This window comes from Indicator indicator, chromosome 1 (genome assembly GCF_027791375.1).
Source record: "Indicator indicator isolate 239-I01 chromosome 1, UM_Iind_1.1, whole genome shotgun sequence".
In the NCBI taxonomy this organism is placed as follows: domain Eukaryota; kingdom Metazoa; phylum Chordata; class Aves; order Piciformes; family Indicatoridae; genus Indicator; species Indicator indicator.
In genome coordinates, this window is record NC_072010.1 from 22628249 (window position 1) to 22699437 (window position 71189).

General features: G+C 47.4%; 2 protein-coding genes across 2 annotated transcripts; one reads left to right on the forward strand and one right to left on the reverse strand.

Moving 5' to 3' along the window:
* The first annotated feature begins 25893 nt into the window (after positions 1 to 25893).
* On the forward strand, positions 25894 to 29805 carry PDX1 (pancreatic and duodenal homeobox 1). Its single transcript, XM_054387127.1, has 2 exons — positions 25894 to 26290; positions 29417 to 29805. Exons 1-2 carry the CDS (start codon positions 25894 to 25896, stop codon positions 29803 to 29805), a joined length of 786 nt encoding a protein of 261 aa, XP_054243102.1.
* A 19578-nt stretch (positions 29806 to 49383) lies between these two features.
* On the reverse strand, positions 49384 to 52646 carry CDX2 (caudal type homeobox 2). Its single transcript, XM_054388303.1, has 3 exons — positions 52157 to 52646; positions 49779 to 49924; positions 49384 to 49551 (listed from the first exon to the last, which is right to left on the reverse strand). The coding sequence occupies exons 1-3, from the start codon at positions 52644 to 52646 to the stop codon at positions 49384 to 49386; spliced, it is 804 nt and encodes a 267-aa protein (XP_054244278.1).
* Between the last annotated feature and the right edge of the window lie 18543 nt (positions 52647 to 71189).

A 71189-nucleotide genomic window follows, 5' to 3' on the forward strand; every position in this document is an offset into this window, starting at 1 on the left:
ACACCACAACCCCAAAAACAAACAAACAAGCAAACAACAACAACAAAAAAACCCAAAACCCAACCCCCTGAAATTCTAGTGGGATGACCTGAATCAGAATTACAGTTCACATCATGGACTGGCTGTGATCCTGTAAGCCCTTGTTGAGACCCCAAGGTTAACAAGTGTCCTCTGCAGCACCATCTTTTAGCCTAATGGTCTCCAAACTTTTGATGGCACTCCACATCAGCAAAAAATTTTTTTGAGCATGCACTCCCAATGTAGGGATATTTATTCATGAATTATGTACATGTGCTACTGTAGTCATATATTACATACATTAGAAACCATATACAAACCTCAGCATTAAAAAGGATAATATTTGTGGGTTAGTTTTTGTTGTTTTGGGGGTTGTTTTTTTAAATTTTTACAATTTTTTTTAAACTTCTTAGTGCTCAAAAAACATCTTTTCTTCCTTCGCCTCAAAGGATTGTCTTGTACACTCCCCACTCTGGGGACCACTGCTTAAAAAACTGCTTTATGTCACAGCACAGTAACGACAGCAACCCTAGCAGAGATAGCAGAATTTGGGTTCAGTGATCACATGAAATGAAGAGACATTGGTCCCAAGTCCCTTTAGACATGTTTTTAGATATGAGAGTGTTTGCAGCTGCTGCTACAGTTCTGATTCAATGGATCATAGCACAAAACATGATCCTTGTTTATGTTGGTGGGAATTTATGTGTGTGTCAGTGACAAGACACAATCCTAGGCTCTCTTCCTCCAGTATCAGATGTTCTAACAACCCTCTGCAAAACCACAGATTCATGATGATCACAGAGGTAACCTGAAGTGACTAGCTCTGCTTGTGCCCAGTCCATCAGTAGGACCTCAGCTGCCAAGGATGACCACCTAAGCTCAGGGAGAGGCAGTGTTCTTAATCTGAACAGGGTAACTCTCTCTCTGACTCCATTATAGTCTCTATTATTTCCCATCCTGTGAGTTACAGAAAATGACATCAAAGTCACGAAGTATTGGTTGGCTCCAGAGGTGGGAAATGCTACATATTTAGCCTGTTTAGATTAGCAAATGGCAACAGTGTGTTACTGAAAAGGATACAAAATGAAGAATGCTTCATTGTTGTGAATACAGTGGAGATGAACAGAAATATCAAGACAGTGCAATGACCAAGCAAAAATAAACTAGTGCAGCTTGGTATTGGGATTGGGATGGAAGAGGCTGCCCTGGCACTGCGGGTGTAACAAAGAGCACGTCTCTGGTACACAAAGAGTGAAGCAGCCTACCAGACCTCAGTAAGGTCCAGGAGCACCTGCCACCTGCCAGTGGGCATAGGATGCATGTTTTCAGGTTAAGATATATAAACTTCTGGGATGGAGGAAAAGTCTGCAAGCCCAGATAACAGCACACTGCCTCTAGAGACTTCAGAGAATTTGGAATTATATGTTACAAAAATGCCATGGTTTTGCAGTTTTCATAGAATCATAGAATCAGTCAGGGTTGGAAGGGACCACAAGGATCATCTAGTTCCAACCCCCCTGCCATGGCCAGGGATACCTCACACTAGATCTGACTGACCAGAGCCTCATCCAGCCTGGCCTTAAACACCTCCAGGGATGGAGCCTCAACCACCTCCCTGGACAACCCATTCCAGGCTCTCACCACTCTCATGGGGAAGAACTTCTTCCTCACGTCCAGTCTGAATCTCCCCACTTCCAGTTTTATTCCATTCCCCCTAGTCCTGTCACTACCTGATAGCCTAAAAAGTCCCTCCCCAGCTTTCTTGTAGGCCCCCTTCAGATACTGGAAGGCCACAAGAAGGTCACCTCAGAGCCTTCTCTTCTCCAGACTGAACAGCCCCAACTCTTTCAGTCTGTCCTCATAGGAGAGGTGCTCCAGCCCTCTGATCATCCTGGCAGCCCTTCTCTGGACACATTCCAGCATGTCCATATCCCTCTTGTAATAGGTGCTCCAGAACTGGATGCAGTACTCCAGGTGGCATCTCACTAGAGCTGAGTAGAGGCGGAGAATCACCTCCCTTGACCTGCTGGCCACACTTCTCTTGATGCAGCCCAGGATCTGGTTGGCTTTGTGGGCTGCAAGTGCACATTGAGAGCTCATGTTGAGCTTCTCGTCCACCAGCACCCCCAAGTCCCTCTCTTCAGGGCTGCTTTCCAGCCAGACACTGCCCAGCCTGTATTCATTGTTATAGTTCACTAGCTAAGAAAGTTGCAGGGAAAGGTTTCTCATTTGTAGCTTACGAGGCCTTTAGAACTTAGCTGCTCGTCAGGAGCATGTTGTGGCACAGTCATTGACCAGTCTCCAGTGGGTACAGCTGGAGAGGAGCAGAAGTTCATGCCTCTGCAGTCCTGATTGTGCTGCATCCTATTCCTCTGGTAGCAGGGAGCCTGGGAGGGGGAAAGCCGGGCTGTAACGCTGTTTCCAGCTGAAAAGCAGGGACGGTGGAAAAGAGAATAAATTAATTCTCTGTTTTCACTCTTAGCCATGAGCCCCTCTGGTCAGCGAAGGTAGGAGGTTCCAGCCTCTTCCATTCTGTTTGTCTGGGGCAAACATCTCTGCTACTGGCTCTGTGAGTAGCACTGCTGGCTCTGTGTTCAACCAGCAGTGCTACTCACAACCCCTTCTTACTTACCCCCTAACTTCTACTTGGCTTGATTAGCATTTTCCTCACTTGAGAGTGTCGTTATTTAAAGTGTGTCTATGACATCTGGTCTCTTCTACACTGAGACAGCTGTTGCAAGCTAATTTTCAGACTGTGCCATGAAGCAAAAGCTTCTCCCCTTTCTCTGGGGTTTTTGATTTTTCACAAAATCATTCTTGTGCTGTAGCTCTGATTTCATGGCTGCACTGCACAGCCCTTGAGTTCTTACCCACCTGTAAACTCTGTGTACAGCAATCGGCTCATCCCATGGTGTACATCAGCACATTGCTTCAGGCTGAGTTCTGCATCATGTGAAACTTCATCCCTATGTCTTATTCTTCACCACATTTGTGACTCCTGTTCTTTGTTCATTCTTCAGCTCCACTATTTTCATGCTGCAGTCTCAGAGACTGGTGGGGATGGCACTGACATTGGAGAGCATGCTCTGCAATCTAATGTGCAAGGAAGTTTCTGGAAACATTGGTCTCCTTGTGATGCCATCTCCCACTGAATTTGCATGTTGTTGAAATGAGAATGAACAAGAAGCTGCTGCTTGTAGTTAAAAATGTCCTGAGTCTATTCAAGGAGGGAAGATTTGGAATCAGACAAACTTTGAAATTTTAACTTCTGCTTTGAACCAGAAAACGAGGAGACAGTTGTCAAAAGACACAAAACTGGTGTGACTCTAAGACTTTTAATTAAATAAGCAGTGAATAGCTCATCTTATGCATACAGGCCTTGGAAAAGCTTAATATAAAAGATCTACTACACAGCTCTGTTGAGGGAAGGGAAAGATGAGGAAGTGGTAAGAGATTTGCATCTTAACCAAAAAGCAGTTTAATACTTTACTCTGTACCCTGACCACAGCTATTTTTATGTTGTATTTTACCTACATATCTGACCTACAGGCTTAGATGCTCATATTTACCCCACCTGATGCAAGAATACCCACTATATTATTGTGTCCTGTTCCATCTGGAGGCCCTACAAGGGCAAAGCTCATAATTCTTTACATTGGGGCCCTGAGACTGACACAATTAACTAAAAAACATTTCTCACAATTAACTGTAAAAAGTTTCTCTCCTTCTGGGATGAAGACCATGGAAGGTCTCCCAATCCTTGAGTGAACCAGTCTGTGCTCATGCTCTGAATCAGATGGCTCCAGGCATGTCAACACAAGGATTTTCATCACTACAGCCAAGTAACAAGACTGACACTGTCATACCATATAACTCTACGGGGATGGGTCAATGTCTTTTGAAATCTTACCATCATGGACTGTGGATGCAACGATGAATTGAAAATGATACTCCAGAGGATTTCTTATGCTGCCGTACACTGTACTGGCCTCATCTTCCAGGCTGCATTAAATCACAGTCACAGGATAATCTGAGATAGAAAGGACTTTAAAGATCATCTAGTCCCAACCCACTTGCCATTGGCAGACACCTTCTACTAGACCAGGTTGCTCAAGCCCAATCCAACCTGGCCTTCAACACTTTCAGGGTGGGAACTTCCACAACTTCTCTAGCATCCTGTTACAGTATCTCACCAACCTTACAATAAATAATATCTCCCTTATCCAAATCTAAATATGTCCTCTTTTAGTTTGAAAGTGTTACATCTTGTCTGACCACTACACTCCCTGACAAATAGTCCCTCCCCTCTTTCCTGTAGGTTCCCTTTAAGTACTGGAAGGTCACTATAAGGTCTCCTGGAGCCTTCTCCAAGCTGAACAACCCCAACTCTCCCAACCTGTCTTTATAGGAGAGATACTTAGCTACCTGGGCTGCAACTGCACTCTGCTGGGTCATGTTGAGCTTCTCATCAACCAGCAACTCCAAGTTTTTCTCTTCAGTACTGTGTTTAATTCATTCTCTGTCCAGTCTGAATTTGGGATTGTCTGGATCCATATGCAGGACCTTGCATCTGGCTTTGCTGAACTTCATGAAGTTTGCATGGGCCCACCTCTCAAACCTGTCAAGGTCCCTCCAGATAGCATCTCTTCCCTCCAGCATGTAGACCACACCACACAGCTTAGTGTCATCTGCAAACCTGCTGAGGGCATGCTCAGTCCTGCTGTCCACCAACAAAGATATTAGGCAGTACCTGTCCCAATACAGACCCCATGAGGAACATCACATGCTATCTAGATAAATCTTTTGACATTCATCTGGCCATAAGCTGTTCACAACCCTTGCTGTGCTCTCTTCAAAGCGACCAGAAAGAAACAATCACAAGGGTTGCAGTTCTCAATGTTCTGAGATTAATTCCATTGTCCCAAGAGGCTGTAAACACCTGGAGGTACAGCATATGGAACTCCTACTCATATGAAACTCTTCAAATTGCAGTGCAATTTGTTTTATTTATCTTTGTTGTTTTTCTAATATAGCCGAGAACTATTTCTGACTATTTCTTCTGTATGAAGAGAAGCAGACCAGGAGCTCAGAATGCTTTCCCAAGATGGAGGTCCTAAATCTACATTTCCAGACAAAACTCTATGGCATGGTGGTTTTTCATCAGCTTCTTACCTGCCTGTATCCAAGGCATGATCACTTGCTTTTCTCAACCTGCAGCAAAAAGGCACTAGGATGTTGGGTGGCTTTTGGCACCAGTCATGATGTCTGTGGATGCATCAGTGCTCCTGCCAGCTCAGATTTCTTCTCTGCATGACATCACAGCACATTATGTTCTTCAGTATTGTTGACAAGGCAGTGGCTCCTACTGAAACAGTAGAGGACTTCCAGGCAAAAGCAACAACACTTGAGGATGTAAGAAAAATTATCTGAGATTCAGTTGCTCAAGGATAGGTGCTATGTGAGCTTGTGGCTACTCTGGTCTGGTTTCCAGTTGCTGTTTTCCAAAGGGTCAGTCTCACAGAGACCTACATTATCTTTGCTAGCCATGTGTGGATGTCTTGTATGTCTTAAACATCGAAGTTGGCCCTGAAAATTAAGATTTAGGCAACTAAATGCCTTCCCTACTACATTTTAAATACTTTGATTATTACCATGTCCTGTTCTTATAAAGAAGATGCTTATGTATTATTCCAGCCCACAGTTCATTGTCCTTCCTGCAGCCCAGTAAAAAGCATACAAATGAAACAGAAGTCCCTCAAAACCATCCAGGTTATTCACAGCAAACAGAATGCTGTGGGGTGGTAATGCAAAGACTTGTTTTAAATCTATGACAGCCCTCATATTACAGGTCTGACAGGACTACTGATTCATCAAATAGCTGCTATTTTCATAGAATCATAGAATCAACAAGGTTGGAAGAGACCTCCAAGATCATCCAGTCCAAGCTGTCACCCAGCCCTATCCAATCGATTAGACCATGGCACTAAGCGCCTCATCCAGTCTTCTCTTGAACATCTCCAGGGGCAGTGACTCCCTGGGCAGCCCATTCCAATGGCAAATCACTCTCTCTGTGAAGAACTTCTTCCTAATATCCAGCCTATACCTCCCCTGGAGCAACTTGAGACTGTGTCCTCTCATTCTGCTGCTGGTTGCCTGGAAGAAAAGACCAACCACTACCTGGCTACAACCTCCCTTCAGGTAGTTGTAGACTATGTTTCTGCAAGGAAAGGCCATAACTCATGATGTGAATCTTCTCCAGAGCCTGAAATGCCAATACTAGGGTTTTATATTTTAGTATTTTATGATTGCTATTACAATGAAGACTTTCAGTGTCTTGTCACAGTTAGAGCTGTACAAGCCCAAAGGTTCAGTACTGTAAATGTGGCAAATTTGCTGGGAGTACTTTAATTAGCCCAGTGGACATTTTTGGAAGAAATGTTCAGGCTTTCCAGAGCACAAACCTTTCTTTACGCTTCTGTACCAAGTTTTAAATAGCTTTTGGTCTTCCCAAAAGCATTTTCCTAGTCACATTTCTTGCTTCTTTGGTACTTAAGTATGTACCTAAATTCACTCACAAGCTCCAGCTTGTCCCAAGACCAACATGTTTGGAGTAAAGCCTGTGCAAAACACAAATCTGGGGTGAGATGTAGAGTAAGACAAGGAGAGAACTCAAACTCGTGCCATCTTTCAGCATAATTCTACGAGTGCTTGTGCCTACAACATGAACTGATCTCAAGAGCACCAAGGGCTGATGAAGTCATCCAGTGCCTTAATTTGGTGAGCATCCTTGGCACCAGGGGTGGGGATGCCCTGTCTGTGAGCCACGGTTCAAACTAGGCTCCAGGCTTTGCTTCAGCCAGCGCTGTGCCTGCCAAGGGTAGACATAACCAGAGGAACTTAATGGCACAATGCAATACTGACCTCACCAGCACATCAGATATTTTTCTTTCCATAGCCATCTGGATGACACTTCAGCAATGTTGTACTGTAAATCTGGAAGCATTGTGATCATAATTATCTCACATCTATTCATAATTGTTATCAGTGCCCTGGCAGGCATGGCTGAAGCTGGTCTTAGCTGTTTTCCTACCTTGGTGGCAAATGTTAAGTGATAGGCATTATATCTGGAAGCATTATGTATCTGTTGAGTTTAACCTCCTTGCCTCTTTCCTTTGGACCTTAAACGTGCTTTATTATATCAAATAGCAATTAACATTCCTCAGGGGTGAAGGTAGCTGCGTGGTGTGTTTACGGAGGCGGCCAGCTGTCGCCACTTGGCAAGCAACTTTTATCATAAGCTGGTTGAATTTAACATATATCAGCATTTGTCAGCCCAGACTTTGTCAGTTTTATAAACGAAAACAGAGGGACAATAAATCATTTGGTGCCCAGGTGATAGGGCATACATAAGAGAGCATATTTACCAGGCTAGGTGGATTCAACCAACAAAATGCATCTCAGATTTTCTTATTTGATCTTTATTGAATCTAGCCTCAGATGCGGGTTTTTTTGGTGCACAATCCACTTGTGAAAGCTTTGGTGGGATGTATGCTGGCTGGCCCCATTTTGGTTTTGTCTAGGCTGGTTGCACCAGCTTTCATTTCTTCTCAGTAGGATGTGAATATTTCCACTGGCTTCTGTCAGAGTGCATTTTATAACATTGTTCCAACCTTATTGATTCTGTGATTCTGTGATTATTAAGTCATCTCCTCACTGTGGGGGATGGATCATAGAGCTGGGAGTTAAAAAACACTGAGGTGGGGCAAGACTCCATCCTTAGGTGCCTTAAAGAATTGTTCCAATAATTTGCAGTCATGCTTTGCCCCAGTCTCAACATAATGTCCTCTGAATCTTTTAACCATCCTAGATGGCATCTCTACCAGTAAATGGGTCAGTATCTATTGTCTGACCTTGGGGACTAAAAGGCCATCCCAGAGTGGGTGGATCAGCCATAAGCACCTACTGGACACAGTGCTGTGCTACCCCTTAACCATGTCCAGGCCAGCTGGCATGGGATGAGACTCTGCCAGAATGTGTGCTGCAGTCTTAAACAGTGCAGTGGATTGCAGGACAGGAGGCAAACCCTGCATCTGGGGATAACTTAGGTCATGCATCACTGTCCCTGCCTTGGGCAAGATGGAAGAGGGGGCATGCTGGGATGTATCAGCTGGTCCTGAGGGAACTGTCTGAAGAAGTTGCTAAGCAACTCTTCATCGTATTTAAGAAGTCATAGTTCGATGAAGCTCCTGCTGACTGGAAAAAGAGAAGCATAACCTCTGATTTTAAAAGGGAAAAAGGAAGATCCAGGAAACTACAGGCCAGTCAGTCTCACCTTTGTGTGCAGTAAGACCATGGAGAGGATCCTCCTGGAAGCTGTTAGGGCACATGATGAATAAAGAGGTTACTGCTGACAGCCAGCATGGCTTCACTGAGGGCAAATCTTTGTTGGTGACATGGACAGTAGAGATTGAGTGTACCCTTAGCAAGTCTGAAGATGACACCAGGCTGCATGGTGCAGTCAACACACCGGAGAGAAGTGATGTCAGTCAGAGGGACCTTGACAGGTTTCAGAGGTGGGCCCATGCTAGCATCATGAAGTTCAACATGGCCAAGTGCAAGGAGGTCATGGCAATCCCAAGCACAAATTGAGGCAGGACTGATGCAGGATTGAAAGCAGCCTTGCAAAGAATGATTTGGGGGTGTTGGTTGATAAGAAGTTTCAACATGATCCTGCAATGTGCACTCACAGCCCAAAATGCCAACTGTATACTGGTCTGCATCAAAAGGAGTGTGACCAGCTGGTCAAGGGAGGTGATTCAGCTCCTCTACTCTGCTCTTGTAAGGCCCCACTTACAGTACTCATTCAGCTCTGGGCCTCCCAACATAAGAAGGATATAAATTTGTTGGGCCATGTTTGGAGGAGCACCATGAAGTGTAGTGAGATGTAACTGCTACAAACTGAAAAAGGGTAGATTTAAGTTATATATAAAGAATAAACTCTTTACTGTGAGGGTGGTGAGACAGTGGAACAGGTTGCCCAGAGAAACTGTGGATACATTCTCCCTAGAAATTTGCAAGGTCAAGTTGGATGAGACCTTGAGCAATTTGGTCCAGTAGAAGGTGTCTCTGCCTGTGGCATTTAGGCTGGGACAAGATGATCTTTAAGGTCCTTTCCAACCCAAACCATTCGATGATTCTATGACTCTAAAATTCTATCTTTAACTGAAAAATTGCTGAGACTGCATCATTGCCAGCATCTGACAATATAAGCACTGTTAATAAGGCAACAAACATTTTTATTCTTCACTGCTCTGGATCAGGATTCTATAGAGAAGCCCTCTAGGCTTTAAAATGAAAAGGTGATCACAGAATTTGCAAGATTGGCAGATGAAAGCAGAGAGATACAGGAGAAGAAAGAACAGAGTAATACTTGTTTTCTAGTTGGAACCTTTATAATTGTCATCACCTTTTTCCAAAGAGCTGCCCTAATTCACATCTCCCCCAGGTCTATCCCTTTATTATCCTTCTCACCTCACATCACCTGACTGTAAACCTCTGCTTCTGTACATGGAGAAGTGCTGCCCATATCTGAAGAAGGGTTGGCAAGTGCCGTTCTCAGGTCTCTGAAGGTGCCTAGATGACCTACTGCCTGCACATCTTCCCACAGAGCAGCTGTATCTTGCACAAGGATGTGTAACTGTCTGCACCTCCCAGTGTGAACCAGCCCTGGGCACTGATTAAACTGATGGTGGGTGAAACCCAGCTTATTTTCTTCTCACTGGTATTAAGACAGATACCTCTGGCTGCTCATCCTCAGTTCTTGTCACTGTCAATGGGTAACAGCACCTTCTAGCACATCTTTGTCTGTCCTGTTTGGGACACTGGCTGCACCAGGGAATTACTGAAACTTGATGTCTGCTGCTGTAAGGACAACTGCTTTAGGTGTAAAGTGCATGCTGCAAATGTTGAGGAACACGAAGACCTAGAAACGACTGCACAGATCAGGCTGAAGATCCCTCCTGTTGGCTATCCATTCCAAAGCAGTGAGCAGGGGATGACTAGAGAAGAGGAGATGAGCAGGATAACTACCTAGAGATTCCCTAGGACGTTTTCCCTGGTGTGAAAAATTCCTTGGCTGCACAGAGATACTTCTTCACTAGACTGTCCTGAGGGTGCTTATAGTTAGGGGAGCTAAATGACACCTTAAATTACTTCTGCTGCTGAATATATCTGTGCAGCAGGCAGTGCACTGGCTTCAGACCTGAACCAGACCCTTCTCAAAAAGTGTTTTAGTTGCTATCCTGCTCCAGGGCAGGTGTTTTGTGTACCCTAGAACAGGCTCTGGGGTGGCCATTATCTTTTACAAACAATACCTTCCTCCCAGTTTTTTAGCCTTGTTCTTCATTTAGAGTTAAAACAAAAATAATATTTCTCCCTACTGACACTGACTGCTTTACAGACTTTCTACCTACACCAACCCTAAGGTGACCTTTCTGTCACCTTCAAACAGGTTTCCACTTAGTGACATCTTCTGTCCCCACCAGTGACATCTTCAGCTCAGGCCACCCTGGAGTGCTGTCCTAATGGCCTGAACTGGGATTTCTGACCCTCTCATCAGATGCAGCCCTGACCCCCCCTTGTCCAACACCAGAAACTTATTTTTAAAGTGTCATTTAATTCACAGATCTAGCTACAGCCTTTGCTCTTCTGTACTCAATGAACACTTTTCAGAGCACATCTGTAACAAGCAGTTACAGCTGTACTCAACCTGAAGAGTTTGTGTTTATGTGTGGGGATAGAAACCAATATTCTGCAAAATCTAATTTGCCAAGCTTTATAGCCAGCATCTTTTCTTTGCCCATAAGTGTGAGGTTCATCTTGCTGTCCCAAACACCAAAAGCTCTAGGACAGCTTTGAGCATAGAGATGTACCACCAAGTAGTTCCCAGCATTGCTGCTGATTCAAGCAAGAAGGGACTATCTTCCCAGTGCTCGCTAATCCCAGCCATGGTAGAAGCTTTAGGACCTGTCGTCTCTACTAAGCAGGAGCTGCTCACTGATGATTTTGAAAGCTACTTTCCTATCTGTGATGGTGGAGAGTTGCTCACTGATGCAACTAGGTCAGCAGAGGGACTCTGCTAAAAATCAGCACTTGAGATGGACACCTACTTTCACATGATACCTACCCCTCTGAGGGGTCTGCCATAACAGGTCTTCCTAGCATGCTATGCCAAGCCTCCTCTAGGAAAGCAAGTGGAAAAGGGAAGTTTCAGCTGGCTCTAGGAACATCTTGAGCACACCACTCTCTGCTGGGAGCAACCCAAAGATTTCATCCAGCTCTGATGTCCCAGGCTGAGGCAGCCCCCTTGGCTGCACTGGAGCTGGAGTATGCACAGCAGTACGAGAGGCAGAGGCTACCAGCAGTACCTGCCAGGCACCAAGAAATCAAACCATGCTGTGCCTGAGTAAGAGCATGAGAGCCTTCTGCTATACAGCTATAGGAGAGAAGCAAAGGCTCAGACCACTCTTCAGCCCAAGGCCTTGGACTTGATAGTATCTTCCAAAAGCAACAGGTACAGGACCTGCCCTGGCTGATCACAGTAGGCACCTGGCCCAGGCTCTTTTGCTGCTAGGGTGAAAACCCAACCAGCTGACAACAAACAAACCTCTTTTCAAAGAAGTCCAGGAGCAAAGGTTTATTCATCAGCTTACTCCAAGAACATCTTTCCACTACAGAATAGACTTGTGCCTGGTGTTTTTGCATGTCAGTCAGTCTTTCTCATGTCCATGCAGGGAGCTGCAGAGAAGTTTATAGAAGGAGATAGGATCACAGAACTGTCAGGGTTAGAAGAGACTTCAAAGATCATCCAGTTCCAACCCCCCTGCCATGGGCAGGTACGCCTAACACTAGCTCAGGTTACTCAGAGCCCCATGCTCTGAGCTCTGCCTGGCCTTAAAAACTTCCAGGGATGGGGCTTCTACCACCTTCCTGGACAGCCTGTTCCAATGTCTCACCACCCTCATGGCGAAGAACTTCTTCCTAACATCCAATCTGAATCTGAGACCTTTTTGTCTGTCTGGCCACACAGACGTTGCAGGTACAAGAGTCAAGGGAAGGGTCTTTGGGAGGAGCTCAGGTTCCTTGCTGACCTCACTAACTTTAGACAACCTGTGAACTTTTGTGTTGTTTCCCAAGGGAAGATAAAGCTCTGTCTTCCCCAGCCCAGCAGGCAAAAATGCTCTTTGTCTTCCTCTTCAGCTAATACATCCTTAAGGCTACATGTTGCTCACATCCACCCTCTCCTGCCAGGGACACGTAACTGAACCTGTGCTTTGAGGTGTGCAGTGGCTGGTGGCTGCCTGCAGTCACAGAAGGACATGGGCAATGTCTAGCAGGAGGCACAAGGCATATCATTCCTGACTTCTGTCATCTTGTAAGGCACCAGCACTCCCAGGGGAAGTTCATCCTGACACAGTGGAAACACCCTTTGCACATGGTGATTTCCATGGATTGCTCAGCTGTGGACATGTTTGGGTGCCAGATAGCTAGTGCAAAACGGGAACTCAATTCAGGAGCATCCTGGAGCATAGGAATAACTTCCCACACACTGGTGACAGAAAACAAAGTAGCTGAGTAGTTGCTATCAGCTGAGAGATGGCTGTTCTAGGCTATCCCAGATCAATAGCTACCGAGTGCAGTGTTAGCAGTGAGCTCTGGGGATAGGGATGTTTGCTGTGCAATGGATGGAGTAGTTTACTCAGGGGCAGTGACACAAACAAGGGACTGAAAGAGCAGCTGGATTCATAGAACAGGCTGCAGTGAGGCTGCAGTTATCTCCGGTAGCATGCAAACACATCCCCTGTCAAGGGGAGCCTCAGTGGGTCACAATGGAAAGCTAGTGGCAAATTTGTGGGACAACGATGTGTTCCAGTGAGTTCATCTGGCCTTACACCAAGGACACACATGTTCTCTAGGAGAGCTGAGCTCATTGTGAGAGCCCTCTTTGCCTCCAGAGGTTGAATGCATGACAGTGATACCCTGACCACAGAGCAAATGACAAAGGGACCTTTTGTGGGGTTTGAATATGCCAGCAGCAAGGTAGTAGGACTTTTGGCCAGTGAGTGCCAAGAGGATGCTATCTTCTGCTGGAAGAGAAGCTAATGCTGCCTGGTTAGGCATAGCATGATTTCTGCCAGGAACAGGCAGGAGCTTTACTCAGTGCCCCCAAGATCATTTTTTTTAAGGCCAGGCTGGATGTGGCTCTGAGCAACCTGATCTAGTGTGAGGTTTCCCTGCCCCTGGCAGGGGCATTGGAACAAGATGATCCTTGAGGTCCCTTCCAACCCTAACAATTCTATGATTCTATGATTCCAGGCAGCTGGTGTGGCTCAGGCTCCCGACATGGCCCCAAATGTCTGTGGGTTGGCAAGCAGGCGAGTGAGGGATGTGAGAGTGGCCTAATACACCAACATATGAACCTCACCCAGGTGTGCAGAGCAGGAAATGGGACAACTGCACCTTGCACTCATATCAGGCTATTGCTGCTATAATTTCAGTGTTTGGAAACGGATTAAGGGCTTTGAGACAACCTTCTACCTCTTCATTCTCTCTGAGCACCAAAGCACAAGCAAGCTGTCCACATCTCTTCATTAGCAGAAAATACCAAGTTAGAACAAGACACAGAGGTGGGATTTTGCTCACATAACTGCAGATGTCCAAGTCTGACTTAAGTGGTCGTTTTGTGGTGAGTGAAGGCTCTTGTGTCCAAACACTTTGCAGGCATCTGCCCAGTGCCCATGTTGAGGCAGTGATTATCAGAGAAACTTTGGCTCTCCTGAGCACAGCTTGGACATTGGCTGGCTGCTTGGTCCTGCCCAACAGGGAAAAACCTCATGGGAAAAATATGCAGCCAGCACCCTTCAGATCACAACCCTGTTGCCCCCACCGAGGTCAGGTTAAAACCTTCTTAGTTGTATACTGGGCAAAAGACGAGCCACTGCCAAGGAGGGGCATGCAGGCAGAGGGACCTGTGTCAGAGTCTGGTTTGAGAGGGATGGCTGATGTGGGAAGCAACACATGGTGCAGGTAAAAGCCATTGGATGTCAGGAAGGAAAGTGGGCACTTTTGCTTTGCTGAATACTTGTTTGGATCCTTCTTTCCCTTGGGCTCGCAGAGCATCTAAGTCTGCTTCAATAAAAAAGGCATGAGAAGCTCAGGTAAAACCACAGGCAAGGGCACAGAGGGTGTTTGCAGTGTGGCCTCACCACCAGAAGAGCTTGCTTCCTTCCATTGCTCCCACTTGGCTCCCACAAGGGCACCAGAGCTCTAGAGTATGCTGGTTCTGCATATCGTGATTCTAAAGGGACAGAAAATCCTTGAAGCTGTTTCCACATCCACCTAGAGCTAATGCTTCATCTTGGGAAAAGTGCTAAATGCATCTAGGCTTTGAAAACACAGTGAAATCAAATCTGAATTTAAAAGAGTTTATGCATAGACCATCATAACATTTTAATGGGGATAAAATACACAGTCGTTTCAAGCTTGAAGAGTCTAAGTAGTATGATTTTGCATGAATTGTTGATCTGTTATTTGTTTATTGGGCAATCTACTTTTTTATATTGTTTGTCAGGCTGTATAATTTTAGGTGAAAGCTTTTTAGCATGCTGCACCTAACAAAAGAACTTCCTTTATAGGCAGGTTTCTGCTCCAATGTGCATAGAAAATAGCCCATTAATTGCCTTCTTACCCTTTCTTGTGTGCTTAACCAGAACCTGGCTACTCCATAATTAGACAACTGCATTAATGGTGCCGCTTCACAAATGAGCACTCATTTCAACTGAAGTTCTCAAGAGATCATCTAGTTTAAGAGGCCAATTTTGGCAGCCTAGCACTCATTTATTTGATTAGAAGTTTCCTAACCACAGCCTTCCCTGGGGGGGCAGACAGTGATCTCTTCTTAGAACACCAGCCAAGGCTGAGAGTCCTGAACTATTTCACTGGGGTTATTTTTTGGGGTGGGTGCCTTCCCTGCACTGAGCTTCTGTCTGCCTTGGTCTGCTCTGGGTCTTTGGGCTGTGCATTACTCTGAGAGGAGGTCTTCTCATAGACTGAACTGATGTTGGGACACATGGCCCTGATGGTTCACAGTATCACAGTTTATCAGAGGTTGGAAGGGACCTCAAGAGATCATCAGGTCCAACCCCCCTGCCAGAGCAGGATCACTTAGGGTAGTCTGCACAGGAACACATCCAGGTGGGTTTTGAAAGTCTCCAGAGAAGGAGACTCCACAACCCCCCTGGGCAGCCTGTTCCAGGGCTCTGTCACCTTCATTGTAAAGAAGTTTCTCCTCATGTTGAGGTGAAATCTTCTATGTTCAAGTTGCAACCCATTGTTCCTTGTCTTACTGCTGTGAACCACCAAAAAGAGCCTGGCCCCCTCCACTTGACACCCACCCCTCAGATATTTATAGACTTTGATCAGATCCCCTCTCAGTCTTCTCAAGACTAAACAGCCCCAGGGATCTCAGTCTCTCTTCATAGGGGAGATGCTCAAGTCCCCTAATCATCCTCATAGCTCTCTGTTGGATTCTTTCCAGCAGGTCTCTGTCTCTCTTGAACTGGGAAGCCCAAAACTGGACACAATACTCCAGGTGTGGTCTCACCAGGGCAGAGTAGAGAGGTAGAAGAACTTCTCTAGACCTGCTGGATACAACTTTCTTGATTCATCCCAGGATCCCATTGGCTCTCTTGGCCACAAGAGCACATTGTTGTTCCATGGAGAACTTGCTGTCCACCAGCACTCCAAGGTCTTTCTCTGTGGAGCTGCTTTCCAGCAGGGCAGCCCCTATCCTGTACTGGTGCCTGTTGTTATTTCTCCCCAGATGTAGGACCCTGCACTTGTCCTTATTAAACTTCATGAGGTTTGCCTGCACCCAGCTCTCCAGCCTGTCCAGGTGACACTGAATGGCAGCACAGCCTGATGGGGTGTCAGCCAACCCCCCCAGTTTTGTATCATCAGTGAACTTGTTGAGGGTACTCTCAATCCTCTCATCCAGGTCATTGAGAAAGATATTGAACAAAACTGGACCCAGTACCAGTCCCTGAGGGTCACCATTTGCCACAAGCCTCCAAGTTGACTCTGTGCCACTGATGATGACCCTCTGAACTCTGTTGTGGAGCCAGTTTGCAATCCACCTCACTGAGCAGCCATCTATGCCACATCTCCTGAGCTTTTCTATGAGGATGTTATGGGAGACAGTATCAAAAGTTTTACTGAAGTCAAGATACATGACATCCACTGCTCTTCCCTCATCTACCCACTTGGTCATAACTTCATAGAAGACTATCAGATTAGTTAGACAGGATCTCACCTTGGGAAATCCATGTTGGCTACTCCTGATAATCTTGTCTTCCATGTGTTTAGAGATGACCTCCAGGATGAGCTGCTCCATCATCTTTCCAGGGATGAAGGTTGTAGGGCTTCTGAAAGCTTCTTTACTAAAACATGATATCCCACTCAGAATTGTACAATAATAGAATCACTTTGGTTGGAAGAGACCTTTAAGATCAGCAAGTTCAAACATTAACCTAGCACTGCCAGTTCACCACTAAATCAATGTCCCTAGGTACCACATCTCACATCTAAATACCTGCAGGGATGATGACACCACCACTTCTCTGGGCAGCCTGTTCCAGTGCCTCACAACCCTTTCAGTGAAGAAATTTTTCCTAATACCCAATTTAAACATCCCCTGGATGTTTTATTTTATTCTGCTGTTTGTTACTTGGGGAGAGAGACTTCTGTTGTGGAGAAGAGATAAAGTCTCCCCTAAGCCTCGCTCCCTCCAGTTGCTGTGATGTAATTGCTCTCATCAAAGTTTCTGCAATGCCATGTGTGTTTTATTGACTGTGAAAAACTGTTGTAGATGCAATATAAGAGAGCAGCCTTAGCTCAAAAGATCTAGTAGTTATGTCTGGCTAGAAACCTGGTTGCTAAGTGTTGCTCTGTTGAAGCCCATCAAGTGGCATTTTAAAGTGTAAAACCCAGCAGAGCCTCTCACCACTGGCTCAAGCATTAATCCTCTCCTTGGCAGTGCAGACAGCAGCAGTGTCAAGAGTCAGCACAGTGGAGGGCTCTTACAAATTCAAGCGAACTGAATAACCAGATTGGAATTTTTTCTTCCCTCTATCTTTCCCTAGCACTTCTGCATTCACCATGCGCTTCAGGGCTCTCTACCCACTCACTACACAACCAGTCTGCAAGTGCTCTTCCAAGGACCAAATGCTCAATGAGTCCCTTACTGGCTGGGAGAGACTTTTCCCATTTGACTCTCCTTCAGCGGACAAGACCAATTACTCTCCCAAATCACATTAAGTGTTTTCTGACTGTCTTCTTTTTAAAGCCTCCACTTATTCCTAGGACTTGGACCAAACACTGAGTTAATGATTGCTGGGTGTAGTTTCACTGGTTGTTTTGAGAAGACAGCCTTTTTCAGCCTTCTGGACACCTGAGGCAGGACATTTAATCAATGTCTTTGTCCTTGTCAGCTGATGCATTAAATCAGGTGATGTTTAGGTACACAAAAATCATTTCAGGCTCTGACAATGTTCTTTCTAGAGTGCAGGTAAGGAGCAATAAAACCTACATGCATCGTTAAGAGAATGAAAATGTATCTGAGCTTTCAGTTAAATGTGCAAATTTATACCCATTATGTATGTACAGTTCATCATCACTTCATAAGGATATGGGTTTTTTTTTCTGGTCTGCTATATAATTGTGGGTTTCAATCACAGCTTTTCAACCTTGAGCTGGGCTTACCTTCCAAATGTTATATAGATATAAATATTTAAACAGGGAATAGAAATGCTACACAGAGAGAAGGAAATAAATATATAAAAAAGGGACTGGGAAATACAAGATGGAAATACAGTTAAGATTATGATGGAGAAAGAGAAAGTGAAAGAGAAATCAAGTGAAAGAAAAAGTGTGGCAAGGGTAGGCAAGGCAAAGGGAAAGAAATACAAGCAGATTGGTAGAAATATTCAAGGCTACATGGATCCCTAGCATGACTAAATTGCACTTGAAACATTTTATTATAAATAAAATATGCAAGCTAATAGATGCTACACTGCACAATAAATATTTAGATTATTTTATACACAGGAAAACAGTGGTCATTGCAGCTGAGCAAATGAACTGTTTATGCTTACTTTTGTATTTGCAATTCTCTCTGAGAAAATTCCATCCTCTTTTCCTCCCTCACAAGAAGCCCTAAAAAGTTTTCAGAGAGCAGACATCTCTTAGTTTAAAAAATATGTATGCATTTAAATATTTCAACTTCAGTCTGTGTTAGTAACTGTTTTGGCATGTAAGTCATAGATAAATCTCTCTTCGCTGGTTGGATGAACCCAAGAATTATGCCCACTGCACTGTGTTACACAGACAAGGAAATACAAGCAAGGAAGTTGACTGAACAGCTTCAGTTGATGCCACTGACTACACACAGCTCTCCTGCTCTCCTTCTGTTCCTCCACAGGACTCTTCTCTTATTTGCAACGTGTTGCAGACAAAGCCCAGTTAAACCAATTCTGCATTTGTTTTACTTTCTCTGCTGATGTCTTTGAGCCAAAGACATACTCATAGCAGATTTTATTAGACCAATGCTCAGAGGAGAGGGAAGTGGGTTTCCTTATAGGCTCCTTGTCAGCACTTTTCTCTGTGGGCTCTGAGAGGTTCATAGCACATCCAGGGCTGATGTGGCATCAGTTTATGGAGTGGAGGAAGCAAGATGGTGCCCTGATTTTTGGATGGATTTCAATCATTGCACAATCATGTCAATACTTTCTGAAATTCACATTAGATCAAGTGGGATTAAGTTAAACATTCTTCACTGTTTCTTAGTGCCCAGTTGCAGTGCTCAAAAGTGCTACTGGACCCACCCACAAGCTCAGAAGAAGCCTATGTGGACAGCACTGGAGAGGGTTGAGATGCTTCCAAAGTCCAGTTCTGGTTGCATTGGGAGTTCACAACCAGACTTCCCAAAAACTTCTGCTTCTCCTGGAAGTACCTCAAGCTGTTGCAGACCAGACAAACAGAAAAGCAATGTGTCTGCAGCTGAAAATCCTTTCTAGAAAGTTCCCAAGACATCTGGGGTCAGAGTGGCTGGAGAGCAGCCTGGTGGAGAGGGACCTGGGGGTACTGGTCGACAGCCGCCTGAATATGAGCCAGCAGTGTGCCCAGGTGGCCAAGAGAGCCAATGGCATCCTGGCCTGCATCAGGAATAGTGTGGCCAGCAGGAGCAGGGAGGTCATTGTACCCCTGTACACAGCACTGGTTAGGCCACACCTTGAGTACTGTGTCCAGTTCTGGGCCCCTCAGTTTAGGAAAGATGTTGAATTGCTGGAGCATGTCCAGAGAAGGGCAACGAGGCTGGTGAGAGGCCTTGAGTACAAGCCCTATGAGGAGAGGCTGAGGGAGCTGGGACTGTTTAGCCTGGAGAAGAGGAGGCTCAGGGGTGACCTCATTGCTGTCTCCAACTACCTGAAGGGAGGTTGTAGCCAGGAGGGGTTTGGTCTCTTCTCCCAGGCAACCAGCACCAGAACAAGAGGACACAGTCTCAAGCTGCACCAGGGGAGGTTTAGGCTGGAGGTGAGGAGAAAGTTCTTCTCAGAGAGAGTGATTGGCCATTGGAATGTGCTGCCCAGGGAGGTGGTGGAGTTACCATCCCTGGAGGTGTTCAAGAGGTGATTGGACGTGGCACTTGGTGCCATGGTTTAGATAGTCATGAGGTTTAGGGTGACAGGTTGGACTCGATGATCTTTGAGGTCTCTTCCAGCCTTCTTGATTCTTGATTCTTGATTCTTTAATCAGACCTGCTGGAGCACTCAGCAGTGCAGCCCAGGTCCTGCTTCCCACATCTCCCAGCTTTTCAGCTCCTGGGCTTGATATCAAAAGTGCAACACAGCGAGATTTCATTCAGTCCCAAGGTCCAGGGCAGGGACCTGCTCACTGTAGAAAGAACTTGTGAAGTGCTTAGCTGCTAAGTTGTAAGACATATCTGTGGATCCTGTGTGATGTGCAGTAGTTCAGAGTTTGTCTAAAGAGATTGCTGTCTGGCAACATCCCAGCAAGACTTCTAACATATTTAAATCCAGTGAAGAAACCTGGCAGTGAAGAAAACTTGGCAGGAAAATTGCATGTAGGGTTGCTGTCTCCAGATGTCATCTGTTCCAGTCATCTACTGGTTTGGGATTAGCCACATATCCGTTGTCCTTTTCAGAGGCTTGCAGGGGCAGCTACTCCAGACCCTCCCCATACAACCAGCTCCAGTGGGCCACCATTTCTCAGCTTTACTTTTATACTGGTTCAAACCATTTTAAGAAATTTTCCCACGATTGGTGAGAAGTGGAGATACAGAATGGAAAATTTCAGCCCAAATGATTGAAGTCCAGCAAAGCTACAATGGACAAACAAGAGACCAGGACTATGGTGGGAACTGCCAGGTGCCACCTGCACAGCCAGGCTCCAGATGAGCCCAAAACCTGCCCTGCCCCAATGAGCCCAGAGTCTGGAGGAAAATTCAAGCAGGGAAAGGATGGGTTCAAGCAGGGAAAGGATGTGAGGAGGAGTTCTCTCTGAGTTATGTTCCTGCCCTGAATTCTTCTATCTCTAACTACGTGAATATATATATAAATCTTTTTTTTCTGCTATCTGGTATAACAAACATGCAGGGGAAAATAGAAACTCATACAGGGCAGATAACATTAAGTTCTTGTGTTTTTAGTGGAAAGACCCACAATATTTTAAAGTAATTCCTGAACTCTTACAAGGCAATGAATTTGTGCCTTCCTAGTGATAGGCAATATTCCTACCAGAATTTTATGAAGACTGGGGATAATGGGAGGAAAACTAAAAGGTATAAAAGAGAAAGTGTGGTAAAAGACTATGCATATAAGATCCTCTCCAGCTCTCGGCATTTCCCAAGGCAACGTTCCTACATATTTCCTGAACAAGGTCTTATTCAAAACGGCTTATGTAAACATGTGCTTCTGCAGTTTAAGATGTGGCTCACACCTATGGTGTGAAGAAGCTGATGTGTGGTGGGAAGAGCAAACTGAAGTTGCTGTGTGTGAATGCAGAATCACTCAGAGACCAAAAAAAGCTTCTTGCCCCCCCCTCCCAAAAAAGCAAGTTGATGAACTAGTGTTGCTTTAAGGCAGGTGGAATAGTTCATGCTCTTGTTTTTATCGTTAGTGCTAAGAGGGAAAGACAGCTTTGTTTTCACATGGTTATTGATTATTAACCAGCTTTGTGAAAGGTTACCTTTCTGCTAGATACAGCCATGGTGGGGGTGGGGAGAGGGTGTTAAAAATCAATCCCTGGGAAAGCTCTGTTGCCCTGTCAACTTCTCCTGCTCCCACTGCCTTCCCGTGTCATAGATACTATTTCCCTGTGTTCATTTGAGCGCAGCTGGGAAAGAAAAAGAGATTATTTTGAGTGTGTTCTACTAATTTTCAATACTTCTGCCTAAATGTGGATTGCAGAAAAGCAGTCAAGCACTGAGAAGTTACTAAATGTTGTGCAGATGTAGAAAATCAAACCAGATTACTATAGGGAAGTATGACGGAACTAGACCCGCTACTCTTGTATGCTCTAGCAAGACAGGGAGATGGGAGGAATGATAAAACCATCATCGGCCATAAAAGGGAAGGGGACTAATTGAGCAGAGGTTCACCAATTATTTGCATTGAAAGGCAAACAAAATGCTGCTGCCTTTCCTAGGGAAAAAAAACAGCCACAATACTCTGTCCAGATGGTTTTACATTTCACTGATCTCAGCAGCTCACAATGATGTCTGTCAGACACTACTGAGGAAGAAGTGAACAACACTTTCAAAATGCAGTAACTCACATTAAGCCCCTAAATTAACCATTTAAAGGTAAGATCACCAAACATTACATTGAATTTCAAGAGGCACATTGCACATGTTGGCACACATTTTAAAATAACACAGATAACACATTAGGTCTGTGTCTTGGATCTCCAAACCCCTGGGCACTCAGGTGCATCCATACCATTTTGTAAAGTTTTAGGCTTCATATCATACAGGGTAAGAGTCAACTGTGCAGATGATCTCTCCTCTCCCAGGCAAACACCCAGCTAAATGAATATGATCAGGATTCTCTTGACAAACCCTTAAGACATACTTTAATATGGTAATTCAATTATTGCAGTGTAGCTATTGTGTCATCTTACTGTAGGACAGCAACAGTTGAGCACCTGAAGTCCTTGTTACTGGTGGTCTACCATCTGAATTCCTGTGCTTGTTTTGAGGGTTGTAATTGCAACCTTTCTGTTCTACTTAACATTGCTGCTATCACCATCATCCTTTAGTTACTGATACAAATGCATGGATTCATTTTTGTTTAATTTCTTGCAACAATAAACTTGGTCTAAGGATTTACCTTCTAGGTAGATCCTCAAAACAACTATATTTGAGAGCATCAAGATCCAGAAATGTCACCTAAAAGGAGTAAAGTTCTACTAGACAAAGAAACCTGATCTACTTGGGGTTGTTCTCAGCGTGAACTGTGACTGTGTTAATGGTTGTGAGACCATGCTCAGGAATCTAACACAACACAGAGTTGAAAGTGTGAGTTTTCTTGCTCTATGGATGAAGATGGGTGATCTAAATATGGCAGTCATAAATATTCCCAAGATCTTTGGAGAAATCTACGGTCCATGAAAACTTCCTACTGAAGGTAAAGTACAGTTCTGGATGAACTGTAGCATACATATAGCCAGGCTTTAAGATGAGTGAAAATCTACCTAACCCATTGTTAATTTGTTCTGGTGTAACACATTCCTTACTTTTCTCTGTTTTCAATTATTAAAACTCTAGTTTACATTTATCAGTGAGAATAAACACATTTGTATCAGCCATCTTTTCTTTTCATGATTACTCACAGAGTGAGAATGGCCAAATTTCTTGTCACTTCAAGACTGTCAAAATCAGACTTGTGGAATCAGGACAAGGGAAATTCTCAGCTGGGAGATAACAATGTGTGTGCAGGAGTCCCTAGGTTCACTGTTTAAAGTATTCAAGTACCACTGGCCTCATAGGGTTCAAATACAAACTAAAGAGGCAATGGTACACCTTTTTATTCCTTATGTCATGCCTCTCAAGGCTCTCCTAGATGGAAAATTAGGACTAATTAAATGCAGCAAGTTGCAAAGTCATCAAAGGGTGGCAGTGCCTCTGTTAATTTGGGGAACACTTTACCACAAGATGGTGGGAGGCAAAAGGTTTGCATAAGGTTTCAGAGATGTGAAGTACAGAAGAATCAGCTGAGGGCTATAACATCTACATGGCTCTGGAAGCCCCTGGAGTAGAAAATTCTGTAAGAAGATTTGGGTGTTGTATGTCCTGTGCATACCCTGCCATGACTGCCCAAGGTGATTCATATGAACATCTTCTAGGAAGAGGGTCACCACTGGACCTTTGTCCTTGAGTCAGCACAGTGGTATCTGCAGAACCCACTTCTGGGGCTAGTGGAGCCACTCCCATCACTCCCATCTGCCCTCTCTGTCACCCATTTTCCACAACAAGTGGGCACTGTGGTGGGACCCACTCATACCTCAGAGGCTTCACCTGAGAACCCACATCTGTGGGGGAGCTCTTCAGCTAGATCTCAGTGGTTGCACAACAGGAGGGAGAGGCAAGTCCTTGCGTTCGGGCTACAGTCTGGCTCAGCTCCCCACCCCGTGGCCCCGGGGCTGCTGGACATCTCCCACCCCTGTGCCCGGCCAGTATCCCCAGGGCCGGGATGTCCAACGGGGTCTTTTTCCCACATTGCAGCTCGTCACCTTGTTTTCAGCAGGGCAACGCGCGCCCTTATCGCCTGCTCACGCAGGAAGAATGAAAGAGAACTAGGCCTAAATTATACGAAATTCATTTGCTTTAAATGGGGAAATGTTTGCTTTATTTAGAAATGTTCGTTATAGAGAGCAGATCGCATTAAGACACCGGGTAACGGTACTCTCTGGAGATGAATCAATTTGCTCTGGGTTTTATGGCCTCGCGTTTGTTTGACCGTGCCTGTTCCCCGTGGAAAACCGGGGGGTGTAAATGCTCCGGGGAGCAGATCTCTGGGAAAGAGCTGGAGGTGCTGGGCTGAGTTTGGGGCACAAGAAGATCAGGGGACACCCATGCCTGCAAGGGACTTCAGAGGAGTCATCACTGGCGATACTGAGCCGTGGGGGCACCACCGCTGAGGGAGCTGACCCAGCTCAGCGCATCCCATTCTGGGTGCACGCAGAAGGCGAGCCCCAGGCAGGGCACGTACCCCACCTGGCGTGCCAGGGGGTGGAGAGGGAGGACGCTGGGCAGCGGGGAAGAGGGGAGGGGGGGGGCACCCGAGCTGCAGTGATGTCTATCGGTAATTCCCGCTAATAAAATACTTTTTCACTATCCGCACTATAATTGGTTTACAACCTTTTTTGTTTATTTATCCATAAGAGCTGCTGTTAAATGGCTTGGGAAAGCAATCGCTTAATGGCTCAATATTGAATCAAAGGCTCAGTGTGCTTTCTAAGAGACGGGAGACCCGCGTGGGTTCAGAGCGGAAACGCATTGTAAGTGTAATGGACTGGGCGGATTTATGATCTCACGGAACCGGGTGCAGGGGCGAGGTACCGGGAGCCTCTTGCCCCGCCTGCTCCGGGGATGCATTATCACGGGCTAGCCGAGCCGGGCTGGGCTTAGCCACTGCAAGCCGAGGCGAGCCAGGCCGCCTGTACCCAAGCCCGCCACGCTGCTTCCCTGCCGCCCAGGACGGAGCTGCCAGTGCGCGCCCCGACGGCGGCGCACGGAGCCCCGGTGCCGGCGGAAGGCACCGGGGAAAGAGACGGTGACAGCGGGCGGGCCGGGCAAGTACGAAGTGTGCCTGCCTCCGAGCTGGCGAGAGCGGCGGCCGGGACGAGCGCAGGGAGGCAGGGAAACGATCTTTGTTCCTTTCGGTAGCTCTCCGCCTCCTCATAGCCTCGTCACCAAGTCAACCGGCACCAGCTCGGAACAGATTATCTCCGAGTGTCAACACATTGCAGCTCAAGCCGCAGAGAAGGCTCCCAAATTTACCCCTTCGGCAAACAATCCGCTGCCTATCGGTCGCTCGCCCCGGTGATAGCATTGTGATCCCCACCGGCCGCATCCCTCCAGGCGGAGGAGAGTGGGCAGAAACCCGGTTCTTGTCTCCTGCCAGCACCCCGGCACACAGGTCTCCCCGAGGGAGCGATCCCTCGGGGCACCGTACCCGTCCCCGGACACTCGCATCTCTTGTCGAGATGCTCTCTCACCTAAAAGTCCCCGGGTGCTAAACCCCTTCAAGGAGTCGTGCCTCCTCGAGAGGATTTTCCTCTCCAGGCCGTACCGGGAGAAGGGGAGGGGGGGACTGGGAGAATGAGCAGTCCCTGTACAGTCAGCGCAAGGAGGAAAAAGGTGGATTTAGGGTCCTTCCCTCCTAGAGCACGTCAGGGCAACCCCTAGACCACCTCCACGGCCCCGCAAACGATGCGTCGCGGGGCTCCTCACCCCAAAGCAGGGAGCAGCAGGGTCGAGAGAGTCCCAGGGCTTGCCGGACTGAGGGGAAGGGGGTTGCGGGGCCAGCGCCACGCCGGGTGGCCTCTCATGGGTCGTGCCCCGCCCCGGAGGGCTGCGGGAGGGCTCACGTGGGGGGAGCGGCGCCTATGGGGAGGCAGCGGGAGCCGGGCAGGGCGGCGGGACCCAGCGGGGCGGCGAGCTGTCAAAGAGGCATCCCGGGCGCTGGAGCAGCCCTATGTGCCCCTAAGCTGAGAGACCCCCGCCCCGGCCAGATCGCCATGAACACCGAGGATCAGTATTACGCCTCGGCGCAGCTCTACAAGGAGTCGTGTGCGTTTCAGAGAACCCAGGCGCAGGATTACAACCCCAGCCCCCCCGCCTGCCTGTACATGGGCAGGCAGCAGCAGACACCTTACCCTAGCGCCTTAGGGGCTCTCGAGCAAGGCAGTCCGCCAGACATTTCTCCTTACGAGGTACCCCCCATCACAGAGGATGCCGGGGTCTCCCACCTTCATCACCATCACCACCACCACCCTCATCTTCCTCCACCCCACCAGGACGCGCTGCCTTTCGCAGACGGGGCGGACACGGGGGCGATAGAGGAGCCCCGAGTGCAGGTGCCTTTCGCCTGGATGAAGTCCACCAAATCACAAGCCTGGAAGGGACAGTGGACCGGTAAGCTCTGCCGCCTCCCCCTGCCACGCTGCTTCTCTAGAGACCCTCTGGGCTTGTAGGAACCTTCCCTTCCACCTGTTCTGCATCCGCCTCTCGGATGTAGCATGGAGAGGTCCTGACCCTTCCTTTACGCCAGCCCGTCAAGATCCACTGGTGTGGGGCTGCTGCCTTTGTGATGAACTTCGGGAAGGAAGCCGTCCCTCCGGTACCGGCTGGCGGGCTGGCCGCTCCCCGCGCTGCCCAAGCCCTAAGCAATTATTAACGAATTATTTTTCACCAATTAACTAATTGTCGCCAAGTAGGGACGAGGTGCGAACGGCTACTGGGCGCTGCTGTCTCGCTAAGCGGGGGGCTCAGCGGTGCGGCAGCTCCAAGGGCGCCGTGGGCTCCGCTCCGGGGCCGAGGCTTCTCAGAGCGAGGCTGGAGGGCGCAGATACCCGCGAGCTGGAACGGGTCGGGAAGCGGCAGGAAGGGGTGTGAAGGCAGGGCACGGCTCGGCTGCCCCGCGTCCCTGCAGACCGAGAGGGGAGATGAGCTCTACCAACCAAAACCCTGAGGAAGCCGCCTTGACCCTCTACACTGCCTCTCGACTCTCCCCAGCGTCCCAGTGGCAAAGCTCATCTCTTCTCCCGGCCCCTCTATCCCACCCTTTCCTGCTTCCCTGTGTGTTTTAGCCTTAATTGCACCTTTCCAAGTAAAAACCAGGGCAGGGGAAACAATGCACAAACGAAATAGAGCTGCCAGCGAGGGGAAGAAACTATCTAGGCAGAAAGTTCCGCTGCTCAACAATATTTCTGTCTCTGCTTGTACAATGTTATCGTGTTCTGCGCCTTTGTCACGCCTATACAGCAAATATTATATTAATGGCTTTGTTCAAATAGACAGTTGAAAAAAGGACTGGAGTATTAAAATCACTGTGGAATAGTCTGGGAATGGGGCAGACAGAAGGGGAAGGAAAGAGAGGTGGCGGTCCCCAATACCCACGGAGGTACATCCGCCAGACCGAGGAGAGGATCGCAGCCCCACGCCTCAAAATCGGGGGCGACGATAGTGCCGGGGGAGTGAGGTGGTGGGAAAAATCGGATTGTTTTTCTTGCGTTGAATGAACTTCGGGAATATTAAAAAAAAAAAAAAAAAAAGAAGAAGAAGAAGAAAAAAAGAAAAAGGAGGGGAAAAAAGATAAAAGGAAGGGGGGGGGGGGGGAGAAGATAAAGCCGAATTCTCAAACTAAGCTTGTTTTCCCTCGTTTCCTGTACCCAAGGAATGCAAAATGAAACTTTTCCCTTAAGAGCCGAAAACTCTCCCCTGTTGCTTCCATCTCTCCCGGGAGGTCCAGGCTAAGACTGTGCACGGTGCATACAGTGTGTGCGAGCGCATACCCGCGGCTCCTGCCGCGGGTGCGCCCTGCACTCCCTGGCAGCTAAGGGGGCACAGCGCTCGTAGCCAAACCCTGGGACATTTTGTAAGGTATATATTGCAAACCATACAGCCTAAAGACGTACTTCTATTTTATTTATTTTAATGCAACCCCTTAAGATTTCGGCGTACATGGATTCTGAGGTCTTTTTTTTTTTTTTTTTTTAACCCCCAAGGGAAGGCGCCCAGAAAGGCCGCGGCAGAGCCCGGTGCCAGCCACCGTGCCCGGCGGTGAGCGCGTCCCGGAGAGCCTCAGGACCCGGTCGGTAGACCTGGGTGTACCACCTTCCCGGTAGCACGAACTTACTTCACTATAACAGATCCATATTTTTCCAGATCTGTACACACTCATAAGTGAATATATAGATACACATGGGGTTACATTTCCAAATATTTTAATGAATATACCTTTATTTTAACGTATATTTTGATATGGATATGCACACATAGGTTTGTGTTTATAAAAACTTTCGTGTATGTGCAATGTATTTTCAACATAGATATACAGATAAATTTAGCTAGATAGGTTTATATTTATCAACATTAAATATAAAAATCATGTCAATAGGAAGATGAGAGGCATGGAACCCTCGCAACTCTTCTGAAATGGGTGCTTCAACCCGGCTGTTTAAACCACTGTTCCTTACAAATGATGTTGACACCAGAAGCGCACCTAGCTGGCCTCCGGGAGCTGGCAATGGCGGCTGAGTCGGTGCCTAGTCCCGGCCGCACTCGCTGCTGCCGCCGGTACCACCCGCGCCCGATCCCCGCGCAGGACGGTTGCGGCTGAGCTGGTAATGGAGAGTCAGCTGCTGGCGTTGTTTCCAGGAACAAGAAAACCAAAGTTTCACCTACCTGGCGAAACGGAGGGGCTGCAGTCCCATTCCCGGCCTGGCAGCCGCCCCAACACCCTCCCCGCTGTCACCCGTGGAGGTCCCGGTGGCCCGGAAGGGGCCGAAATCTTCACGGCCCAGAGCTCCTGGGTGACGATATCCCGGGAGAAACCCCCAGATTCCTGTTTCGTGAGATCTCATTCCACATTTTTGCTGCCCGCGCCTTCAGGGCGAGCCACCTGCCCCCCAGCCTTGCCTAGCCGCAGCCCCACTCCCACCACCCCGAGAACTAGCTGCCATAGCTGGCCGTGCGTGGGCCCTCCGCTAGAGAGTGGTTGTCTTTTCCCTCCCGGTGGCTTACCGGAGAGGTAACTTATTCTAATAATATTTTTAAATGATATTTACTTTAGTTGCTTATGCGTGTGGCATACCCGAAAGCCATTTTTGTTGTTGTTGTATCAGTGTTTTGTTTGGGGTATTTTGCTGCTTAAAAAAAAAAAAAAAAAGAAAGTTTTGTTTTGTCTTCTATTTTTTGGTGGGGTGGGTAGGTGATTTTTTTTTTCCCCCCAAACTGAGAAATTTACAGGCGTTGGTGGCACCTGAGGGGACAGCACTTCCCTGAGAACATCAACTAAGTTATTATATATATATATATATATATATTTTAAAAATTATTATAATATGAAATAGCAGCAGTCCTGACAGCTGCCATCCACACTGTCTAGTTGTACCCGTCCCGGTGTGCTCCCCGAGGTCTCCCCTTCATCCTCCTTTCCTTCCCTGGTGTGTCCTCCGCGCCACGCAGGAGTGCGGGGCCATGGTCCCCCTACCCGAGCGGGAGGACGAAGGGCTGGAGCTGACTATTCTTTCTCTCCAGGGGGTTCCTACGTGGTGGAGCCAGAGGAGAACAAGCGGACGAGGACGGCGTACACCAGGGCGCAGCTGTTGGAGCTAGAGAAGGAGTTTCTCTTCAACAAATACATCTCCAGGCCGCGGCGGGTGGAGTTGGCTGTCATGTTGAACTTGACCGAAAGACACATCAAGATCTGGTTCCAGAACCGGCGAATGAAATGGAAGAAGGAAGAAGACAAAAAACGAGGGGCAGGGAACAGCAATGATTCCGAGCAAGACTGTGTGGTGTCCTCCGGAGAGCTCCCGGGTAAGGAGGATCTTCAGTCGTGCTCCCCCGAGAACTTGCCCTCTGGGGCCTCCAGGGACCTGCTCCCTCCCAGTCTTGCCCCGAGAAGGCAACAGGACTCTCGGTGAGTCGCGGGGAACCCCGAACTCCGGGCCAAGGAAGAAGATGGGACCAGGAAGAGAGCTGAGAGACAGGCACCGGCTTCCCACCGCCTTACCGTATCGTGGCTGACCCTTGTCCGCCTTCCCCCGAGGAATTCAGTGCCTCCACTCGGAAACTCCCATGATGCAAAAATTAAATGAAAAATGATCAACTGTAGCAAAGTGAGGCTCGCTAGGGCCAAAGACCTGGATGAGGCCTCAGCGAGCCGCCGGGAGGGCAGTGAGCTGGGCCCTGATCTCCCTGGGCATTCTGTGCCGCAGCAAGCCTTACGGGGCAGTTTCCCCCGGGGAAGGCGGGTCTTGGGTGGTCACCGACCGTGTGTACAACCCTGGATGCACGGAGCGGTCTGGAAACTGGAGGAAAAGCAAGGGCACGCATTCTCGCCGCGAACGGCTGCCCGGTCGGGGCGCGGGTCTCGCCGTGCCTGGCGCTGCACAAGCGCGGATGCGGAGCCAGGCATTCCAGCCCTTCCCGGGGCTGGTACCCCGCCGTCCCCGTCCCTTCTAGAGGCTCCGGGGTGTCAGCTTTACCGAGGGCTCCCCCAGGACTATTACTCACTTCTTTGGAAACTGTAACCTGTTTTGTTTCGTTTTGTTTTGCCCCTGGGGTGAAAAAAAAAAGAGGGGGAGGGGGAAGGGTAGCAAAGGAAAAAAAAAAAAAAAAAAAAAAAAAGCCCGAATGTTCTGGGGGCAGGATTTGTCTCCCCCGATGACCAGCCGACAGCAACTGCGGAAGACGTTGTGGTGCGGCCCGCGGCTCCGTGCTCGTCTGAGCTTCTCGGTGGCGCACAGGGCTGAGCTCCCCTCCCCAGGGGGTGAGCGCAAGCCCAGAGATGCCGTAGAAAATTCGGGGCCGATCTCCGGGCAGCAAGCAGAGACAGACTGGGTTGCGAGCCAAGAGCGGGACGTCTGTGGGGTAGGGCTGGTCCCAGAGACATTTTCCTTTGGGTAAAAGATCCTGCCACCCTTCCACCTCTCCCGAAAGTTCAGACTTTGCCTGGGAGAGAATAAGCGTCCCTGCAGCACCAGCTCCCGGCCTGTCGTGCCTCTCTGTGTGTTTTTTCTCTGCAGACCTGGCTTTACACCTCAGCGGAGCTTGGGGACCGGCTGCTTCCCAAGGCGCTGCAGGGCTCCGGTGCCTTTTTCCTGGCGTTATTTTTTGGTCTTTCACGACCTGGTGACAGCCTCCTTCAGACCTGGAGCGAGAGGCCGATCAGGTGCAGAGTCGGCCATCCAGGGCTCCGCTGTCCCTGACCCAGTCTGACTTATCTTCATCCACTGCTAGTCTGTTGCCAGAAACATCTTCCTTGTCTCGACAACGGCGGGAACATGCGTTCTGTTCCAGCGACCGTCAGAAGTTCAGCTAAGTGGGGAAATTTAAAGAATAAACCCCAAACTAGAAACGGAGAAGAGCGGCTGGGGAGAAGCAGGAGCTGCTCGGGTTTGCCGTGGGTCACACAAATCTGCCTCCTCTTGTCGATTCCAGACCTGATCCTGGAAGCAACAACCCCTCGAGCACCCCTTCCCGCACTGTGGGTCCGGGAGTGTCGTGGGAGGGAGAAGAGGACGAGGGCCTGTCTCACTCTGACCAGAGGATATTCCCGGTCTCTGGGCTGAAAGCAAGGAGAAGAAGTAGTAGTTTGCCTCAGCTCTTTGTTTTTTCCCCATCTTACAGGAAACTTTAACAATAAGATGAAGACTTGAGCTGAAGGTGTGATTAGCCTATTGCTTTTCTTTCCTTTGAGGGCATTAAGAGACATTTCTGCTCATTTTTCGTGCAAGTTGCCTGAGAAACTTATCACCCGAGCCTGTATATCCTTATTCATTAAAACGCAGCCAATGACTGAGAACTTTACTAGTGATTATATAAGCAAAATTCAGATATAGCTGTTATGCTTGAGAAGCAAAGCACCATATTAATTAAAGTAACATTTCTCAAACTTCGTGGGCTAACATCCCCATTTTTAAATCTCAGCATTTCTCATCACTATTTGCTAGCATCAACATGTTACTGGTAACATACAGCAGAACAGCTTCCAGGTGCCTTTTAGATCATCTGGCATTGAAATGTCAACTCGAGAGCCACTATAAAAATGGATGTAGCTGTGGAAATGGTGTGTATCACACAAAATATCACAATTTTCTGCTGAGTTTTGTACATCAACCCAGATAAACATCATACGTGGTGGATGGAATTTTGCCTGTCCTTTGCCAAGTCTAATACATTCCATTTTTATTTTCTCTGTTCATTGGTGTAAAAACAGAGAAAATGCAGAATTTATATATGAATTGTTTGACCAAGGTGCCAAAGTATTTTTTATGAATGGAAGGAGAATCAGACCTGCATGGCTTAATTTTAATGAATAAAATATTTTTCTTCAAATAATTGACATGGTTTATGGGTTTAGCACTCAAACAAACGAACAAAAAAAAAACAACCAAAAAAACCCCAAAGCCAGAAACAACAAAACTCCACCAAACAACAACAACAAAATAAAACCCCAACTAAAACCCCCCCAAATCATCCTTTTTGCAACTGCATCCATGGAAAAATAGTGTTAACTGAGTCAAAGCAGTTCTGGGGACATTGTGGAGGTAATTGCATACGGTAACCTTCACCTGTCAGAGCAGTCAGACCGGAACCATGCTGGGGAAAAAACAAGGCTGACACGGAGGGTTATAAGGCAGATAGAATTCTCATGCCATGTTATCTCACCAAAAATAGTTGTCCAGACATACCCATTTCTCTTAGGAGACAACTTCCCTTATGAAATAGCTAATAATTTACATAATTAAATAGTCCATAATTTATGCTCATGGCAGGAGGGGTGGAACTAGATGATCTTTAAGGTCCTTTCCAACCCAAACCATTCTGTGAATCTGTGCATTTCTACAAGATGTTCTAAAAACCCTGGCTTTAAAAATTAGGCAAGAGATTAAAAGTGTGACATGTCTTTTTATTTCCTTCTCAGGCAATACTCAAATCCTTTAGGTCTGTGTGGAAGAGATATGTCCCCAAGAATCACATGCTTTCAGTGTTAACTATTTAAAGAAAAGTTGAGCAAGATTCAGGGCAATTTTGCTCTACCTGGGTGCACCTGACATGGACATCCACAGCACCAGGCACTACGGAGATATCAGTTCTACCTATGAGTCCAGAGGAAGACAGTGAGGCTGCAGGTCTTTACTGCTTCTGCTTTGCTCAGATACATGCCCAAACAACACAACAAAAGCTTTCTTCTCTGCTTCTGTGCCACTGAGATATTGACTGCTGTTACATGAAGGACCACAAGGAGGAAATATTTAACGTCCTCTTCTTTCTGCAAGCAGGGTTGTGTATCTAGTGAGAATGGTACACAGTTAGCAAACTCTGACCAGGAGTTGGGGGTTGTTGTCACACAGCTGCCACAAAATGGTTGTTTGCTGCCGTCTGAGAAGCTGCATCCAAGTAGTCCCTGGTGGGGCCATTCTACCACCATGGAAGGGAAACAGGAACCCTTGTGCTAATTCCTTTTTCTTCCCACATACAGGACCGTATTCCAGGATCCTGCATTGATGGTCATATGAAAGGTAGGATTGGGAGACTGTGCTTGTCTCCTCCATTACAGACTCATACATATGTCTGAAAATCCTTTTGTGTATGAATAATTATGCCCACAAATCAATTATAAAAGCAGTGATTTAACCTAAGGTGCAAAAGTCTTTCCAGACTGATAATGAAGCCTGCCACTTCCCATGCTGTTGTTGCTGCTACTGCTGCCATACCCACGGCTGAGGACAGGTGTTTGCATGCTGAGAGAAGAAACATTGCTCAGGAAGGCTTTGGTGCTTTGGAGTGCAACTAGGGATGGAATGCCAGCCTTCCACCACCACCAAGGCATGGTCTGGGATTAGGCAATGCACCTTACAGCCTGGGTTACACGTGGGGCAGAGCTGGCTGGGATATAAGGGTTGTGGTTCAGAGCTTACTTTGGAAATAGAAAGAAATTACATCGGGCTCCCTTCACTCCTGATAGCTTATAGGGTTGCTCATATGAGAGGGTTTCACAGGTTAGGCAGCCCATATACACATCCATGCACAGAGATGGCTTACAATAAAACGTGACAGAGAATGGCTACTTCTTGCCTACTTGCTTCTGCCCCGGATAGGGAGAGGAATGACCAGGTCTTGAAGGATACTTTTATAGCAGTCAGGAACATGTCTGATTTAGCATTTAGGAAGGACAAAGAAATTTGGAAATGGTACTGTGGCCATGTTAGTAGGGAACACTGTCGACTTTTGTTTATTCACTATGTACTTTCATTTATCATTTATCCTCATTGCTTCTGTTCCACTGGCTTCCAGCACTCTTTACAACATGTTTTTTTATACCTTGTCAGCACTGATGCCTCCAGCAGTGTTCTAGCTGTAAGCATGAAGAATGGTGGAGCAAAGGGAAAAGTGTGTGGAGTGAAGGCTTCTCCCAGTCTCTGCCTTCTCTCCTCTTATCACTTGTTGTTCTGGCATACAGTTCCTCTGTTCCCTAGTACTTCTGGGATAAAAACATATACAGGGGCAAATAAAACACAGAGAAAATGAGCTGAGTCTCTCCCCTGCATGCCTCAATGATGAGCCAGACTGGCCAGTCTCCTTTGTGGAGAAAAAAAACTGAAACAAGAGGTTCCTCTGCTATTAGGCATCATGCACTTGCTGCCTTAAGTTAGGGATTGTTCCAAAAAACATTTTCTTCCATCAGCAGCACCACTGGAAGGAGAGGCTGCAGTTGCATTGCCTTTTACTGAGGTGCATTTAGGAGGGGATTTGATGAGCACAAGAGGCAGGTACCTTGGCAAACAGGCATGATTTTCGTGGATGATTCAAAAATACATTAGGAGGGAAGAAACTTGAGTGATGAGGGAGAGCTGGACCAACATGCCAAGAACAGAAGCATCCTAAACGGGTGTGGAGCATCCCACTTTGAGGGCATTGGCAAAAAGGAGGCTGTTGGGCTTTTTGTTTAATGACAGAGCTGGTATAAGTACAATGAGCACTACCTGCTAGTGGCAGATTCACATCCTCCCTGCCCCTTGACCCAGACTCAGGGTGAGAAAAGCATCTGCTCAAAGAAGCCTAGGCACAGTGTGCTTAAGATTCAAGACTAAAACTTATTTAGCAGACGTGGAAAGCAGAAGCTATGATGGCTTATGTCAACACTTGCAGGGTTAGACTTGATAGCAGGTAGTGAAAAAACTCTTGTCTCCATGAGTGACTGGTAACATGCTAGTATTTCATTTGAGCAGATATTGTGTGTACCATTATATATTTAGTTAGGCCTGTTTTGGATATTACCTGTGGATCTCAAAGCACTGAGCAGAGGCAAGGAGAGATTAGTGACTTCAGTGGCATGAGAAGCCAGAACCAGGAAAGTTTGCTTCCTTTGGAGTGAACAGAAGGTGATCGTGGCCTATGCCAGGTGACCAAGCTGTCTCAAGATCAAGATGAAACAAAGAGAGGGATACCAGGTCTTGGGCTGTGTGGAGACCTGTGTTTGAACACCACTTCCCTGAGCCCAAACCTTTCTCCAGAGAAAAGCAAACAGTTAGCTGCCGGGAGCCTTAGCTGGGTGTGGCAGAGAGGGCATAGGGCTCCAGAGTCATGTTTTGAGTGCAACCCCTATTAGAGAGCAGACTGTGCGTCTCTGGAGCAAGTGGTAGAGAAGTGGCCCCCTTGCATCCTGGCTTTTAGCTACAGTTCAGCACAATAGCTCAGTTCCTTCTGATTCAAAATATGTGTCTCTCACACCCTGCCAATCTCCTAGCAGTAGGAGCTGATCTGTCATCTGGTTCACTCTCTCTCCTTCTCTGCTGCTAACCCCTTGTTGGTGAGTCAGTATTTGGTTAAGGGTGAGACTGCATGAGGTGACATTTCTCAAGATAAGCTAGCAGAATAGCAAGCCTTGTTTTTTCAGTCCACTCTGTAAGCTGGATTTTTATGCCAAGAACAAAAATGGCCAAAAAGGGGAATGAGAGGGAAACGCCTCTACTTTGAAGCCATCAAATCCTTTACCTTGGAATTAGTGTGGTAAAACTAGTTGTTAAAGTCACGGCTGGTTCTTGGAGTTGTGACTGGAAACTTGCTCAAAGCTTCACCCTCTGCTGCCACATCATCAAAATTTGGTTATACTCATCCCACAGTGCTTAGTGGCTTTCACTTCAAATAGGAAGATGTCTGATGCCAGGTGTGCCAGACTGCATTTTGAGATTAGATGGAGATAAAGGGAGAGAAAAGGATCATAATACACAATGCCAGAAGACCCTCACGTGGCAATGAAGGAGATTCCTTAGGAACATCCCCAAAGGACAAAGGGGAAAAATAAAACAAAACAAAACAACAAAAAAGTGAAGCTGGAGCCATTGAGGTGCCCAAAGCAGGATCCACTCAGACGTGTTGCACTTCCTTCTTCATTAAGACCTAAAAAGCTGCAGATTTTCTTCCTCTGCTCCAATGTAGTGTTATTCCTACAACTGGGCCTACAGCAGAAGCAGAGGAATGGTACTCCAAGCAGTGGTTGAAGGTGACACTGTGAATGAGTGTACAAGTAGAAAGATGAGCTGGCATTGAAAGCAGGAAGGGTCAGAAGAGAGGCAAGTGGAGTCTGAAATGGTTTGGTTTGTTATGGGGAGAAGCCAGAGAGAGGCACTAATGGAGAAAGGTGAAGAAAAAGGTAACTGATGTGGTGCCAAGACCTCAGCAGCTACAGGATTATGATGCCAATGAGCTCATTAACTGGGAATGTGGTTCTGCTTCACAGGGAACAAGTCATGATACAGAAACCAGGTGCTTTGCGTGTATTCCTTAACTGTTAATTGCCTCTTGCACCTTTCTTTCAGAAGCTTAATTCCCCACTTGTGATGTGATGGAGTTTGCTCACCCATCTCTGCTTTTCTTTTGGTCCATACACCAAGAAAGAGTTGAGATTTCAGCAGAGGTTTTAATTTCTTGCAATTTCTCTGCACTAATGTTTATTAATTGTTAGACATAAGGTTTGTTTCAACTGTCCCTGGTCATTACAGATCAGGTCCACAGAGTTCAACTTACTCCAGGCTCTATATAAAGTTATTTTTGGCAAAACATCTCATAGAGCTGCCTTGGAATTCCTCGTAAAAATCATCCCAATTGGTTTAGATGCAGGCACTGGAAATTGTCAGGGAAACTGCAGAGATGTAGGAGATACAAATCCATTTGGAATGACAGATTTACGTCCTGTTCCAGAAAAGCTTCATTTGCTTCTATGCCTGCTTTTGTGTTGTCCTCTCAACTTGGTCTTCTGCAGGCTTATGCAGTGCCAGCCTGTCTCTGTGCCTGGGTATGGAGCCTGGAGTGGGAGACAGAGAAGCATGAAGCAACAGCTAAAAGCCAGCCAGGGAGAGAGCACTTTCCTCCATGGCACAGGGAAGGAGCAAGGGCTGGGAGTGGGGACAGTAGTAGAGAGGAATAGCAGAGGCACAATTTGTTTTCAAGTGTTCTTTCTCCTGAAGGTCTACATGGAATGAAGCATGGGGCAGAAAGCAATGATGCAGATGGAGTAACTGTCAGGCAAGGGTAGTGTTGAGGAGCACGAAGGGATGGGAAGGAGTCAGAAAGTCTTCACATCCTAGTCTGAAGGTGCAGCCACAAGTCACATTAATCCAAAGTACTAGTGCTCCCTCTTTGTCTGCTACTTGCAGCAAACATGAAGCTGCTGGATGAGACAACTCAACTCATTGATCCAACAAAATACCCACTGCCCTGCAAAAAGTGCCATCTCTTTCACTTTTGGAAACAATTCACCCCACACTTGTATCTACACTAGCTTTGACACAAAGCAGGAACTGAGTGCTCCTGCAGGATGGGGGGCCAGGAAGAGGCAGGCAGAGAGGTAGAGAAGAACCATCCACAGGGCCATGGATGCAGCACAGACACTGAAAGGTGGGAAGAGGGAGGAAAACCTATGAAGGTGATTTTATCCAACAGCTCTCTGTTTCTCTAATTCCTCTTAACTTCTCTGCTGGATGTCAGCCACACTTCTGGCCCAGAGAGACTTCTGCTTAAGGATGAACTCGTAAGAGAGAATTTGAGATCATTGAAAGAGACAAGGACATGGCTGCAAAGACGAAAGCAGAGAGCTGTCCTTTGCCCATTGTGGGAGGACTGCAATAACAAGAAGAAATGTGAATGAAGCAAATGCCTTGGGATCCATCCTTACGGTCAGAAAAGTAAAGAATAGTGAGAAAAGCTGGAATAAATTGCCTGGAGAGGCTGTAAGAGTCTCCCCACTAGGTAGCTTGAGAAGCAGGTTAGGCATATCCCTACCAGCAATGCCATGACTACAATCAGTGTGATCAAGGAAAAGGAGATTGGATGAGGTGAGCCTTTGAAAATGCTCCAGCTCTGTTTTTGAGAAATCCCCTTGCCATTGCTCTTCCCCAGCAGTGCTGCCCTATTTGAAACATGAGTAATATGCTCATTTGCTTAGGGTATGTACCACTGATGCTCTCCTCACCATCAGCCTTCTCCTGCCTTATCCTGCTGAAGAACTTTGTCACATTGCTTAAGTTTCCTTTTGAGGCCAAACCTGTTGGCCACTTTTATTTCCTTGCTGACACTCCAGGAGACAACCTACTTTGCCATTAATCTCACAGCCTTATGCCATCTCTTAGACAGTTCCTGCTCCATGCCAGTAAGCTCTCTGAAGCCATAGTTTATCCAGTGTAGAGAGGTTTTTTTCCCTGAAAGAAATGGGACTAAGGGAAATTTGTGGAAAGAGAGCCTTTAGGCAGGCAGAGACTGTTCCAAGTGAGGGCATGGAAGAGGCATAAAGCCAAGAGCCGGCAAGTAGGTCTAGGCCATAGTCCAAAGCTAACTGCAGCCAACGGAACTGGTTTGAATGGTCTTTGGACCAGACTGCTGGAGAGCAGGAGCAAAGGAGGATACCAGGAGTATAATGTGTATAGAGATCTAAGGACAGAAATGTGAGGAGGAAGGATTTGTTCAGCCATTCAAGCATGGTTTATATAGGACATATAATGGCTTTCTTGAGTGCCACCAGGGCTCTCCAGATGGTGCCATAGACATTTGCAGGTTCTGCTCCATGGAGTTGTGTTTTACATAGTAGGAATTACTGATGTCTTGCATTTCAGAAGCCACAAATATTTGAAGAAAGAAAAGAAAATTGCAGAGGAAGGAGGGCAAGTGGAATTGTACTCAGTGCTGTTGTACTGCTTGGTGACAAATGAATACTAAATGGTTTCAAAACTCCCCATATTAATCCCTGATGGCACAAGGCAAGGAGGACGTGCTATCTGAGACAGGCCCACTCAGGAGGTCAGAGCACGGCAGTGATGCAGTCTTGAGGAGCTAACGTGTTTTATAGGCAGCTCAATTTTTTTGCTGTAGGAGATGGTTTGATGGCAGTGGTTCAACGGAGAACGTTGGGCCCGGCAAAATGGAGCCGGAGACGGGTGAAATCTCCTGATGGAGAGCAACTCCAGCTTCGTTTTCACCTGGAGATGTCAGGTTCGGAGCGGAGGGAAGGCCGCGGAGCCGGGGCCGGTGCGGGGCTGTTGGCTCCACCGCTCGCCTGGACGCCCGCCTCCCGCGGCGACGCTGCCACCTGGCGGCTACATTGCCACCGCGCAGCCCCGGGCGAGGTGGGGCCGGGCTGTACTGCCCGGCAAACAGACATCCTCGGTTAACTTGATTTTTTTTCTTTTCTTTTCTTCTTTCTTTTCTTTTCTTTTCTTTTCTTTTCTTTTCTTTTCTTTTCTTTTCTTTTCTTTTCTTTTCTTTTCTTTTCTTTTCTTTTCTTTTCTTTTCTTTTCTTTTCTTTTCTTTTCTTTTCTTTTCTTTTCTTTTCTTTTCTTTTCTTTTCTTTTCTCGTCTTTTCTTTCCCTTTCTTCTTTTCCTTCCTTTTCTTCTTTTCCTTCCTTTTCTTCTTTTCTTTTTCTGCAGTGAGCAGCCAGGAGTCTGACTGACTTGAATTTGAGGAGCACAGCTGTAGGATCTGAGCACATGCTGACTTGGGAGAAAGCAGTCTCACGTCTTTTGTAAAATGACGTTTTTAGTAAAATGACATCTTTAGTAAAATGACCTACATAGACTGTGATGTTTGCAAAGGAAAAATATACTGAGCAAGACTGATTATCAGGACTCTTTCTTGAAACACTTTAAGTCAGGAAAAACTCCACTGCTGATTCCTCCAGCATGAATCATCAGTTTGTGCTGATGTGCTCCTAACAGTTCACACCAGCCCTTGCTTTTCCCTGGGCTGTTGGAAGGACCCATGGGCTGAGAAGACTGAATGACTGGGGAATGGAAAAATGTGGTGGCACACTGTGAGAGACACGGCTGGAAAGGAGCAGAGGCTACTGGCCTGTCACTTTCTCCTGTCTTTTTTTTTTTTTTTTTGTGGGTTCTGCACACTGCCTCAGTGCATTTACTTATGTCCTTCTCAGCAAGTCCTCTGTTTGCTCTGGGCTTCAGAGGAACCTCACAGGCACAGGCAGCTGCCAGGCTGTAGTGAGTGGCACTGCTGGCTGCGTTACCTGGGCCCGGGTTCACTCTCTGCAGGGAGGCAAGAGGTACTGCTGAGGAACGGGAGATAGGCATCCCCCTGCCTGCAGGGGCACTTAGCACTGCAGCCCCATCTTTTCCCTTTCTTGTGGCAGAAGAGGCCTCACTCCTCTTTGAGACAGGAAAACTACTTAGTGCCTTTTTTCTCATTCTACATTTAAATTTTCATGTCTTATGCATAGGAAGCTAGCACCAAGATGTGATGGTAGCTCCCAGCCCACTGGGGATATAGGATCACTTTTCAAGGCCAACAGAGGCAGGAGGTGGGTTTTAGGTTCCCATGGTAGGATGCCTGGGGAGGGATGTACATGAAAGGAGGCTGAATCCCCCTATCCCCCAGACCGCCATGGACTTTGCTGGGGCTGCTGAGCCCTCACCATGTCAGTCCTGGTTGCTCCTGCTTGGACAACTGCTTTTGATGGACTGGTGTCAAGGCTGTATTTTTCTACCCTGGTATCAGGAGCATGTGCCCACAGGCAAAAAGATAACACAGGGCATGTTTTACCAGCAAGAGCCATCAGCAGAGGCCAAGCCTCCTAGAATGGAAAACACCTTTGGAGCCATGATGGAAGCTTGATGAGGCATGACTAAGTATGTAAGAGAGGTCCAAAGTATTGTTTAGACTTTAAAAGAGCAGGGTGTTGTTACTGGGAACAGAAAGAAGCTGGTGTTTCTAGTCTGAAATCCCGGAGGAAGAAGTACACTCCTGATAAGAGAAAGTCTCTTTTTCTTCTGAGTCACTACATTCCTGGGAGTCATTGTGCAAGATGTTTTTAAAGACCTCTTTTCAGTCCCTGTGATTACCTCTACGTCTAAAGATGCATATAAACATCTTGATGAGGATTAAGGAAGCCTATGACAAGACCCAACTATAGGATGAGGGAAAGGTTGTGGCTATTGTCTACCTAGACTTTTGAAAAGCCTTTGACACTGTTTCCCACAGAATTCTCATGGACAAACTGGCTGCTCATGGCTTGGATGAGCATACACTCTTCTGGATAAAGCACTGGCTGGGAGAATGGGCCCAAAGACCACCAGGTCAATGGAGTTAAATCCAGCTGGTGGCCAGTCACAGGTGCTGTTCCTCAGAGCTCAGTGTTGGGACCACTTCTGTTTAACATCTTTATTGATGATCTTGATGAAAACATAGAGTGTGTCATCAGTAAGTTTGCAGATGACACCAAATTAGGTGGGAGTGTTGATCTGCGTGATGGTAGGGAGGCTCTGCAGAGGGACTTGGATAGATTGGATCAATGGGCCAAGGTTAATGGGATGAGCTTCAACAAGGCCAAATGCCAGGTCCTGCCCTTGGGTCACAACAACCCCAAGTAACACTACAGGCTTGGGGAAGTGTGGCTGGAAAGCTGTCTGGCAGAAAGGGACCTGGGGGTTCTTATTGACAAGCAACAGACTATGAGCAAGCGGTGTGCCCAGGTGGCCAAGAAAGCCAATGGCATCCTGGCTTATATTAAAAACACTGTGTCCAGCAGGAGTAGGGAAGTGATTGTCCTCTTGTACTCAGCACTGGTGAGGCCACACCTTGAGTACTGTGTCCAGTTTTGGGCACCTCAATACAAGAGAGATGTGGAGGTGCTGGAGCGACTGAAGCTGGGGAAGGGCCTGGAGAATAAATCTTATGAAGAGCGACTGAAGGAACTGGGGCTGTTTAGTTTGAAAAAAGAGGAGGCTGAGGGGAGACCTCATTGCTGTCTACAACTACCTGAAAGGATGTTGTGGAGAGGCTGGTGCTGGTCTCTTCTCACAGGTACTTAGTGATAGAACAAGAGGGAACTGCCTCGAGCTATGACTGGATAGGTTTAGACTGGACATTAGGAAACATTTTTTCACAGAAAGAATGGTCAGGCATTGGAATCTGCTGCCCAGGGAGGTGGCTGAGTCACCAACCCTGGATGTGTTTAAAGGTCGCTTGGATGTGGTGCTTGGGAATATGGTTTAGGGGTGAACCTTGTAGAGTAGGGTTATCAGTTGGATTTGGTGATCCCAAGGGTCTTTTCCAACCTGAATGTTTCTGTGATTCTGTGAAAATCTAAAAGATGAACATTATTGCTAGAGAAAAAATATATTACACTTATTACATATGAAAAACTAGTGGCTAGATTTTTTTTCCTGTTATTGCAATTCATGATTTACAAAGCATCATATTTTTATTTTAAGCGAGAATAAAAATTCTTTGGTATTTGTGATAGGAGATGATTCTCACTGGGAGATAAACTCCTTCTTATGTTCTTAAGTTTTGCAAATAACAAATAAAATAAATTCTGCAGTTTAGGTGAGGACTGGAATTTCCCTAAAATGTAGTTGAAAGCTTGAATTATCTTTAAGGAACTCTCAGTGATTAACTGTTACACAGCTCTTTTTATCACTTCTGACAGTTGTTATGAAAGGGATCAGCTCATTTTCAAACTGTGGAAAAAGAAAGAAAAATGTTGGATGCTCGCTCAACTCCTGCTCGATTTAGCAACTTAGTGTCTGGAGGCTCGAAAGGCCTCTGGTGTCCATGTCTTGCCCCTTTTCCTTCCACTCAAAATGCCTTAATGAAGATTTGTGATCTTAGAAGAAGTCCTGAGACCCACCTGATTGTGAAAACCTCTGAATCATGCCCCTAGTTTCCAGTGTTTGAGCCTTGCAGCAGGACATTCTCCAAAGTTTTGCTTACAAGCAAGCCTTTGTTGGAAGCCTAAACTGGCCTTTCTGCTTTCACTCAAGGAAGCAAAGGACCAAGGAAATTTAGTAGCCCTGATAGATTTTTCTCTTTGCACAGCATGGAAAAATTACACCACAAGCAATCTAGGTTTCCAGGGCTAAAAGCTTGTCTTATTCACCTTGAGAGGAAGGGATTTTCTGCAGCAAGGAGCATCCATTTTCAAAGAATGTTGGAGATAAGGAAGTTTTTCTCTCACATGCAAGTTATTTGAAGGAAGGTCTATGACTGTGAAGGGAACAAGGCTTGTCAGGGGAACAGGATCTGACTCAAAAGCAAAACTACATGAGCTAGCAAAAACTACCAAAAATACCTGGCTGAATAAGGAAAGAAGAATGCTGAGAGCAGGACATGTCCACGTGCTCTGTTTGGCTTGCTCTCTTCTTTTGTCAAAGCACTGTAAGAAGTTCTTTCTTTACAAACCTGCCTGTGACAGCTGGGTGCAGGAGCCCCTAAGGGCAGATAATGCGTCCAGACATTATATTTAGCATCTGTCTAGTTGTCTTTACTCCAGCTCAAGTGCTAGGGATCAGTACATTGTAAATAAGCATTTAGAATTTTAAATTGAAAGAAAGTAAATCTAGACTAGATGTAAGGAAGACATTTTTTACAATGAAGGTGTGTTAGCACTGGAACAGGTTGCCCAGAAAGGTGACAGATCCCTGGAAACGTTCAAGTTCAGGCTAAATGGGGCTCTGAGCAACCTGATCCAGCTAAAAATGTCCATGCTTACTGCAGGGGGGTTGGGCTGTATGACCTTTAAATATCCCTTCCAACACAAACCATCTTGTGATTCTGTGAAGCACGCAACCACTTTGTGATTCTGTGCTGAGGGAGCTGGCAGAGGTCATTGCCAAATCACTCTCCACCATCTTTTGTATGTCATGGTGGACTGGAGGAAGGCAAACATCACTCCAATCTTCAAAAAGGGTAAGAAAAAGGACCTAGGTAACTATAGACAGGTCAGCCTCACCTCCATCCCTGGAAAGGTAATGGAACAGTTTATCCTCAGTGCTGTCCTTAGGCCTATCAAAGACAAGAGGGTCATTAGGAGCAGTTAACATGGCTTTACCTGGGGGAAGCCATGTCTGATCAACCTGATAGCCTTTTATGAGGACATAGCCAGGTGGACAGATGATCGGCAGAGCAGTGGATGTGGTTTATTTTGATTTCAGTAAAGCATTTGACACTGTCTCTCACAGCATCCTTGCAGCTAAACTGAGGCAGTGTTTGGATGATCAGGTAGTGAGGTGAATTGAGAACTGGTTGAAGGGAAGAAATCAGAGAGTTGTGGTCAACAGGATGGAGTCTAGTTGGAGGCCTGTATCTAGTGGAGTCCTTCAGTGGTTGGTACTGAGACAAGTACTATTCGATATATTCATCAACATCCTGGATGAGGGCACAGAGTACACTGTCAGCAAGTTTTCTGATGACACAAAACTGGGTGGAGTGGCTGACACACCAGAGGGTTGTGCTGCCATTCACTCAGACTTAGATAGGCTGGAGAGCTGGGCAGGGAGAAATTTAATGAAATTCAACAAGGGCAAGTGTAGAGTCCTGCACCCGGGAAGGAACAACCCCATGGATCAGTATGGGTTAGGGACTGACCTGTTGGAGAGCAGTGAAGGGGAAAGGCATCTGGGGGTCCTAGTGGATGGAAGGATGACCGTGAGCCAGCAATGTGCTCTTGTAGCCAAGAAGGCCAATGCCATTCTGGGGAGTGTTAGAAGGGGTGTGGTTAGTAGGTCAAGAAAGGCTCTCCTCCCCCTCTACTCTGCCCTAGTGAGGCTGTATCTGGGCCCCTCAGTTCAAAGACAGGAAACTGCTTGAAAGAGTCCAGTGCAGAGCCATGAAAATTATTAAGGGAGTGGAACATCTTCCCTACAAGGAGAGACTGAGGGAGCTGGGGCTTGGAGAAGAGGAGCCTGAGGGGTGACCTCATTAACGTTTATAAATATGTAAAGGGTGAGTGCCAAGAGGGTAGAGTCAGGCTCTTCTTGATGATGACAGGACAAGGGGCAACGGATTGAAGTTGAGGCATAGGAAGTTCCATGTAAACATGAGAAAAAATTTCTTCACTGTGAGGGTGATAGATCACTGGGACAGGCTACCCAGGGGGGTTGTGGTGTCTCCTTCTCTGGAGAGATTCAAAACCTGCTTGGATGTGTTCCTGTGTGATCTGGAATAGGCGATCCTGCTCTGGAAGGGGGCTTTGGGGGGGATCTTTCAAGGTCCCTTCCAACCCCTATCATTCTGTGATTCTGTGAAGAAATTTAAGGGGAATGATGCACTTCTATTAGTTTGGGGAATTGAATCAAGGCCTCTACCTTGACCATTAGGTTAGATAGGGTATTATATTAGATAGATTATCTATTACAGCTAGCTAGATTATGTTAGATATTACGTTAGGACAGACATTAGTATAATTAGAGGAAATTAGGAACAACAGGAAAATTACTCATCTTACCATTTTGCCCATGGTTAATTGCACTGGGGCCTGCTGAATGCCACATATCTGTATCTAGACACCCATGTGAACATAAAATGAGAATCATCTGTGAGCTCCATTACCTAAGTGGGTTCCAAGGCAAGTATTGGTCATGCGTTTTGACCACAAAGCATTGCATCCCACAGAGCTCTATCAACACAATTGTAAACTCCAGGATTTCCTCTTCTACTACAGCCATTGATGGAGGGGCAAAGAGAAAGCTATGGCCTTGCACAGCCACATAGCTCTCTGGAGGCAGGATTCAAGACACTCATAGCAAAACCTCCTCAGTTTCAGAAGGAAGAGCTTTGCTCTCTGTTAAATGGCTGGCATCCAAGTCCTCTCAGAACCTTACTACTTTCTCCATGGTGGGCTGTGACACATGTGGCCATTTCCTTGCCCCAAACTCAAACAGATTTCCTGAGAAACTCATATTTGCTTAAGAGCTAAGCCAAGAGAAGAGATCCTAAGTGCTTTGTTACTTTATGGTGACAGGGAAAGGAAAATTTGTCAAGAGAGGGAGAACAGGGGATGGTTTTGGGGACAAATCTTCTAGTTTTATGGATTTTACCCATTCAGGGCAGAGGCTTTCTGAGGATACCTGCTCCAGCCTCTGCCAAGAAGGAAAGGCACAGCAGCTCTGACCCATTGTGTCCCTCTGGTCTGGTTCAGCTGTCTGATGATTACAGTTGGGAGTTCTGTGAGAGGAGAAAACACCTGTGGGCTGGGCAGAGGTTCACCACAACCAGCTCACCTCTCCCAGATGGTGCTTCTGATTTAGTGTTGCGGTCCATTGGACTGACTGAGATGCCTGTAAATATCACCCCAAATAAACAAGTTATCCAGTTTGTGCCTTTTTTACACTCCTTTACGGCTCACGAGGAATGTAAAGAAAGACAGAAGGTTGGTGGTTTATTTGTTTGAGGATGGGAGAGAGAAAATGTTTGAAACTGGGTGTGGATCTAATTTGCTCAGTTAGTTCCTTTTTACACCAAGAAATCTGAGTTCTGCATCATCATAGTCAAGAATATGAGGAGAGCTCAGAAAATTAACATTCACTAACAAAGCAGGGAAGAGATCTGAAATGAAAATGTTTGCAGTATGTCAAGTTTGATTATATGTCTCAAACTTTTTGGAGACAGGAAACTTTTGTGGACATCAAGCAGTTCACCTCAATGTGAAGAACCCCTTCTCAAAAGTCCTAGAGGAAAGAAATTTTGTCACTTTCAGCATTAAAACCAAACAGGAACACACTGCTGAAGGGTTACAGGAACTACCCCAAATGTTGTCATGCCAAAGCTGGTGCTGGGGGCACCTGCATGCCACCAGTGAAGTGAGGAGTCCTGGTCTCTGCCAGTTCCATGCCACTCAAACCTCATGAGGGGCCAGTGAATGCCAACAAAACTCTGCCAAGCAGCACCTCTTATGCCCCCTGATCCTTTGTGATTAATTTACCTATTGATGGTCTTTCATAATTCTGTGGTCATCTTTTTTCACGCTGCCATTAATTATTCCTGGAAGCAAATAAAGGGGCCCACCTATATCTCCCCCTCCCTCTTACCACAGTCAGCTTTTCCTTAGGGAGAAAAAACTTTTGCTCGTTTGCAGTGGGACAATGCCGACTTTTGAACCTCTAACCACTAAACAAACAAACCTTGCGCTCTGCTCCACAATCCAAACAGGGTTTATTGACAGGCGTATCACAGCAACGCGTAGCAACTTGGGCAGCAGCCGGGCTGGGGATCAATGCTGCAGGGGTGGCCCCAGGCATCAGAAGGCATCCTCGAAGGGATGACACCACCCAGGGCTGCCCTCACCTCAGTTGCAGCATGGCTGCTGCCCTGTGAGAGCCCTTGTGCCCTCATGAGGAGAGCAGTGGAAGGAGTGTATTACGGTGCCTGCAAAATCTCTTTAATCCAGTCATGTCTGTCTTTTCTGGTTTAAGGCTGATGCTGCATAGCCAAGCCCCTCAGTTTGGATGCTGCTCAGCTTTAGGTGTCCCAAGGGAAGCATCTCCTGTAGAATGACCCAAGGACCCTTTCGAAGCAAAGAAGGATGGATCTGGCTCCTGCCTCCCTCTGACCCAGAGTGAACCATGGACATTGGACCTAGTAGGACATGTTGTGTGTCAAGCCCACATTAATGAGCCTCAGTGCTGCACCCATGTCTCCTGACAAGACCTGCTTCAGAGACTATGCATAACACAGAAAATCAAGTAGATTTCCTGCATTGGATGTACTGCCTCCCACCATGGTCTTCCTCCAGGCACAGGAGCCCTGGATCAAGTGTAGACATGCATTTGCTGTCAGTCTGCCAGTCAGCACCTAGGCCCTGGCCCAGCAAGCCATGGAACTACATGGCCAAAACCCAGTACGAAGGTTTTGGGGCTGGGCTCTCCATTTTCTCAAGCTCTTCAAGGTGGAGAAAGCCGCATTGTCTATGGGGCCAGGCCTTGCCAAACCAATCTTTCTTGTGAAGTTCCATAAATCCTGCTGTCATTCAGCTTTGGCTTGCAGCAAAAAGATGAGAAAAAGATCAGCGAGGAGAAAAACAAAGTGCCCCCAAAGAAGACAAACAGAATATTTTAAATAAATGTGATAGGTAAAACAGAACAACATAGGACCAAACACTGGGGAGGTCAGAAAACAATGTGATGTGTTCAGGGTTGGACAGTGCTCCTATTCTTGCTGAGGCCCAGACCCGCATGAACTGATCCCACATGCAGCCCTGAGCACTGGCTGCAGCATGGCTGTCCTCACTTCAGTAGGATTTCTCCTGGTCATAAATAAGCAGTACACACAGCAAACAGGTAGAGTGATTTGACCAAATAAGCTGGACATCCTTGTTTTCATTTTAGCCAATTGAGTAATTTAGCATCTCTATCTTGGTCCCCACCATCTAGCCAGCATGTGGAAATGGGCCATAGCCTGTGCAAGGTGGGTTCTGGAATAGCAGAGGGCTCTCCTGAGGGTTTCTGCTCCTGGTGAGGCTGCAATGAAGCCCAAGTAAAGCTGATAAAACCAAAAAGACTAACTGGGGAAAAAAAATCCAAACAAGCCAAAAATTGTAAGGTGAGAAAACACAATTTAACCAATGGGACATTGTACACACAAGCAAGGCTCCTCATTCCAGTGTGACAGGACACCTTTCTTAGAGGAGATTTCGTTCTTTCAATTTCTTTGCACTGCAGCTGATAAATCTGGCTGGATGGCTATCACCCTAGGATTTATGGGCTCTTTTACAAGTGTCTAGCATTAAGCAATTCACTTCTGAACATTCAAACAGTGCCTTATCTAGTTTGCTCTGGCCCTTAGGGCAGGATGAACATTTTGCATACTGATAGTTAGAAAAAAAAAAGAAAATATAAAATAATAAAAAAAAGAGCTTTAATTTTCTTTCCTGTTAAAATTCATTGGTAGCCCAACATTTGTAAGGTCTTTTGGACCTATCCCTGAGATTCACCAGGGGCTGACTGGCAGGCAGTGCCCCCCTTTTATCTAATAAACTCCAGGGTAAAAAAAACACCCAAACATAATAATAATATTAACGAAGCGATGACCACGCTTCCCCCGGACGACAAGACACATACACTGTACATCTGTACACATGGCCGGCCCTGTGGGTGCTGTAGTGCATAGGCAGGTGGGGGGCTGCTCCCACCATTCTCCTCCGGGCCTGGCCTGGCCCGGCCCCACCGCGGCCGTGACCTCCAGCAGTCCCCGTGCCGATGTCCCCAAGCTGCTGTCACTGCGGGGCGGCGGGGCCCAGCCCAGCAGTAGCTGCCCCTGCTGTGGGACCCTGCAGCTGGGCGCTGGGGCTGAGAGGCTCCGTGCCGCCAGGCTGTGCCTGTTGCAGCTTCTTCTTGTTGATCTTCCTCTCCTTTGCCCGTCTGTTCTGGAACCAGATTTTCACCTGCCAGGAATGGGGGAAAGAGGGGATTGAGTGGACTGAGTCCCCAGGAACTTCTTCCTCCAAGGGAGACCATTCCTGTCCTGTATCCCAGCTTTCACACATTCTAGTCCCCGTGTATCCTAGCCCCTGTGCATCCAGCCCCCATACATCTCAGTCCCTGCACATCCCAGCCTCAAACAACCCAGCTACACTTGGCAGGCATGGACAGCATCACCCGAGGTACAGACCTGCCTCTCCGACAGCCCCAGGTTGGAGGCCAGCTCAGCTTTCCTCCTGATGGTGATGTAGCGGCTGTAGTGAAACTCCTTCTCCAGCTCCAAACGCTGGTGGTCAGTGTACACGACACGGTACTTGTCTTTTGTCCTGGTTTTAACTGTGGAGAACAAGGCCGGGGTTGGGAAAGTCAAAGTCAACGGGCCTGGGTGGAGTGTGGATGTCTGTGGGTTCAGGGTGAGCAAGATTAGGCCTCCCCCATTTGCTGCTTGCTTCCCCCTGCCTAGGGCTTTATTGAGCTCAGCAGACAGAGCGGGGAGGAGGAGTTCCACAGTTTCCCGGGGACGTGGTGCAGAAACCCTTGCTACAAGGGCAAGCCAGGAGTGGGCTTTTGGCCCCGGTTGCCAGCCGCAGCCCTGTAGGACGCCTGTGCGTTGCCCTTGGGACACTTTCATTGTGCACTTGCTGTTGGCTTTCAGTTTTGTTTTGCCTTCCCTATCGAAAACAATTTTTTTACGAAGAGAAGGGAAAGGGAAAAGAAAGGAAAGCCCCTTCAGGGCATGGCGGCTTCGTTTCTAAGCAAGAAACACCGACAGGACCCTGGGGACCCAGCGGGGCTCTGGTCCGGCTCCCCCCAGCTTCTCTCCCTGCTGCCAGCGTCGGGGCAGCGGCTAAACCAAATTCTCCTTGACCCTGGAAGCGTGACACGCAACTTTAGCGCTAAAAAGAAAGAACGACCCAAAAATCCGAAACCCCAAACTCAACGAAATTCGAAGGCAAATGCCAGCAAGCGGCCGGCGAATGTGCATCGTCGCAGCCGCTGACCTCCTTTCTCCTGAGGGTTTCTTGTTTAACTGGTTGTGTTCCCGGCCCTGCCGTTCCCCGGGGAGCCGAGGCGGGGAGTCTCTGCCCTCAAGGTGCTTAATGGCTAGCAGGCTGACTTTGTTCAGGTAAACTCTCTGCAAACCACAACAAAAGCACCCTGTAAAGATACAAGCCTGATCAGAGAAAACTCCCCAGAGCCAGTGAATAGGGAACACAATCCCAAACAATGCAGGACAAGGAGATCTTATCAAAGAAAAACCCTTCTCAAAGCCTTAATGACAGCCACATTCTGTTTGAATTACCACTACTGAACAAATGGCGGCAGGCGCTTTCATCCCCCCAGCCCTGCACATTAACATAAACACTGGCTCCAAAGACAGAATTTCAATGGAGACAAGGGATCGGCCACCACCGCACAAGCCCAAACTGTGGGAACACCACGGCTGCTGTGGGAAGTGCGACGGGCCTGGGAGAGCTCGAGGAGTAGCCGGTGCCAGTGGCCGGCATCGGGACGCCGGGGCTTCCCCTGAGGCGCGGCGGTCGCGGGCGTGGCCGGACCCCCACTCCGCACCTCCAGAAGAGCCTCAGCCCAACATGTCGTCCATCGGGCAAGGCAGGAGAAGAGAGAAGAATTCCAGAAAAAGTCCTTATTTACCGCCAAAGTAGCCACCATTTTTTTCTTACCAGCCAATAGATTAAAAAAAAAAAAAAAAAAAAAAAAAAAAAAAAAAAAAAGGCAAAAACCCCAAATCAAAACAAAAAAGAATAAAGAAAAAAATAAAGGAAGAAAGAGGAGACAACGGCCATGGAAGACCTATATCAAAGTTTGGGACATGAATCTACCCTAGCAGATGCAGGGGGGGAAATAAAAGAGAGGGTCTGTGGAGTACTAACATCACAAGGGAGCCCGGCGCCGGCCACGGCCCGTCCCACCCTGCACGCCGCGGCCGGCTTCCTGCACCGGGGACGCGGGGTACGCCCTCTCACCTCCCGTCCCCTGCGTCGCGGGCCGGCTTGGCCTAGGGCACGACCCGCAGGGGTCGGCGGGCAGCCTCTGCCTCTCGGAACGCCTGGCCGTACGGAGACCTTAATGAAGGGCAGGCGCCCAGTGACTCAGAAACAAATGCGGAGCGACACCAGCAGATGATTTATATGACTATAATTGGTTATAAAAATCTTCTAAGTGGCTATAAGTGGACGAGCAGAGCAACGGGAGGAAGAGAGAGCGTTTCCTCCGGTTTCCAGGCCATTCCGCCCTGCTCCTGCCAGAGCGTACCTATAGGCACCAGCCCTTCGGGGTCGGCAGCGGTTGCTCTTCGGCGGAGAGCCCCTCCTGCCGCTGCCTGCCCGGCTCCGTTCCGGGGCCCGACTCGGTAGTACAGGCAGGCTGTCGGAAGAATCCCGCAGTTTGCTCAATTCCAAGGACTGTCCCTCAGGCGGGTCTGTTTTTGGTTGCTTTTCCCCCCCGCCGCCGGGCTGCCCGGAGCACAGAGAGCCGGCGGCGCCCTAGGGGAACGGTCGGTGGGGCAGCCCCCCGCCCTTTCGCCTCCCCCCGGTCCGCGCTTACCCTGGCTGCTAAGCGGGGTCTGCGCCGGCTTCCTCATCCACTCGCAGAGGCCCCGGCGCTGCCCGCTGGGGGAGAGCGGCTCAGGGGCGGCGGCGTTGGCGGCGTTAAGGGGCTGCATGACCCCTGCAGAGCAGTGGGGCGCGGGGCCGGCGTGGTGGTGGGCGTGCGGGTGGTGGTGGTGGTGGTAGTCGGCGGGGCTGTAGGCCATGGCGGCGGCGGGGGACCCGCCGTTGAGGCCATGGACAGCGCCGGCGGCCGCCGGCGGCCCTTGCCCGTAGGCACCCCAGTCATCGCGGAGCGGGGCAGCGTAGGGTGCAGGCCAGGCCGGGCCGGGTGACTGGGCGCTGTCGAGGTTGACATGGTAGCCGCCGTAGTCCGCGTACTGCGGGGCGCCCACGAAGTTCTGCGCCGCCAGGTTGAGTCCCCCCGAGTGTCGCACCGGTCCGGGGTACATGGGCCCGTCCTTCTCCAGGAGGTAGCTCACGTACATGCTGGCGGGGCCCCGGTGACGGCTCTCCGCATGCTGTTGCTGCTCGGGGCTCTGGCAACGGCGCGCCTGCCGCTTGAGGAAGGGCTGCCCGGGGCGGGGAGGGGGCAGGCGGAGGGGCCGCGGCCCCGCGCTGCGCTCCGCGCTGCGCTCCCGGCTGCGGGTCCGAATCCAATGGCCGGCAGCACTTACATGATTAACGATTGTTTACAAGGCTCTATTAGTAATGGCCCAGACACACCAAAGGCAGGTGACGTGGAGAGGCGCTGGGTATATAGCTACTACCCCTAAAAGACGATTTGCATTTAAAAAGATAAGGAGAGGGCAGCGACCTGATCACAGCTAAATATTCAAGCCTTTATTGTTTAAGAGCTTCCTCCTTCCATTGCAACCTGGTGCACTTTAACCTCCAATCAGAGGTTCAAAGGATGAAATCAAGAGACTTGCAAAAGACAGAGAGGGAGATCTAAAGGCGGGGTGGGAATATGGAAGCCGTGTATCGCGGCCGATCTGTAGGCAGCACTTTAACCAGCTCTTCTCCGCGCTTGAGGCTGGGGGAGAGAAGGGGCGGAAGAGGAGGGAATTTTGATTAAAAATCCACAAAGCCATTTTGTCGTGGTGGTTTTAAGCAACAAACCCCACCGCGACGGCCTGTTGCTTTTTTCCAACGTGCTTCCCACCCGCTCCCACTCGGTCACGGGCGATGACAGAGAGGTAAGAGGAGAAATTCCCCTTCGGAAGGCACTAATTCCTTCCCCACGCGTGTGTGCTTGCACTGCTTCGAGGTCAGGAGCTGTGCACCCTTCCTGTCCAACCCTGGGCCTCGGGGACGGGGCGGGACGAAGGGTAGGGGTTTTAGGCCTTCTCCTGAAACACCCGCTTCCCTCGTACCCCGCGCTGGAACGAGGTCGGAGGATCTCTTCGCCCGCAGAGGTCTGGGTACTGAGTCAGGGCATGTACCCCCGCCAAGGGGCAAACCATCCGACTCTTACCGGCGACCGTACTCTTAGCTACCGACCCCGCGGGGAACCCGGCGACTTGTCTCTCCACTCACAGTCGCTTTTCCCCACCTCGACGCTTTGGAAACCCTCTGGAAATGTTGTCCCTGTAAGGGCGACTTCGGGGCAAACCTCAGCCGGCTCCCCCGGCCCGGCCAGACCTCTTTGAAGAGGCGACCCCCTCTCGGCTTCCCCCCGTCTCTTTTAAGCTTTAACTTTTCACCCTGAGCGGGCACAATACCACACAACGTTTGCATATTCGCATCTCTTCCCATGACACAGTGAGGAAACCTTTCAGCAGCCAAAAAAAAAAAAAACACCAAAAAAAAAAAAAAAAAAAAAAAAAAACACAAAACCAACAAAACAAAACAAAAACAAAACCAAAACTGGATGGGGACGGGAGCGTCCACTCGTTTTCCCGCTGGAGTAGAGCGGCAACGGCTGCCACCATCGGTGCTCCCGGGCACTTGGGGCGGGGTCTTGCCTGGGTTCCCCCACAGGCCCCGTGCTGTGACCAACCACTCGTGTCCGGGGCTCCCGTGAGGAGATCCGGGTGGCCGTGTCCTAGAGGTGTTTTTGCGTCCTCCGTGAGCGGCTGTTCTGCAGACCGAGAACTGTCCTTCCCCAGGTCATCGAAATAGGGCGTTTTTGCAGCTAAGCGCGGATTTCATCTCTGCAGATGTCCCCAACTTCACTCCCTGAAAGTGTCCCTCTCCTTCCCCTCCTTACATTGTGTCCTTTGGTGCTGCTGAGCGTGGGTCTGCCGCGTAGGTATGCTTTGCCCGAGTGGAACTAAATTCGGTGATGTCTCTCAAAATATCCGGGAGGATACCCTGTAAGTGGCCTTGAGGGAACGAAGCTCTCAAGGAAGGAGCATCGGTCCCGCGGAAGAGATCACGGGCAGCCTCCTCGGAGCCGCTCGGCTGCGAGGAACGGGGTATTCCCACTCTGCACACAGCAGGCAATGCTGTGCCTGCGCCCACACCGTCACTTTTCTTTTGCAGGCTGTATCTGACGGCCGCAGTTGCGACCCTAAGGTAACAGCACCATAACAGCAGGGACGCAGGTATGTCTGCCAGCCGTCTTCTCTGGGGAGAATTTCTGTCCCCGTACCCATTCCGATCAGCACGCCTTGCCGGTGGGGTAACGGGGAGAGGGAGTGAGGCTGGCAGCCCCCAGCACTCTGTGCTACAGGAGACTGAAATATAACTCTGGAAAAGAAACGCTTCGTCCCTTCAATGTAATCACTTCTCCCGATAAGCACCGACACAGTCGATCTATGCGGATGTGAATTTGATGGTGCCATAAACGGAGAAGGGGGCTATTAAAGTGACAAAATTCTGAATACACTCTATTAAAAGGCACACACCGCTGACAAACACCGCTGTCAAAGTCTCAAATCCACGAATCCCCAGCAGGCAGACGGCAGCACTTTGGGATGAGACTCGACGGCAGTCCGAGCTGACAGGGCTGGGGGCTGTCGGCTGCGGAAGTGGTTGAGAGCCCTCGGGCTCCAGCGGAGGAGCAGGACAGAGCTCTGGCAGCACATAATTCGCAGCGAGCGCGCCATTCCACTCTTCCCTGTCCCGAGCTTCGCATTTCTTCGTCCAACAGCGATCCCATCTGTACCTCGAGCATGGGAAGGACTGGGGACACCAGGCCTTGCCAGTCGTGTGCCCCCCCCCAGGTGGGCTGTGAGGTGGCGGCTATGCCCGTGTTCCCCCCTGCTTCACAGCCGCGCTCTCTTCCCGATCCATAGCAACTACCAGCCAGGCGGCTGGGATGGGGGACGCTCATTCCCTGGACTCCCTTTTCTTAAAATAAGGTGGATCGCGAGCTGCGCACATGCCAAGCCTGCGTGTTTGGGGGCTGGCCGGGATTACTTTCATTGCGACTACAGCAGAATTTGTCCCCACGCTCTCTCCTCAGCGATCGGGGCTTCCCGAGGGGATTGAGGAGTAGGTATATCTCTGTTGGGTGTTTTTTTCTCCTTTTCTCCTTGAGGTCCTGGAAGGGGCGACCAAGGCGGGAAGTTTCCCGAGACAGTCTCGGTAGCTGCCCACCCCTCTGCTTCCGTCCCGGGGCTTTCCGCCGGCTGCCACGCAGCCCCCGGAGAGGACGGGGACCGCGAGACCGGACCCCGAGACCAGAGAGCGAGAGAAGCCCTGGTCTTTTCGGATTGTTTCGGGTTTACCTATTTCGTTAGATCTTGAGCGAGGAAGTGCGACCCAACGTCTCTTAAATCGACCGGCGCCTGATCGAGAACACCGTTTACAGGGAAATATTTATAGAAAACATTTTCCTCCCTCCGTGCTCACCCCTGTATTCTCACCGAAGGGCCGTTTCACTCTGGGGGCCGGCCTGGGCAGACGGCTCCCCGCCTTCCTCCTTCAGCCCTAGCCTTACTTCTTGAGCTGAAAGATAATTTCGGAGGGGATATGCCTGCCCGGGGGAATTCAGATCAGCGGTATGATTGCATGAGAAACGTTGGGGGCACGGCGCTGCTGCCCGTCCTGCTGGGTATCCACTGCCCACTGGCCGTGCTGCCTGCTGGCCGCTCTGCCTGTGCCTGTTGCCCGTCGCCCGTCGCCGGACCCATGGAACCCGAGGAGGCCGAGGCTGGTGCCCAGGTCTGGAGCGGACATCTCGCTTCCGAGTCAGCGCTCATCGTCGCCTCGGGCCCGGGGCTATGGCGGACTGGGGAGTAACGGGACGGGCAGCACCCCCCCGGGACCCCCGTTCCGGGTCAGAGGCGTCCCCGTAAGCCCCAGGAAAGGCCGAATGCCCTGTAAGCCCTCGCGATCTCTCCTCCACCTACTGTTCCCGTTTGCCGGGATCTTTGATGGCATGAGGATTCACCCCATATCTTTCGCATTTATTTCTAATCGTTTTCGAGTTTAAATATTTTTTCTGACACTTAGAAAAAACTCGGGGTGAGGGGGAACCTCCCCTCTTCCCCACCTTAACGACACAGAACTGGGAGGTTTGTTTGCAAGGTTGGAGGGAGAGGAAAAAAAAAAAAAAGGCAAGCCTGTTGAAAGCCCTTTGGTGGCCGAGGAGAGAGAAGGAGGAATCGTGTGTTAGTCCGACCTGTGGAATTTATGACTCCCCCTAAGCACAGACATGATAAGGACTCAGAAAACATCTTGGATCTTTTCAAGCCGGCAGCCCCTGAGGCTTTGATGTAGATTACTTTGCAGAATAACCCAATACTTTTATCGTGGGGTTGATACTCTGCTTGTTTAAGCACATGCCTCTCGGACCGGGTAGGATGCTAAACGTTCGCTCCCGAACGGATTCGCGTTTCTGGGAGGGAAGCAGAGACGAGGAAGGCGGGGGTGGCATCTTGTGCTGGGCTGGGCACTGCCGCTCTGCGAGCCCCGGCATCCGTCGCGGGTCGTCTCCGCTTCCACGGCCAGCCCCTGCCACCGCACATTGCTGTTGTCGGACCTCGTTTCGAATCACTCCGGCTCCCCGCGGGAAACAGGGACGTGAGGAGAAAAGGGGAAAAAAACCCAAAACAACCAACCACCACCACCACCAACAAAAACCCCAAAGAAAACAAAAAGACAGTTTATACACCAGAATCTTTGTGAAGCCACAGGCCGGTGGAGATGTCCCCAACCGCTTGGGTCCAGTGGCCAGACCCTTCCGGAAAGACCGTCGGTGTGTGCAGGGGGGACCAAAGGCTGACTCCCTCTTGCTCCATGACCCTATTTCCGTGGGCTGGCCACTGGCCTGCTCCCTTGGAAGTCGCTGGTGCACGGCGACCGAAGCCCCCGCGGGGCATCTCTGCTGGCTGGTAAAATACATCCTTGTCTGGACTTCTATTTTTTTTTTTTTAAGAATATGTATATACTTTTTAATGGCCAGGGCAAGAAAAGACGCAGCGGCGCGCTCCGGGCCGTGGTGCCTGCCCCAACAGTCTGAAAAACACTTGTGCCCAGGCCCTGCTGGCGTCTCCCTCCTGTGAAGGGCTTGATCCAGTCAGGGCGGCTGTGAGTCACCAGTGACACGCACCCGAGAGGAGACCCCGACGGCACGGTCCCGACAGGCGAAAGAGGTGGCGGGGTGGAGGGAGGGCGGAGCCCAGGGCCCGGTGGATATCGGTCTCTCTGCTCCCCGAGGATATCCCCCTTCTCCCGTACGGACGCTTGCCAGAGCACGCAGAGCTGCTGTTATCTTTCTCGTCCCCGTCGGCGTACAGCTAGGGAGATCTCGGCTGCGCTCCCTAGCCTCACTCTTCAGGCTTTGCCTCGGGAAAGACAGCCGGGCCGGGCTGGGGAGCCCGAGGCAGGGGTGTCCTGGGCTCCCCAGCCCTTGTCCAGAGCCATGCCGCTCCCAGGGAAACTGCAAGTCGGGGCTCAGCTGGCATAATAGTGCCACTAACATGCATGTCAATTCGCACGCCAAGCAAAACTTTGAATTTCAGCTGCAAAACGGCTTGCACATGTTTGCCAACAGAGAGTCCCCAGGCTATACCCTCCCCAGCCTAGGGGCAATGTAAAGGCCGATGTCCTTACTGCCTTCCTTGTTGATTCATTTCCTACATCTCCCAGCTTTGAAATGTAACCTTGTCAGAGCAGTAACCCACGCCCCATGGCCGTGTCCTCCTACACGTCTCAGCAACAACAGTATTCCTGCTGATTTATTCTCCCTGCTCCAGGGTCTTCCACTGTAAGACAGTCTGGGACTGCTGCCTAATACCAGCCCCTTCACCTGTGTTTCATAGTGGGCCCAATCCAGGAAACCTGTTCAGTCAGCAGAGGCATGGGGTGACTCTGGCCTGCAAAGATGGTTTGTTATTTGTGAGGTCAAAGGTTTCAAAGGTTGTGAATGTTCACATCCCTGCAGTGCTGTGGTGCTTTGTGGATAATATTTAGAGCTTGGCAATGTGGGAGGGCAATGCAGGCCGGTGCCAAGCATTTCTTTGGCCTTAAAGGGAGCAGGCTGAGGCTCCCACATGGGACATTTCTTTATTCTTGGGCTGTAAGAAAGCAGAAGATTTGTCTTCCTCCATGGGCAAACTTGTTCCCTCCTGAACAAACAATAACTCAGTTCTTTTGGCTCCAAGGAGAAAATGGTGCCTGACTGCTCTCCATCACCTCCCATTTGCTTTTTTTGTCTGAAGAAAGGCCCTAAAAGAAGCCAAAGGTATGGCCAGGCCCAGATCTCAGGGTCAGACTCTTCAGCTGTGGCTCACACTGCCATCCTCTGGCCAGCAGCATTGTGGCTCGGCTACTGGGGATCAGCCCTTGCTCTGCCTCAATTTGTCTCCACAGCCCTTCTGCACCCAGGACACTCTCAGGTACAGGAGGCTTTTCCAAAGGAGATCCTAGTCAACATCAGATAGAAGCATGTAATTGTTTCCATTGGAGAAGACCTCTAAGGTAATTGATTCCAACCATTGACCTAACACCAACATGGTCATTAAACGATGTCCCACAGTGCCATGTGCTTGTGTTTCTTGAACACCTCCGCGACTGTGACTCCACCACCTCCCTGGGAAGCCTGTTCCAATGCCTGACAAGCCTTTCTGTGAAGACATTTTTCCTAACACCCAATCTAAACCTTCCCGGACACAATTTGAAGCCACTTGATACTAGGGAGAACAGACGAACACCCACATCACTACACCCTTTCTGCTTGTTGTAGAGGGTAGTAGCATTTCCCCTCAGCCTCCTCTCCTCCAGAAAAGATAGGTAGTCCCTTTTCCAGGATAAATAGGGTGGAAACTAGATCTAGGTGCCTCCTTCTTTTTAGGATCTGAAGCCTCCAACCCTCTTCTGAGGATGAGGATGTCATGACATTGGTAGGACCAGAAGGCTGTCATTAGAAGTAACTTCCAGCGTTTCTTCAGCTGAAAGATAGTGATGTCTCTACAACATAGTGCATGAAGGAAGGGTAAACCTGGTGCAGCTGAGAAAAGGCTTCTTTGGACTCACATAGGCAGCTGCAACTAAGTGCCAAAGATTAGCTGTGGTGTCAAGGATCATGACTGTGTGTAGGCATCATATGGTGGGAGTAGTGTGTCACTGTCAAGATCTCCCATGGGTTTTCATCCAACTAAGCAGTCTAAACAAACTGAATCTCAGCACAGTCTTCATGTTCCTCTGTGGAGGTGGCTTCTGTGGAACTGGCCACCACTTTTCCACACAGATCTTCAAAATTCCTTCTCAGCTGAGATCTGATCCAGACTGTACCACGAGGCACCTAGGTTTCTGCTAGGAGTGTTGCTCTATCAGTATTCCAGAAAAGCCTAAAACATGTAAATTGTGGCAGTGACCTAAAGCACAGGATCCCCAACCCAAGTATCTCCATTGCTTATCTCCTCTCTGTGAAGTATGTCAAGAAGCATGAATTTGGCGCAAGTCTCAGATAGCTTGATTGAAAGAGACTCCTTCCCAACCACACCACAGTGTTGGGATGCTCACCAAAGTGAGAAGGAGCCTGACTCATATTCCACCTCTTTCTGAACTGATCTGTGGACTCCTCAACCACAGATCTGTGTGGGTCTCTTTTATTTTGCCTTTTTAAAAAAGATGGTTTATTTTGCATGGCCTAATTAATTAACCATTGATGAGGGAGAGAAGGAGGCAGACACTTGCTAGAACAGCAGCTCATTTAGCTGGGAAGGAGTCTTGTGCCACTGGGTAATTGATCTAGTTCAATATCTGGGAGAAGGGAACTGAGGTCTGGTGTGCCCAGCTGTGTGGGGAATGCTCTAATGCAGTTATCTTCAGTCTGCCTTGACTTCTGCACCCTCAAAATATCTCCTAGCAGACATGTGGCCTCTTAAACAAACAAAAAAAACAACCAACCAACCAAACAACAAAATCCACCAAACAAAAAACCAAACCCCCACTCCCCCCAAACAAACCCCAACCACAACCCCACAACAACAACAAACACCCTCAAAATAATGAAACGCAAAACTATCTGCAAATACCTCTGTATCAAATATGATCTTGAATTTCCTCATAGAATTATTTCATTTGGAAAAGACCTTTAAGATCATTGAGTCCAGCTGTCAACCTACGACCACCATGGCTATTAAACCATATTCCAAAGTGCCATGTCCACATGTTTCTTGAATACCTCCAGAAACACTGACCCCACCACCTCCTTCTGCAACTTATTCCAATGCCTGACCACCCCCCTCTTGTACTCTTTCACAGATTCCACCATAAACATGTGGACTGAAATCCACTGCTAGCCTGCATGACATGGCCATTTCTGCTATCCATGTTCAACACAAAATTAGCTGTAGCATTTCCCAGAGGGACCTCAGGGAACCCACCCCAGGTATCCCAAACCAGAGGGTGAGATGTATTGGAGAAGCACCTCTATTTTCTCTTGAACTGGACAGGGAAGGGCCTCATTATTTTTGGTGTCTCCTGCTTTTGGTGCACGGGCACAGCGCTTAGGAGATACAATGAGTGAGAGGCTGGCTAGTTTCCACTGGTACCTGGCTTATCCTGTCAGTGCCACGAGGTTTTGGCTGTGGTTTCCTTTTGTCCAACGCTACCATCCCCACCCCAGCTCCCCTGGCGTTCCGGTAGCACTGGTCCAGACACAGGGGCTGGCCCAGGCCCTTCTGCTAAGCACCAGCCCAGCTCCTTGTCCCCTCTCCAGCACCTGCTCTCGCACTAGACTGCCTGGCAGCTGGGGAAAGCTGCGGTCGCGGAGCTCCACCTAGTGCCAGCTCCGGCAGTGGGACGGGGATGGCGGTCTCCGGGCACAATCCCGTTCTGTGAGCATCACGGGGAGGTCTCCTCCGGATCGGGCTGCAGCCTCCTCGGTGTGCTTTATCCGGGAAAAGGGAAAGAAATCAGAGCCAATTCCTCAACGCATCTTGTCTTCAAGTTTGGGTTATCAAGTCTTTCCTTCTTGTTCTTTCCTTCTGTTATTGCTAATAAGGAAAGTGCAGCGTCCTTTGCCATTCAGAACTTTGAAAGGAGCTCAAGCCCTTCTGTTCCCCTTCTTCCCAGTTTAATGATTACTGAATCTTTGCCGGTTTCTGCCAAATGCATCTAGCCTAGACTAATGGCATCTCTGCTGGAGGTCTCCAAACAAACGTAACTCTTTCTGTTCACTACAGGGGGAATTTGGAACTTTCTCCAGAGAACCTGCACCTGGTGGCACAGATCAGGGGCCTAGATCCTAAGAAAAGAAATGTGGCTGTGGTCCTGCACAAACCTGAAGAATGGACCAACTAAATTGCTGGACTATGATAAATTGTGTTGGAAGTCCCTTGGGAAGGAAAAGTGCTCCTAAAAGATAGTATTTTTTCACTAAATACCTCCTGTAGCTTTATTCCATCCCTCTCTGCTCTGTGGAGAAGCAGATGCACAGCGCTTCCTGCATCCAGCCTTTACAGGAGGGTCTTTCTTCCAATTGTATTTCCTCACAGAGTGCCATGTTGCCTGAGCTGCTTTTCACATGTGCCTCATGAGGAGCTTGTGTTAGCTCCAAGGTTCTCTATTTGCCTTTATATTCCTGAATCTCAGCTCAGTAACAATGATGGAGTCAGATGACCTCTGTCCACTCCTTTTTTAATCTTGTGGAAAAACTTTTGACACAACTCCCTGACATGTTTTAAAGCACATGAGATTTCCATCTGCTCCTCTATGAGCCAAGTCCAGGGTCAGCTAGGATTGGATGCACCCACTTCAGTGTTATGCTCCTCCAACCCTAAAGGCTGAAAACTCCTATCTTCACAAGACACTAAACTCCCACTTTCCAGCTGGTGCAGGCTATGTGTTAATGGTGCTGAACAGTGACATCTCATCGATGAACACTTTGCAACTGTGTTCTGAGTATTTTAAAAGTCATACATGTTTTCCATAAAATGCAATGTAAAGATTTTATTTCTATCTTAACATTTCCTAATTATTCTTCAGCAGTTTATATATGATTTAAAAGATCAATGATTTCTTGCTAATTCAACAACATTAACAAAAATATTGCTGTATTACAACATTAATTATTTTCAGACAGTGTTAGCAAAAAGCAGCTTTACTTAAGGTGATAGCATATTTTGTCAAAAAAGTTATTAATCTATAACACTTGCCACTGGAAATCCTAACTACAGTTAACATCTTGTAAAACGTAAAAGAGAAGGAAACTATTAACCAGAATATTCTCCTGTATGGTGTAGGCCAATGCATCCTCTAAGTCATTATGAAAAATGCATTTACAGATTCTCAAATCTTATCATGAAAAGAAATGATGCATTTTTATCTACATTAAACCCCATTAAGCCTCTGGTTATTGTCCTTGGGGTTTGGGATAAAGTTAAAGAGGCATACTCTCATTTTATTGCAGAAGGGCTTATACAACCAGGCTGACTCTTGGGAATTGGGAATGATGATACTACACTCCCGAACTGCTACAGGAGATAACTTTTTAAAAATTAGATACCTTGATACTAAAGCATATGATATCCAAAGACTTGGATTAGCTATATCTCATTCCAAGTGAGATTTCCAGTTGGACACTGCCACCTGGATTTTCTAGACTGAGGAGGCAGAAGTCAACTCCAGATATCAGCCCTCCTGCCTGTTTTAGGTGCTTATTATAGATAGAAAGGATTCACTCACTGGCTTTCATCAGCCCATGCAGAATGTAGCTTAGATGACTAGAAACCCCCTGAGGACCTAAATCTTGATGGAAAGAACTCACCTGAACTGGCCACCTATTAGGAACTTCACAGCAATTGAGATGAGCAGGATAAGAAAGTTGTAAACAATCAAACTTATAATTATTTGTAAAACAAGTATGATATTTTAAAATTTGGGTATTTAAAGTTGGCTACTCCAATGGCCATCTTTTCTAACACTAGTTGTCATCTGGAGATGAAGATGTGAACAGTACTTCCCAAAATAACACGGTGCTTGTAAAAGTTGCCTAAAAAAGCCATGGATTTTCTTGTGTTTGCAATATGGCAAGAACAGTCTGAATGCACTGATTAGACACTATTTGCACAAAACTTGGAAATGAGATATCCATTCGTAGAGAAACAGCAAAAAGACCTTTGCTTCTGCAAAAAGGCCATTGCTTCTGTCTTGAGATAGACATGTTTGCTGAGTTCCATGAAATGAATTGCGTCTTCTCCTCAAAGTAACATAAAGATGGACTGGTCCATAAGAGGTGTGAAAAGAGCAGCAGCTGGTTTCTTTTCTTAGTGGTGATACAAAAGATTCATGCTACACAGAGTTTATGAGAATACTGAAATTAAAATTAGAACCCAGATTACTTCTCAACCTGAGAGTCTTCATGATGGGCCACCATTGAGGATAGCAGAGATTCCTCATCCCTGCTTACACGTGGTTTAGTTTTGATGCTGGAACTGTGTGTAGAAGTATTTTTCTTAATATTTTGGTAAATCTAGGATTGGGAAGAAGAAAGAAAATATATATTTTGTTATTATTTATCGTATTTGGGAAATTGCTTTTCTTGCTGTGAAGCAAACAGTTGCAAGGCACAGTCCACCTTCTCCTGAGGGAGAATCATGCTCACATCTGCCCATTATTTCCCACTGACTCCAGAGGAAGTCCAGACAACTGCTTAAGTGAGATGGATCTTATCCAGCCAAAAAGAGCCTGGTCAAGGAAAGGCACTGAACTGCAAGGGAGGATTTTTCTCCCAGATACAGTACTTTGAAGTTGCTCATTAATTTGTCTCTATGCTGGGCAGCTTCTGCCAGGATAACAGTTTGCAGAGAGTCTTATGGCTGCAAAGAGAAGAATCATTCATTTCTCCTCACATTCTGAAAGGTTTGCAAGGACACTGTATTGGGAAATACTGTCTAGCCCAGAGTAGACACCCAGGTAGGAACTGGTAGTTTTGAAAGAAGTTGCTTGTCCTCTTTGAGGAAGAGATCACAGTCTGGTAAGGAATATGACTTCCTCACATCCTGCTTATTATTTTGACCTTTAAGAATGACATACAACCTTCTATCTGTGAGGACATGGCAGCATATGCTTAGGGTGGCCCTTTATGTGTTCCCTGGCAGATGATCCAGGCTCAGCTCTCTTACCATGGCAGCAGCATGACCAAAGCCAACTGCAGTGGCTCCTGCATAAGGGAAACATGTTCTCAAAGCACAGAGAGAGATTTCAGACTTTCAGAGCCATGGTGCAGGCAGTGGGAGGAATGAAATCCTCACCAGGGACATTAGGATTCCTTCTGATGTTGGAAGAAATTTCCCTAAATTCTTACATAGACCCGTGGGCAATGTATTCATAGCACGGTGGTGTACTTGGAAAAACAGAATATTATTTCTCAGCTCATTGTGATCTATGGGGCTACACACATTAAAAAAAAACCCAAAAATGAAAACAAAATAAAACCAAAACCCAACCAACAAACCCAAACCATTTTTCTTCTTTCTGTGTTTACTTACTGCTCCTTCTGCTTCAGCCAACTGACGGTCAAGAGAGGAAACCAGCCGAGCAAAAGAGGGTCTTTTTCTTGAGTCAAGGGCCCAACAGGACTGCATCATGCAATAGCTGCAGGAGAAAAGAGATGTTTAAGGAGATGTGAAAACATACTAGCAGTTGGGGTCTCTGTAAGTGACTACATAGAAGTGCATAATATGGAGGAAAATCAGTCTGTAATCTGAGAAGAAGTCACCTATGAAAGGCAAACACATTCAAGTATAGACAATAAATTAGTCCTTTCAAACACATTTAACCTTTAGCATTGATCATTTCTGCTTTAGGACAAAGCTTACATAGGACAAGTGCAGGGTCCTGTACCTGGGGAAGAATAACAACAGGCACCGATACAGCTTAGGGGCCACCCTGCTGGAAAGCAGCTCTATGGAGAAAGACCTTGGAGTCCTAGTGGGTAGCAAGTTTGCCATGGGACAGCACTGTGCCTTTGTGGCCAAGAGAGCAAATGGCATCCTGGGGTACATCAAGAAAACTGTGTCTAGCAGGTCTAGGGAGGCTCTTCTACCCCTCTACTTTTCCCTGGTGAGACCACATCTGGAATACTGCATCCAGTTTTGAGCTCCTCAATTCAAGACAGACAGGAACCTGCTGAAGAGAATCCAATAGAGAGCCACAAGGATGATTAGGGGACTTGAGCATCTCCCCTATTAAGAGAGACTGATATCCCTGGGGCTGTTTAGTCTTGAGAAGACTGAGAGGGGATCTCGTCAGTGAGTGTAAATATCTGAGGGGTGGATGTCAAGTGGAGGGGGCCAGGCTCTTTTTGGTGGTGTGTACTAATAAGACAAGGAACAATGGGTTCCAACTTGAACATAGAAGATTTCACCTCAAGATAAGGAGAAACTTCTTTACAGTAAGGGTGACAGAGCACTGGAACAGGCTGCCCAGGGAGGTTGTGGAGTCTCCTTCTCTGGAGACTTTCAAAACCCACCTGGATGTGCTCCTGTGCGGACTACCCTAAGTGATCCTGCTTTGGCAAGGGGGTTGGACCTGATGATCTCTTGAGGTCCCTTCCAACCTCTAATGTACTGAGATACTGTGATACATGATAAGCAACCTTTTTCAGAATTAGAAGAACATCTCATGTTATGTATTTTTTTTGAGCAAAGTGCAGTGTAAAAAACATAAAAGGTAATACAAACAGTGACCTAGAAATTATAAATTCTCACGCTGTGCATCACTCCAAAAATACACTTACACCTCTTTTGTAGCATAATAAGGCCGGTCCATTTTAAATCCACTTTGTATTAATTTGTAAAAGTTTGTATCAACCTGAATACCAGGGTAAGGATTTACACCTGTGGAAAATATTGGAGAATACATGTTAATGCAGAAGTTGCTAAAAAAAAAAAAAAACCAGCACTCTTTTGTCGTGTTACAGAACATACCCAAAGAGAATATTTCCCACAGTAATATTCCATAAGACCAGACATCACTCTTCATTGTGTATGTCCTCTCGAATAAGCTTTCAGGAGCCATCCATTTAACTGGTAAACGAGCCTGTACAGGTGGAAAGGAGGCCAGGTCACGCTGTGACACTCACTTTCTACATGACTCACTGTAGCTCTCACTGCTTGAATAGGATCAATTCATGTTTGCTGAATAAAAAGCTGGGGCTCTCTTAGTAACCCCTTTAAATTTTCCTTAAAGAGAGAAATAGGAGTTTCTAAGAAAACAGATAATCTAATCAATTTTAGATGATTATTTAAGAAGGAGAGGAGCTCAACCCTGTAAGAGGTTTCTTCCCTTCTCTGACTTCCCAAATGAGTTACTCAGATGGACATATCTGCTCTCCCATTCCTCACATAGCAGGAGGACCTGGTGTATGCTGTTGTCCCTATGCTATTGTTGTCCATAAGAGTAAACAATTCCCAGCACTGATGGATTTGAGTGTGCCTTAGAAAAGACATAGGTACCATCTCATTTACAGTATTAGCTTAATTAGGTTAATTATAAGCTAAGAATCTGAATTTGCTAAAGGCTCAGGAAAAAGTGGGATTTCTGCACTATTTATATGGATCTCTATAAAGCTAACAAGGAATTTGAAAATGAAAAGCTTCGATTTCTTGGTTTCTTACTCTTACAACGGTGTGAAAAAGAGAGTGCACTCAGGAACTTACATTGCCCCTCACAACATAGTTGGAGTCGTTCACTACATCTCTGGCAAGGCCAAAGTCACATATTTTCACCACTTTTCCATGGGTCACCAGTATATTCCGGGCAGCGAGGTCTCTGTGAATGCACTTAGAAGCAAAAGAGGGGTTAATGATCTGCAGCATTCAGCATCAGAAGGAGGTAATTCCCCTGACTGACCTATAGCTCTCTGAATTGCTTCCTCTTTTCACTTAGTTTGGAGAATGAGCAAGCTGGATTGTCTGTCCCTGGTTGCTTATGGCAAGGGACAGGGCTAAAGCAGACAGAAGTGTGCAGCCACTTCTTCCCGTGGGCCATGTGTAATATTGCAGTCCGGTCCTTGCCATGAAGATGGATAAGGAGGTGCAGTATGAGCCTGCCACTGTGTGGCTCTATTCTTCAGTCTGCCTTTTACAGACTGATGTATTTTTCCATCTTTTCTATTGAAACAGTTTGCTACCCTTCACCATACCGACTTGGACTCCAGAAACTCCATTCCTTTGGCAACTTGATAAGAGAAGCAAAGAAGGTCTTCAAAAGTGAGCACATTAAAATCCTCTTCTTCATCCGTCTGTCTGCTTGCATGCTTAATTTTATCTGTAAAAAATAATGGAGTGTGAGTTTTCTATGGGCTTCCTTACTCTCTGGTCAGTTCTACTGCCTGTTACAAGGATTTACATGTGCTCCAACCAATAACAACATCTCAAAAAGCGTTCTTTTACATCCTGTTCTCAGACAAAAAATAAAGGAAAGACATCAAAATTTCTACAAGGAGAGAAGGGACACATATCATGGAGATGGACCTCCTGTATGACTGAATCTTGTTTGATTAGATCAACAATATAGTAAATACAATAACAACAGAATTACTAGAGATAAAAACAATTGCAAGTGTTACCTTCCTCAGAATACACCACGATCCCATTTGGTTCAGATGTTACATTCATATTGTGACTTCTTTGTGTAATTTCAAATTCATCCTTTCTGCACAGAGTTGTATTCACACCATACTTCAGGGGAGTTCCCTTCCTGGAGTAGGTGACACGTTTTCAGAGGTTACATGGAGTGGATCATAACCTTCTACATGTATGTGGTTTTGCAGCTTAAAAGGCATGATAACTATTGCTATTAAAAATCTGGGCACAGACATGACTCTTCTCAAAACTAGAAAGACAAACAAGTGATTGCTTGTCTTTGCAGTCCAGTGAGGAGTCCATCATAAGGAGACTCAAATCTCATTTCCTCCCAAAGTAGTGCTTATTAAAATATGGGAGGGCACATCATCAAGAATTCAATAATTTCATCAATTTACAGCACTGAGAACACAACTTAAAAGATACAGCAGCTGTTCAAAATATTATGCTGTTTCTGAACATTTTACCTGGAATTTTGGTCCAAATGGATATTGTGGTAAAAACTGAAATTGTGCTGTTTAAAAATATCTGTCAGTGTCCAGTGAAACTTTTCTCTCTTGCTCCTTAAGTAGTTCAGAAGGTCACCATAGCAACAGTATTCAAATATCAAGTAGATTGGTCCTGAAATAGTTGGAAATGTAAATGCATCTTGCTATTTATAGCACACTCCCCATTAAAGCCTTAGTGATGTCTCATCCTCTCCCAGGACTAATCTGTATTAAACACCCCAAGCACCTTCCCTCCCAGATAGATAACTGGTACTGTTGGGCATGTTTACTGATGGCAATTACTGACTGCAATGCTCCTTTGGAAAGTCTGTCTAGTTGATTTTTCTCTACTGTGCATTTCCCGGGGGGACTGCAAATCCCTATGAAGGCAGAAATATTTTTCCCATACCAAATGGCACTGGGGAGGGCAGCACAGGCTATGAAGATGCAACATATTATCTAAACCATACACTATTCAAGCAAAAGATGCAAAGATGCCCTCTGCTAATTATCTTGATGGTGGAATGGTATCATTTGACCTATCTCCTTTAATTTATCTGCACTCCCTTTATGTTCTAGAAAAATCCTTTTGTTTTCACAAAGATCACCTGAAACCCAAGTGTGTTTGCTGAGAGGACCTAAAGGAAGGAAAGACTTCGCAAGGGAATATGTTTGAGTGGAGCATTGGTCAGGCCACTTTCTCAAGAACGAAAAATATCTTGAACTCCCAGCCAGGCAGGCATGGAGAACAGCCTTGACAAGCCAGCAGGAACAGAGCAAACGGACCAGGGAGAGCTCAGAGTGTTCACATATTACCCCTGCAAAGCCTTACACTGGCTTTACCACTTCTGCCTCAGAAAGACTGACTATGAATTTGTGGACATTTGTGCCAGAAAGCCTCTGTCAAACAAGGTAGAGTACACTAAGAAAAGTCTGTAAAGTCCTTCAGAGGATGGATGTGAAAGTTCTGAGAGCTATATGAATGTTTCTGAACATGGGACTTATGTAAGGCTGAAAGTGTCCCTGACGTACCCAGTCAGACTAAGCTGGTCTTCCTTGCAGCTCTCTTGCCTACACCATCACATCCTGTCAAATTTTCCAGAAGGCAATGGCAGCCTGTATAGTTTCAAATCTGCTACGGCCACCACCACCTAACTGTTGTTTTCTTTTTATGCCTCAAATAGGTTTGCATGACAGTATTCCTGTTGGTGGGGAATCCAGAGTTAACTGTTCTCTTTTTAGCCTTGCTGATGTAATAAATATCTGGCAGAAAATCTGTCAAGTTTTTCAGTGGCAGATGTTATCACTCATGATTTGGACAAAACACTGGGTAAACCTCTTCCCTTTCCCTGAAGCCATCTGTTCTTCAGCCTCCTCATCACTCCTAGTCTCTGTTGGAGTGGCCAGAGGGGGAGCTCTTGGGACAGGAATATCCAAGTACAGCGATTCAGTGGTAACACAACAATTAATTAGCTATAATCTCTTGTCACTTTCATCTTAGGCCACCTTTGTTTAGTTCTTTCTGTCTTGATGTCTCTCTTTCATTGTTTGCTTCTATCCTCATCTTTCTTGATCCCTCTCCTGCTCTTTTACCATTTATTTTCTTTCCTGTCTGGCCTTTGGTAGCTGTTCCATTTCTTTCTAGAACTTCACTGTTTGGTAAGCAACATGATTAGGAAAATAGAAAAAAAAAAAAAAAAAGAGAGAGACAGCTTTTTTTAATGTGTACAGAATCATGTGGGCACAAAAGTACTTTACACTCAGGAATTTTTTCCTTTTCACTTGATAAAGTGGACCATATCAGTGACATTACCACTGTAATAGGAAAACCTCTTCTGTGGAAGGGCTGCTGTACCACTTCATGCAAGTACAATTAGAAAGGACCCATTTTTTGCACACATGCATGGCCTTAACTTTACTTTCAGTTAATCTTAATTTTATTTTGGCCAGTGCAGAGCAGTAACATTAACTAGGCAAAGACAGGATTTAGAGGTGAAGGAAAGAACATCAGCATTAGTAATAAATGATTAATTATAGCTTGGATGTTTTCAATACCACTTTCATCAAACTTTTTTTTTTTTTTTAACTTCTTTTATGTTTAGTAGCCCTCATTAGTCTGGAAGTTTTAATTGGCACCTTTCTACAAGTTACCTGAGACAGTACAAGCTCCCAGTAGGTTCACAATATTTTCATGGCTTCCAATATGAGTCATCATTTTGAGCTCAGACATTAGAGCATCTTTTTCTGAACCATCAGGTTTTTCTGTAAAAGTAATAACACAGATTCGGAAATCTCCAGCAAAGAAATAAAAAAAATGTAGATGGTTGTGATGTTTTGTCTCGTGCAACTCTTAATTTCAGATAAATTGAACTGACAGTACATTTGGGAACATCTAAAGAATCACTGCATAAGGTAGAAAGATTTAGCCAGAAGTGGAAAGAAAATGTGTGTGTGTGTGTGTGTGTATCATTTGAATGCTTGGAAAAACAGCCAGAAAATGTTCATTGTTGTCACTCTTGGGCTGACAAGGAATGACAGCAGTGTATTAAGGTGT

What these genes read in the sequence shown, in the direction of transcription:
- PDX1 (XM_054387127.1), top strand. Translation starts at nt 25,894, where the DNA reads ATGAACACCGAGGATCAGTATTACGCCTCGGCGCAGCTCTACAAGGAG. An exon ending in CTGGAAGGGACAGTGGACCG is followed by an intron (nt 26,291 to 29,416) that starts GTAAGCTCTGCC and finishes CTTTCTCTCCAG; the next exon opens with GGGGTTCCTACGTGGTGGAG.
- CDX2 (XM_054388303.1), bottom strand. Translation starts at nt 52,646, where the DNA reads ATGTACGTGAGCTACCTCCTGGAGAAGGACGGGCCCATGTACCCCGGA. An exon ending in GACCCCGCTTAGCAGCCAGG is followed by an intron (nt 49,925 to 52,156) that starts GTAAGCGCGGAC and finishes TGTTCTCCACAG; the next exon opens with TTAAAACCAGGACAAAAGAC. An exon ending in TGGGGCTGTCGGAGAGGCAG is followed by an intron (nt 49,552 to 49,778) that starts GTCTGTACCTCG and finishes CATTCCTGGCAG; the next exon opens with GTGAAAATCTGGTTCCAGAA.